This window comes from Thalia democratica, chromosome 6 (genome assembly GCF_965202585.1).
Source record: "Thalia democratica chromosome 6, ktThaDemo2.hap1.1, whole genome shotgun sequence".
Classification (NCBI taxonomy): Eukaryota; Metazoa; Chordata; class Thaliacea; order Salpida; family Salpidae; genus Thalia; species Thalia democratica.
In genome coordinates, this window is record NC_139170.1 from 40,928,852 (window position 1) to 41,000,940 (window position 72,089).

Consider the following 72,089-nt stretch of genomic DNA (forward strand, 5'->3'; position numbering starts at 1 on the left):
CTCAGAAAATTTTTATAAAGGTTTTGGAAAATAACTCTCTTGCCCTGCTACTCTATACTGAATCATCTAGAAAGTTGTGAAGTAATATAGAAATTGTGACGTCATTAAAAAGTTGTAACGTCATCGTCACTGTTGATGCAACAAAGAAGTTTTCCAACTTGATTATTCGGTTGTCCTTATTTAAAAAAAGTATTTTAGATTAACCACTTATTGCTTTACATATAAAAAAAGATTTATCATTTTAAGACCAAATATCCTATTGTAAACTAACGAATTCTTAAGCGTTTAGACACGTACTTTTACAGATTAGTGTCAGTTTGTCAAAGTTTAAGTGAAATAAGTTTGATTTTTTTTATTTCTGTTGTACTTTAAATTTTTTAACTTATAAAGTTAATAAAAAGTTAAACTGTTATTTACTTTTATAAACTACCAGTAAAAATCATTTCTTAAACAAATACAATTATTTAGTTTACCGCTATTAGTTTAATATTTTATTGTTAAACATTTTCTTTCAATATTTAAAGTACAAACCAGATTGCATTTCTGCTTTAAACTTTTTTCTTGCTATTTTTACAACTTCACTGGGGGTTTTCTTAAAAGCTTTTTCACTGTAAACTCCTAACTTGACATCCCCAAAATTATCATAATTTTTGTTATCAGCTGACTTTTCAGCAGCTCCTTCACTAGTATTGAATTGATCAACAAATGTTCTGACTTTTTTATTACTCGAAGGTACATCAGATCTTTTCTATTAATAAAATTTTTCATTTTAAACACAGTTCAAATTTTAAAAAACCACTTGTTTTTAATATTTTAAATAAACCATATTTTATCAACAAAGTTCTATATATTATATTGTAAGTAGTATAGTAAGTTACGTCACATATTAGCATTGTGAATAAAAATAACTATAATTTTGGTCTGTCAGCTGCAATTATAAAATGCTTCTGATTGGCCAAAAGTTTTATTTCGTTTTATTTCAGTAAAAAAAAGAACTGTTTAGTTTCATTGGTTACTTGGTAAGACGTAAGACTTTGGGCAAATTGGGTCAACGATAGGGGCTCTAATGACATTGAAGTACTGCCTTTTTGTTGTCTTATCTTGTTTGCATAACGCTGGGAATAAAAATCTGAGAAACTAAAACTTCAAAAATCTTATTACTGCAGCCGACTCAGATTTGGTTGTTCATTAAATTTGATGCGGAAAAACTATTTAAATTTATTAACTAACATAGACACATCTTTTGTGGCAATTAAATTTCAAGTATATGCTTTCGTTCAGATCTTTTATGGATATTTCGTTCTGTGAATATTAAAGGAAGTTGAAGAATAGTTTAAAGTAAAACTATTTTAACTAAAACTTAAAAACCTACTGAACTTTGAAATTAATCATTAAAAAAGAGTTAAGTTCGTATGTTTTGAATTAAAGTTAATATATTTAAATCTAACTTGAAATCAGTACATACTATTTTTTAGTTTTATATCTAAGTAACACTGCAGTAAAACTTACTAATGATCTTTTAACAATTTTAATCAAAAAACAAAACTAACCAATGTAATTTAAGTTGACATTTAGGAACAAACACTAATTTTGCACTACTAATATACATTATTTATAACGTATATCGTTTGTTGTAATTACTCAACAACTATATATTTAACTTACTATTGAGTTCACTCTTTTCAGCATCACGTTAGTGAGCGTGTTGATGCCAACATCACATTTGTCATTTGGAATTTTATCAGCATTAGGTGCCATCTCAATGAGCTTTTTAGCAGCTTCTTCAGTTTCTTGCTCGCTAAACAGAACTCCTTGTACTTTCAGGTTCTTGAACACTTCCTCGAATATCTCCTCCCCTCTCAGCCAATACTTCGCTATTCTATTGTAGTTTTCGTCTTTTTGCAAATGAGTGTTTGTTCGGCTCTAATTAAATTTAAACAGTTGGGAGTAATCTTTAGAACTTAAATTTAAACAAGCTGGTTAAAGCCAATTAAAAGAGTTTCAGATTAATATTTGTTCTTAAATTTTGATTAATATTATGAAACAACTTTTTTCAAAAAGTTAAATTAAATTTTCCTCTATGTAATTCATTGATAATAATTTTCCACATAAAGTAGCAAATTTTGAAGCTATAATTACATTGACAATTAACAATGTTACATTTAGTTTAGAAAACTAACTCATGTTACTGACAATTCTTTTCATGAGTTGTTCTAAGATTTGACTAAATTAAAATAAACAAAAATAAAAGACATGTGTGCTAAAAGCTTCTAAAAGTTTCTTTTTAGTTGAAAAAGTATAATTATAATAGCTGATACATAAAATCTTACTCTAATAAACTGGCATTTGTATTTAACTCTAAATAAGCTTCTTTCAATATTTTCAACCAGTTCTTTTATTTCATCACTTGTTACCGAGTCCTACAGAAAAAAAGGGATCAACACTTATATTAATACAAAAATATAAAATTAAAATAATCGGGTCTCAAAAATACCTTGATACTTTAGTTAGCTTATAAAAATTGTGAAATCATTAGCTTTAAATTGACTTGATGTTATTAAAGTGATACAAACAACTATTTTGAGACTAAAATACCAACAATAGTTAAAGCAGTTTTAAAAAAAAATATATAAATATATAAGTTTTTACAATTTATGATTTGAGAGTTTAAGCAATATTCTTATATACCTTAATTAATCTGCGATAGTTTAGCATAACAAACTTGTTTTTTTTTTTAAACTATTTAGTTTACCACATAAAAACTTGCGTTAAAAATACTTTCAAAAAAAGGTAACTTTTTAAGTAAATGAAATTAATGAAGAAAAACAATCTAGTAGATGTCAAACACTGTTAAAAAGTTATCAAAAATAAGTTACATGAAAATATAAAGGTGTATTGGCGATTAAAAAATTAAATAAGTGATTTTTTTAGGTAACTTTATTTGTTATAAGCTATTGTTAGTATGTAAGCACAATGTCACAATTTAAGTATATGTTTTGATGAGTATGAGTATATATAGAGTAAAAAAATTGTTTTTTATTCACACATAAGCAAAAAAAATGATTATTTTTTCAAAAAAATAATATTTAAAGACTACAAACTGAGTAACTTTGATTAATGTATGACAAACAAACAAGTAGTACTAAAACTTTGCATTTGAAAGTTGATATACTGAATCTTTGTGTAAAACAACTTACAATTTGTTCATCGCCAACTTCACATAAGTTTTCTTTCGCAGTTGAGTCAGTGACAAATGTAACTTTTCTTATTTGCTTATCTAGGAGACTTTCTTCAAAAAAATTATCATTATTGTTCAAGAGCGTTGGAGTAAGTTTTTCTGAAACGTTATTTTTTGAAAAACAAAATTTCAATAACAATCAACTAAACAAAAAAAAAAGGTTTTAAAAGTGTTTATCAATTGACAAAACATATTTGTCAATAACGTATTTTAACATATATTAGTTTAACAAAAAACTACTAAGATTAATGTTTTTAATTTTACTCATAATAATTTATACAAGTACCATTAGTTTTCAGACGAACAGGAGTGTTTTCAGGTGTCAACGTTATACAGCTAGATGAGTCTGATTCTTCTGATAAGCTGTCAGGCATATCTGGTTTCACAAAAATCAAACTTTTAGGTCTTTTTGGTTTTTCTGGTAAATATTCATGAAGTTCAGAATAACTCGTGACAGCGTTTTTTACCGAACCTGTTTGTTAATTGATTACAGTAAAATTGATTACAGTAACCAGTACCATGCTTGTTAAGAAAAATAATATCTTTATATTCCAGTTAAAATAGTTAGTAATTAACTAAAAAAGTGTAAAGTAGCCTTAAAAACCGAATATAGAAATATGTTACAGTATACAAAAAAGTTTACTAACGCTTAAAATTTAACATATTAAATTAAATGTGTTTTTTTACTTACTTGATCTCAGACTCCTAAAATCAATCTGTTCCATAAACCTAACAGATTTTTTGTGTGTCTTTAACAAATCAACACGTCTCAAAGCTGTCGAGTTCAAATCAGGTTCTTCAGATGTTAATCTTTTGTTACCAGAAGACTCTTTGAACTGTCCTGAACAACTATCATATTTATCTGTACGTTTCTCAGTTTGTTCCGATAACTTCTGAAAATGTGTTGACGAACTGATAACTTGTTCAGATGTATTATTTGAATTTTCGGATAAAGTTTCAAGATTTTCTGATGACTTTTCACGATATTCAAACGAGTTGTCGGGTAGTTCAGATTGATTGTAGCTTGATGGGCTGTCAAGTTTTTCAGACACATTGTCAGATTTTTTGGTTAATGTACTACTGTAACTGTATGTTTGTTTAGATTCTGATAAGTTTTCACATCCCAGATTTGCCAACAAGTCGCCAATTTTTTGATATTCTTCAGCAGTATCAATATCTTTTCTCGAAAGACCTAGTTTAAGTTTTATTTTTACAGTTAAAAATGTTTTGCAATGTTTTTTGTACACGGCTTAAAACTAACAAATTAGACAAAAATTCAAAAATAAAGTTTTAATATTATAATTGCTATATCCTCATTTTTTAAAGTTTTATAAAATGTTTGATAAACAAAAAAACTATGTTAATTGAAAAAAAAATATTGATTAACTTTTATGTTTTTTTTCAGATTTGCTTTTTTTTTGTACATTTTTAAATTATGAAATGTTGTAAAACTACATTATAATTTGACTTATATATTTATAAAAAAGAAAATTTTTGCTGTACTAATCACCTAAACAATATTTAATTTTTGTTTAAATTTAATAAAAATTTTCTTATTTTTTATTTGTATTCTTATTTAAAAATGTATTAAACACACTTGATGGTCTGTAAGACATTCCGTATGATATTTATTTTTCAAAGGTTAAATGCTGAAAAAAAAATTCTTATTTAATTATAAATCTGTTTATAACATAACTAATTAAAAACAAGTATAACTGAAAATAAAAACAAAACAATAACTGTTAATTGTAGCAAATAATATTGTTTTTATTTCAAATTTTAATTTATTATTTTTTAAATTTCTACTTGCAACCATCAAAAGCTATGTATAAAAACAGGTATTCAGCTCATGTAAATAGTTTTAAATATACATTGCAATAAAATAAGCTGTTATATATTTCCGTATGAAACGATATTTTTTTATACGTTTACCTAAGTCTAAGCTTTTAGCAACATGCTACTACTACAATAACACAACTTTTTCATACAAATGGTATGTAAAAATTTTAAAACTAAAATACAAGGAAGTATTACTCGAAATATTAACTGCTTTGCAAAGCGCATAATTATGTATGTGCAATAAAGTAATAAAACGCGTTTTTAAATTAATGTGAAAGCCAAATATGTTTAAACGAAACTAAATTTAATTAACAAAATTGAGTAAAAAAATTATTGTTAACTGTTTTATAACAGTTTTTAAGTATTAATGATTGTAAAATTTTTATCTGAGAAAAACATAGAAACGTGACTTGTGTCCAAAAGAATAATGATTTTATTTTTTTTTAAATTTTATTGTGGAAAAAATTAGTAAACCAAAATATATGTTATGTTGATAAAATATATTTTACAAACTTAATGTCCTTTAGTTGGTTATTTAAAATTTTAAGTGCTTACAATGAATAAAAAGATAAATACAGGTTATGGGTTTCAGCGTTTTATAACAGTATTTAAATAACAAGGAAATATTCTTTTATTTCTAATTAAAACGTAAAGTCGGTTTGTAGTTGACGTGAACTAAAAAAAAAAAGTCGTCAATCATATGTTAAGAGGTATATATATCAAAAATTAAAAAAATCATAGAATTTTACTTGTTTTCGTTGGTACTTGACTAATAAATTTTTTCACAAATTAAAACAGAGTATAATAATTGTACTAGATATATTTAAAAATTTACAAAACACCTACAGCTAAAATGTAAGCAAAATATATTTACACCTGAGTAAAAGTAAACGTAAATACAGTTGATGTCAGAACTTTAAACGTTTTTTTTTTGTGTTAATTGTTTTCTATCCAAAATGTTTAAAAAAAAAAAATAATAATGTGAACTAAAAATTTGTTTATCTGTTTGCGATCTAAGTAAGTATTAAAAGCAAAATTAGATAAATCTGATTTAATATTGTTTAAGAGAGCTAAGTTTTTTTTGCGGAAGTTATTGAGTGGTAAAATAAATTAAGTAAAAATATTGAGCATCTAACAATTTGCATCAACTACAAGTCTTAATTATTAAATTTTTTATAACTTATTTCTTTTTCAATTTATGCATTTATTAATTTAAATACTTTTCTGTATATTAAAATTCCTCAACAGATAAGTATAATAAATATAACTAATATAGGACAAGTTTTAAAAGAAATAAAAATTAGCTTTTAGTTTTATATTTTTAAAAGTTTTTTAGCTCACATATATATCCAAACGTAATTTTTGCTTAACCTACAAAAATGTTCTCCAATTAAAATAAAGATTTTTAAAATTTCAAAATGTCAAAGGTAAATATTGGCAGTTTAACAATAGAAAAGTATTTAAACTTTTATTTTAATGTTTACTTTGTTGTAAAAAAGTAGAAGTTTTTAATTATATATATTTTTAAATCCGTAGAGATGTTTTTAGTTGACTTGTAAATAAATAGACTTATTTATACTTTGTTTACAATGTAGAGGTTACGTATTAAATATTTATAATTTTAATCAAAATATAAAAAACATGTATATTGCGATCAAATTATTTTTTTGTAACAATTTTTTTTCTTTTAAAAAAGTTTAATTTTGGAAGATGTAAGTTATCTACTAAATAGTAGTTTATATAGGTGTTTAAATTAATTTCTTTTCTTGAAAAAAAAAATAATTATGAAATGTTTTTTACGTATGTCGAAACTTAATAACGTTGTCAACAATATTAAGGTAAGTTCAAAACGTGAACTTTTTTGTTACGAAAATATAAACCTTTATTTTTTATAGTTTTTTGAAAGCTAGTATAGATTAGATTAAATATAATCAAAAACTAGTATTATTTTGAAGTTTAAACAAGTTCAAAATAATTAAATGCATTTTTATATTTTACTAAATAAAAACAACTTATCCGGATTATAGCATTTGTCTTTTAAAACAAAATGTTTTGAAAAAGTTTATCAAACGTTTCAAAACTTTAAACTTTGTATGTATTTTAAACAAAAAGATCATTTTTTCATTTAGGGTAGTTTTAAACTAAAATAACCTATATGAGTAGTAAAATGTGTTTAATTAATAACTTAAGCAAAATTTTATTTTAATGCTAAAAAATTAATAAGCTTTTAAATTCTTTTATTCATATAGTATAGAATACTACACAACACAAATTTTCAGAATTTTGTTTTAGACATAATGTTATAAAAACTGAAGGTTTAAAAAAGTATAAGTAATACGATAAATACGCTTAATTAAACTTTAAACTAATTAATTAAATTTGATTACCTTTCTAAGATATTTCTCTTCACAAAAAACATAAAAACGGCTCAACAGTGAATGAGTTTTTTTATTTAATTTTTTGTAGGTTTTTATACGCTTTAAATTGTAAATACGCTTGCAAAAGAAATTTAAAAAGTGTTCTATTTTTACTTTATTTTATTAATTCACGACCTTAAGCAGCACAATTAAAACAATAGTATTCATAATTTTTTTTTGCCATTTGAAGTAAAGCTCTTAGTGCTCATTTAAGTTATTACTTTTTTGTTAAAAAGACATGAAAAATAAATTATAATAGTACAAAAAAAGTTCGACACTAATTTGGTACATAGTTTTTACTTTAAAAGTATATAAAAAATCTTGTAAAAACTTCATTAATCAAATTCAAAGTCTAATAATTTAAATCAGTTCAGCGGAAAACAAAATAATAAACATCTAAAAATATTGACTAAAATATTTACTTGAAATCAATTTTCTGAACACAAAAAATATATGTATGCTATTAAGAAAAATCTTGAATTTGTAAGATGTTAACTGTTTCCTAATATAACAAGGCAAATACCCAAATAAACAGACACAAAACACACACGATGAAAACGCCCGTGTGATAGGAAACACAATGTTTAGTAAACCTAGTCAGCAGGGAAATTTGATCACTGTTACGTCATAGTAAGGTTTCGTTTTCACCGTCGTAGTTTTTAAACGTCTCGTTCACCTTTTTCATGCTCGGCTGATTTTTTCTTGTTTCTAATTGATTAGGTGCAGGTGGCCAATTCTAAAAAAAAAAGATTTTGTTTGATAGTATAACTCAGTGGTTGTTTTTATTTTTAGGAAGAAACAAAACGTTTCTTCCAGATTTTTATATACTTAGGCTGATAAAAAATAAAAATGAATGATTTTATCGGTATAAAAAAAAAGATACAACTACAAAGACTTTTGAAAAAAAAAAAAGTTTTTGATGGATTAGTTAAAATTATTTACAAAAGTTTAAGCTCATTCTTTTTTATAAGTTATGCTTAATGAATGCTCTATATTGTCTAAAATAGCTATTTTAGATAGTCGGGGGAAAATAACTAACATTGGTGCGAAAGAGGCTACAATGTTAAAACTGTGAGCAATCATAGAACCTTAACTTTTTGCTTGTTTGCTTACTAAGTTTTGCTAAATATTCGATGACATTAAGCTAGTAGTATGACAAAAAAAAATTGCTTAAGTGATATTTAGAATACAAACTGAGTGTTCAAAATACAAATAGTTTAAACTGTTCAAAATCAAAAAAGATTGCCTTTTGAAGCAGTTTAGGCTATTAATGGGAAATAACTAGTACGGCGCCAAAAAAGTTAACAAGTATTAAAGTAGGTAAGTCGAAATAACTAACAAAAAGTAGCGAGTTTTTTTTTTTGAGTTTCCGCCAAGGGGGCGATAATGAAAATTAGTATGTTAAACTTAGATTTTAACTAAAGTTTTTCAAAATGCCATTTGTTATAAGCCTTACACAAAAAAGTTACACCGTGTTTTAGATTAAATATTTTTTTTATTAATAAAGAGTTTTCAAAAAGTAATTGTTTTTGAACAAAAATTTTCTAAGCTTAAGCTTTATGAAAAAAATATAAATAGATTTTAAATAACAAAGGTAAGTAATTTGACTCACTAAATTAGACATGTTAGGTACTTCAACTAGACTTGGAGTCATTCTAGAATACGGATGTACGTAATTTGAAGGATGTCCAACATTGCTACCGTATTGGTGAATATACTGGTTTCTAGTTGGATAACATTGTTCAAATTGAGTTGATGGTAAAGTATAAGGTGAAGGATTGTAATATTCTTGCTGATATAACATGTCATAATACGATTGATCCATCTCGTTTGGTTTTTGAGGTCTTACTCCAATATAGCTGTTTTTTGCATTGTGTTCATATTGCAATTCATCTGTAATAAGAGGTTAACAGAGTGAAAACTAATTTAAAAACATAATATACTTTTGATTTTAAAGTCTATGATTTCGTGAACTATTTTTTCTGAAAAGCTTAAAAACATTATGTACGATTAAAACGTTACTTTAATTTATAGCATATAATTTACAAGAGTAATAGAAATACTGAAAAAAGTTGAATGAAGTTAAAAATAATACACTTTATTTTATTTTTAAAAAGGACATTCAAAAACGATTTGAAGATTTCTAACCTATAGTGTATGAGAACAACTTTTTTTGACTAGTAACTTTTTTAGATAAAACAAAATGTGTATGTTTTTGTTTACAACAAATCATATGATATTTTATAATGTACTTACTTGATTCATTAACCATTGACATTGTTTCATGCTGATTTGTAGTTTCGGTTTTGCTGTCATCACCATTTAAGGAAGTTGATTCTTCACGTTTTTCAATACTGGAAAAATTATTTGTTAAAAAGTACATATTTTGTAGATGTGCTGAGAACTGAAACATGGTTTAAATTTTATATTTTTTAATATAATACTATTATTACTAAAAAAAATTACTATTAAATGTGTTATAAAACATTAAAATGTATGTGATTTAAATATATGAACTGTTTCTGCTTTTAAATTTTTAGTCAATTAGTTCGAATAAAATTTGCAAGGTGTACTCTATGCATTCTAAACAAAATTGAAAATTTAGGTAAATATAACAATATTATATTTACTTTAAACAATCACTCAGATATTTTTAGAAACTTCTCGATATTTATCTATTAGTTTTTACTTTCGTAAATAGCTTAGCAACAATGTTGATATGAAAAACAGTAAAGATTATTTGTGATTTTATGTTCGCAATTAAAGTATCAAAATTTCAAACCTAATTTCATTGCTGCTTCTGACTTGATTTTTCTTTACCTTAAGTTTGAAAATAAATTAACAACAAAAAAATACAGCTTAAGTTTAACTTAAAATTTTATGATTTTCAATGTTTACTAAGTTAGTAGCATTTAAATAAAGTAGTTCAGCAATAAAACCAAAATAGCTACTGATTTGTACATCTAAATTTATAATCTAAAAAAGCTTTTAATTTTTTTTACCAGGTCTTAGTATTGACAAAAAACTAAACCTTTGTCTAAAACTTAACTTAAACTTGTTCTATTAAACCGTTTATAACTTAGAGGACATACATATATCCAGTAAAGATTTTAGTAATATTTTAACATACATATGGTACACTCTAAAGTAATAAAGTAATGAAAAAGGAAAGTTGGCTATACAAATCAGTTGAAAACTAAACAAAGAGTAACAAACAAATTAAACAGTAAAAATAAATTATCTACATACATTTATAAAAGCGTATTTAAACAAAATACGTTCTTGCAAGTATTAAACACATTTTCAAGTATTTTATTCTGTAAAACTTATTTTAGTTATTCCAAGTTTAAAAATAATACTCAGTAAAACTTACACAATAGTAAATTGCAAAAGCTACTATCAAAATTAATACTAAAGATGAAATTCCGACTGCAATAGCAATAATTGGAAATGGTTTCGACTTGGTATAAATTATTCTGAAGTCAACTTTTTTAGAACTGTGTTTTCCATCGGAAACCTAAATTAAATATAAAATTATACAAAAAATTATTTTTATCTAAGATTTTCTATAAAATTTTTAAAAGTTTATGATTTACACAGATTAAACATACCTGCACAGTTAGGTTAAATTTGTAGCCAGTGTCATCTATACCTAACCTTTTCAGCTTGATTTCACCAGTAGTTTCGTTGAAATTAAGGATTGTATGACATTCATTTTTAGGCTCGCATGACATTAATATGTATTTTAAATTCAGTTGGTCTTCATCAGCCGCCTTTGAAAAAAAAATTTAAACTCTATGTAAGTTTTTTATTTTATAAGTAGCATCTGGCTGTTTTATTAATTAATCTTACGTTGTTAGTCATTTCGTATAATATTTGAAAAAAATATAGGCTAAATCAAGATTACAATTAAAGATGTTCTAACAGCAGTTGTTGAAAGTTATTTAAATTTATAAGGTAGACATTGGTTTTACTAAGTTTATAATTTAAAAACAGTACAAGTACAACTAAACTTACATGTGTTTTTATGTTTTTTCCATCTTCATCTACCACATATATACTCTGATTTTGTTTCGGATAAAATATGATAGGTATATTGTCGTTGACATTTTGTAATTTTATGATGTAGTCGTTTGAGACTTTGTATTTTCCATCACTTACTGTAATAGCTACCTGTTGATAAGATATATTAAAAATATCCTAATTTAACCAAAATATCGAATAAAGTTGTACTAAACCTTGTACTGTTTTTGTTTTTCGTAGTCCAGAGGTCTTCTTAACTTCAATAAATTTCCTTCTATTGCAAACGGTAGGTTGTTTTCGTAATCAAATGTATACTTTAGCTACAAACAATTTTATTAAAGTTAAAACAATAAGAAAAAAATCAAAAATAAATAGCGCTTTTTAAAAACGTTCAAAATTATAGTATTTTTAAACTTATAAAATTTCACTTCTTAAAAGTATTAAATTTACATATTTTTTCGGATCAAAACTAACAGTCGAGTTTTTGTCTGCATCAGTTGCTTTCAATTTTACAACTACGTCACCAACAGATAAATTTTCTTTTATATAAATTTCCTTATCAGTTTCGTTACTAAAAACTGGTTTATGCTCGTTCACATCAAAAACAGAAAAATACAATTTTATCGATCTGGTTGTTATCCTGTTATTGTTTTATTAACATTTGTCAAACAAAAACAAACAAACTTATGTAAGTTGAAAAAAATTGTATTCGGCCTAGCATGTATATTAAGAATTTTTAAATATAAAACGAAAATAAACATCTTTTTTAGTTTAAATATTTAAACATGAAGAAATTTTAGTTAGACTTGTCATGCTACTCACTTAGTTATGTAATTTTATAAGTGATTAAGTACTTTGTTGCTAAACGCAAGTAAATAAAACAATCGAAAAACTTGAACTTTATATCGACTACCTGTACGAAGCTGTAAACTCGACTTCATACTCAGATGTTTTTTCTGCATCCAAATTCCCGTAAAGCGTGTTTCCGTTCAAATAAAAATCGTTGCTAGTTTTTGGTGAAACTTGTTTTACAGAAACGTTGAAGTCATCAAGATCTAGATTATACTTGTCAAAATTTACAAAATTGAACTTTCCAAGTTTATTTTGGTTTTCTTTTACTTCGTCTGCAATTGAAATTTCAAAATATGATACAGTAGATTAGTATTAATTTTTCTAAAGTATCTTTTATTTTGTAAATAAAAACTAATAAAATCTTTAAGTTTTATTAAAAGAGTATTTAGTGTGTTTTTTAACAAGGTTACTGATTTAGAGTTATACACATTTAAAAAAGTAGTTATTTGTTGTTTCAACGCTTTTACTAAGAATCAAACTTCAAACTATCAAGAACGGAAATTACTCACAACTAAGATGTTTTGAATCAACTTGTTTCGTGTTTAAAGGTTGGAACTCAAAGATTGGGTCAATTTTGAAATAAATTTTAACAACTACTTTTTTTTCAGAGTCAACTGAAACTGCCTTCCGGTAAAACGCTTCAACCTCATATCTAAAACAAAAAAAAATCATAGAAATTTACGAAAAATACTTTCTTGCATTTTTTTTTATTTCAGTGTGCAGTTTGTTTACTCTTATTTTTTACAACTGAACTGAAAGTATAAAAACGTTAGTACATACTTCTTTGGTTAAAACGTCATAATGAACTTTAACAATTTTTTATAACGGTATTTTTGAATAATTATTATATAAGTTATTTTATTTAAAATTTTATGCGTAAGTAATTTAAAAACAAAAACTAACTCTATAAACACTTGGTCATGTGGGGGGTATTCGTAGTTTACCGTTGCTATTCTACCGTCTGCGTGAGTTTCCAAATACGGGTAATCTTTGAGACTCTTGTCTGTTGCTCTGTACTTAATTCCGCTGAAAAGGTTTCTGTTTGGATTGGTAGCTTGAACGTAGAACCCCTTTGATTCTATTGTTTCCAAGTCAACTTCGTATTTCTGTTGTTGTATAACATAATAAATTATGCACTTTAAATAGATTATCTCGAAAATTCCTAAATAAGCTTAAAAACTACTGTATTTACAACTTATTTTAATTATCTCTCACAAAACAATTTCCAAAAAGAAAATAATTGTTTTAAAGGTAAAAATTAGACACACATACGTTTTTTCAAATGTTTATTAAGTTTTAAGTTGTGTTCATTTAAATTTAAAAATAATAGTTTTAATTGCCGAATTCGAATATTCGTGCACCCCAAGACTAGTTTTAATAAAATATTTTTACTGTTATAGAATTTCTGACTGAGTAGGGCTGCACGTTTGTAAAAAATATTGTAACCAACTTTACTTTTTGATAAAATAATGATTAAATACACTTTTTTCGACGAAAGCTTATAAATTGATTAGCTGTTTAACTTATATTAGATATAAGATGTCAATTAGCTTAAACTGATGATTTTTTAAATTTTAAAAGATAGTTTTGTTTTGATTAAATTAAATTGATAACTTTAAAATTTACTGAAAAAATAGGCTAGAAAAACTTTAAAAATAAAAAAAGTAAACTTTTTATCATTTTTGAAATGTTTAGAACTAAATTTATTTGTTCTAAATTCTTACCGTTTTATTAAATTTAGGTGGATCATATGACCTGCTTTCTAATTTTAACTTCATTGTCATTTGATTCTCACTAGAATCAGCTGCTTGAAGATACATTGTTTCATTATCAGACGGAAGTTCCTCTTCTAAAATGTATGAAAACAATATGTTTTAATTTAACTTATTCACTACTATTTTATAATTTTCGAGTCGACAACTTATTGAAATTTACAAAACTTTGGTGAAATCTTCAGTCATTAATTAAAATAAAAATTATATTTACCTTTGTCTTCATTGAGCTGCAATCTGTAATTTCCTTCGCCTTTTTTTACTAATGAAAGCTTTTTGTAATTTCCTTTAAGGCTAACTTCAACATCCGTTCCTATAAACATGTATTAATGATAATGAATTAAATTTTTAGTAAATTAAGTAGACTAGTTGATGTAGTTAATACTATATTTCCGATGGTGTGTGGTGCAGTAATAGTATGCTATCAAGATGTATTGTAGAAGTTTTGATTAAAAAAAATGTAATTTATTGATTGTTGTCTGAATATTCTCAGTTTTGTTTGTTTATATATAATACATTTAAAAAGAAATAAATTTAATTTAAACTATGCTCAACTTTGAAAAAAGTACTGAAATTTATCAAAACAAAGTTCAAAGTGTAAAACTACTATAATATGTAAATAATCAATCTTATAAATACAGTTTATTAGTAACCTTCTACGACAAACTCAGGCCCAACTGGTAACCCTTTCAGACCTCCATTCGGTATGTAAACTTTTGTAGAGCAGTCTGAATCATTTTGTTTCGTATGATCACATGAGTTAATCTTTATTCCATCAGCTTGTACAAGCCAAATTGTTATTATTGACCAGAGTAGTTCGAGCTTTGTCATTTTTTACACTGTTTAAAGTATAATATTAGCAATTTAATTTGAACCTAGTTTAAACAAATCAAATAAAATAACTATTTACACTAGAAAAAACCGTAGAAAGTTAAATTATTAAACATAAAACTTATTTTAATATCTGTAATAAGTAAAATAAAAATAATCGCTTTTTGACATCATGAAAACAGTTTATAAAACCAAGTTTTATCATCAAAAAAGAACTTGTTAATTCTACAACATAAAGTGTTCGGTTTTTAAGCCTTCTGAACGTTTTAGATAGAAAAAATAATTAAACCACAATTATTGTTTAAATGAAAAAAAGTTTAAGAAATTAAAGTACAATGTATTATAAATAACAATGCTTAAAACTAAATAATGTTCAATGTTTAGCAACAGTTGTATAAAACATTTAATTAACATAAGTAATTTAACCATTTTTAATTTTTAATCTATTTTCAGTTATATATATGTAAGTCATTATACTGCACATGAAAAAAAATGTATCGTATAAACTATAAGCTTCTCAAAAAAACAGAATGATAAAAAAGAGTTCTGCTTGTAAATAAAACAGATGTTTCAATAGAGAGGTAAAACAGATACGTGAACAGACATGAAAAATTATTCTCAACGTATTTTATTTTTGTATTACTTAGTAAGTAACAACAGTTTAGGTTGTTTTTGTAATAAAATGTTAAAAATTACATGTACAGAGTAAATGAAAAGTTTTTTGTAAAGAAGTTTAGAAAATTTTTTTTTAAACAAAATACGGATGACTTAAAATTTTTAAGTAAAATAATAAATTCATATTGAAGGTAACATTTGTTTACTTGTATTATTTAACTCAATGTAAAAAAAAAAGATATCTCTTATTTACTGATGGTTTGTAAAAGTTTGTCACAAATTAAAAATAATAGTTTAAACAGGAACAAATAACAATCAACTCATACGTTATTTAGACCTTGTAAGTTTTCTACTTTATCACATACTAGAGTTTTTTTTATCTTTAAAACACCCTTTAATTTAATAAATTAATCGTCAAAGAAGCAACCTAAGGTTACAAAAAAATTATTTAAATGTTAAAAAATATGCTTTTTTCATAATAAAACTATAATAGTAATTCAACATATGTATGAATGCCATTTAAAATGTTTTTCTTCAATTTAAAACTTTTATAAACAGCATTAAAATCTGTTATATAATTAACTGTAAAATACAATCTGTACTCAAGATCATGCAATTTTAAGACTTTAACAGATTTTAAAAGTGTCGATATTTTTTTTTTAAGTGCTACTAAAGATGTGTAATAGGCTTATGTGCTAATTGAAGTTAAATCTACCGGAACGAATCTTTTAACGCCGTCGAGTTCAGAAATTTCGTTTTGCTTCAACGAAAAGGAAAAAAATAACTTATCGAGTTACTAATTAGGTTGAAAGCAAATAAGAATTGGTATTGAAAATCGAAAACTGTTTAAGCTAACTTATTGAAGCATTTCAATGTGGACTGTAGATATTTTTTAAGTCGTTTTATTATTGCTAAAATAAAATTTGTTAATTTTCTACTATACCTGTAATTATTTAACCATTTTAAAGCTGTTCTGAGTAGATAATTATAAAAAAATATCTTAAGTAGATTACATTGTATATTTCAGGTAATTAAAAATAACTACTGTAATAGTTGCTTAATTGTCTTAGTAAGTAAACTTTATATAAAGTCTCCTTAAAAAAATTCATGCCTAGCTTTTAAAACCGAAGTGTTGTTTTATAAAACTAAACTTTACTAATTGCATAGAATCGTTTTTAGAATAGAAAATCTTCAAGAACTTTTGTCTACAATTACAAGCTTTTGAAAACATTTTTTAACATTTTATTTTCATAGTTAAGAACATCATAATTTTTGAAAAGATAAAAACCTATATAACTTTTGGTTCTCGTAAACGTGAAATGCTAAATATTTTATGTAAAGTTTAGTTATTATGTTACTAAAAAAATATCTTATTTAAGTATGTCTAAAGAATCAAAAAAATAAAACAGTTTGTTTTTAACTTCTTATATAAACTAAGTACTCTCTATATATCTTTAAATACAAAACTAATGATTGCTTTGTGAATAAAAAAACTTAAATTTTATAGTAAAAAATGAAAGTTTTAAAATTAGTTATAGCTTTGCCCCATCTTTATTACGAGATAACTGACAAAACCAAAATAAAACTTTAAAAAAAAAACTTTTTACTTTTCTCTTCTTTTACTTTCTTTTTTTCTTATCTTTTGTTAAATGTTACGCTAATGTATCTAAAAAGTCTTTATAAACTATATTTTAACTAATTTAAAAATTCTATTCTTTTAAAAACAATTTTAGTTTTGAAAGCAATATATAATTATATTTCAAGTTTATTTTAGCTGTACAACTACTGAACGGGAATAACTGTTCTAACAAACTAAAATATATTTCTATATATACAAGTTAAGAAACATAGTTTAATACATATTTAAGCAGATGCTTTTGTTTAATTATTTTGTTTTTACTAGTTTAATGTTTATAACTACTATTATACGCAATAAATTTTACAGGTATGTTTAAATACGTAAAATTTAATAAAAGTTCAACTAAGTGTAGCTTATAAAGCAAAATTTTAAATTAAAGGTGTTTTTATTCTTTGGTTAACTCCATTTAAAGTTCATCAATAAAACTTTTAAAATAAATATTTAATTATTAAATTAAAGTTCATTGGGTTCATAGTAGCTGTTAACATGATAATAACTTGTTTACTTTTAATTGATAACTATGACTATTGAATAAACACAATATTTTGCCATGTTCAGTTTAGTATGTTTTACTTCAAAACATAGACAGTTAAATTTGTTATTTAATTTTGTTTAGAATATTTATCGCGTGTTAGATAAAATATACTACTCAGAAATAGTTTATAATTGAAAAGCGTCATTAGCAAAAAAAATTCTGATTAAAACTAAAAAATTTAAATCTAGCACAACTATCTTTTCTAACTAATTAAGTTTATAATTCTAATTGATGGTTTTAAGAAGTATGAAAAATCAAAAAGTCAAATGTTTCAAATAAATGAGAAAAAATAGAATCTTTAAACTTTAAAGCTATAGAATAGTAACTATAAAAAGGTTATTGCGTTAAAATAAGTAAATATTTATAAGCGAAGCTGGCACAATATAACTTTCAAAAATAAAAGTATACAAAAAACCACTTTGCCAAATAAAATGTGACATATTTTAAAACTGAATGACTTACTAATAAACAACCTTTTTGACTAATAAAAACCGGTAACTTTGTGTAAATATAGAGTTAAAAATGACAAAACTATGCATAATCATAAGTTAAAAACTAAGTCAGTTTTAACTTAACCAAAAGATAATTGTTTCTAAATAAACTAAGTTTTACTTCAAATGAAAAAAACTAAATTTTTTTAAATGGTAATATTATGATTATAGTGTTTTCATTTCTACTTGAATTGTAAGATATTTCTTAAAAAAAATACTTGTATTTTGAACTTAACTATCAATAAAAATATCGATCTTCGAATACCGAAGAAATAACAATGGCTCGTACTAAACACATAATATAAAACTTTTTGATTTTAATTTCCTGTATTAACGTTTATAGTTAAAATATTTATCCAAGTTTGTGATCATACTTACACAGTAGTTTTGTTAAATTCTGTTAAATTAGAAAACTGTCTTATTCGTGATTATAAAATTTTTATAACACAATGCAATTTAGTAATGTCATACGATTCAAATTTTAAGCTTTGACTTAAAGCTTAATTCTAAGAAAAAAATCACATTAATAACTAGACCGTTATGTAGTCAGTAAAATTTTAGAAACTTAAATTTGTACGGAGTTCCTTTTAAAATTTAACTCGTTTAAAAAAAACTAAACTTATAAAACAATAGTTTAATACACAAAAGAAAAATTAACAGCACATATGTCAAGATATTTATTTAAAGAACAAACTCAACCACAAACTGCAGAAGTTTTACTCAATTCTCTAATCAATTAAAATGCATACTTTAAGAATTAAAAGTAGTAACTAATACTAAGCACTTGCTTGACTTTATTTAAAAAAAAAATAATTTAACTGATATTGATAAGCTAGACATCTATAAAGCTTTTGAAGAAGTTGTACAAACAATAAACCTGATGGAAGGTTGTACTAATTATGTTTAGTGTACTAAATATAAATTTACTTTGTTTGATTACGTAATTACAATAACATATAAACCTTTTATAGCAATAAAAAATATTGCTTTTAAAATATGTTTTAGTCATAAAACTGTACACTTTATTAAGAAAATAAGAAGTCTTTTGTTACTAAAAGACCTTTAAAACAAAAAAACAGTTTACTATAAATAATTTTACTACCTATTGGTAAAAGCTAAAACGAGTAGTTCATAAAATTTACTTAGAGTACTAAGTGTTTCATAAATTACTTTTAAAGTATTTAAGAAATTAACCAAAACAATTGTAAACTTATTTTTTTTTAGTAATACAAGTTTTCTCTTCAGTATGTTTTCAATTTATATTAAGTTTTATCTTTTACAACATTTATAAAGTTAAATTGTATAAGAATAAATAAAAGGATAAATTTAAAAAAAAATTCTATAAAATTTATTACAATACAAATATAAATTTGAAGAGATTTCACTTATTTGTTTACCCTTTTAACTATTTGTAAACATCTACTTTTTAGAAAAAAACTAATCTGGTCATACATAGCTAAAAATTTGGTTACGTTTTATGAAAAAGTTGTAATTAAACTTCACATTATTACGTATTATAAAAAAGTAGCATTAAAAACAAAACAAAAACAGTTTTTGATCAAAACAATTACATGAAATGTAAGCTTTAAAGTTGCATAAAAATATTTAAAAAAAACTTTAAATTTAACTAAAATAAATAGCTCTTCAAATATTATTTTATAATGTCTGATTAATGCGTAGGTTTAATTTTATAAAGTGACAAATAAATATAATATTCCTAATACATTTAAACAAAAGTTTTATAAAGCAAAAATATGCGTAAAATAATTTATTGTTTTTTTTTCGAATTAAACACTTTAGAGGTAAGTCAAAATGATCAAAAATTATTAAACACTAAAGCTTAATTAATAGATTATAAATGTAGTGAAAAAACTACTCTACTTGTATAAAAACTAATAATAAAATAAATTTGTTTTTTAGTATAATATAAACATATGAACGCTGCCTATCAAATACAAGTCTTAAAATAAACAAAAAAATCACAAAAATAATCTAAAGTGCTATTTTTAAATAGCAGATTTTTTTACTTACATCTAATTGTTCTATGTACATAAATACACATTGCTTTATATTGAAATCAATGTCTTTCTCAAAAAAAAAATACTAGTAATCACAAAGTTTACATACAAATAAGTATTCATAGCTGAACTACCTATGCGAGTTACATTAACCTGTATTGATAACAAACGGATGATGAGTTAAGGTAAAAATAAACATTGCGGTGTACTGTACGCTCAATATTTCTATTTTTACATATTTCTATATATTCCAATTAAGACTTTTGTACACTAGGTCTTAAGAATAATTATTTTCAGCGCCTTTATAACAAATACATAAATTTTAATTTTACTCAAATTGAACGCGTCAACTAAAGCAAAATATACTTTTTACGCAAATTAAAATTAACCTTGTAAATATACTTGCTTTTTTAAGATTGGTTAAAGATGCCCTCTTCAATTGTGAGTTGGTTAATAAAAACAATAAAAGTTAATAAACATTTTTTTACTAGAATAGCTATATTTTATTCTACTTTATATTTTAATTTAAAAAATCTTAAATTTTACTATATACATAAACGATTTTTGTTGTTTTATTGTTGAAAAGTAAAGATAAATAAGTAAAAAACATACTTTTTTGATACATATTTATTCCTCTTTTGCATTTAGATAACTTTTATGAAGTTTTTTAACTTTTAAAGACATTCTAAGTTTTTAAAAATTAATCTAGTTTTCTAGATCTATTTAATACTAATTATAAAAAATTAATACCTTGACGTTAGTTATAAATCTCAACATTGTCTTCGTTATATTTTTAGACCTCTTACTTATAGATACCATAGCAGCTTAAATTTTCAAAAAAATTATCGTTTAATTTCGATTCGTCACTTACTCTAGTCAGGAAAACTGTTACAAAGTGTCATTGATTAAAGTCGAAAAATCAGAGGCTAAACGAAAGTATGTTTTTATTTTTCTGAACCAAAAATGTAAGGTTTTTGTACATTTCAATGCTTTAAGTTAGAATTTAAACAAACAAAATGTACCATTTTTATCATTGTAAACATTGGTTAAAGACCGATACATATTTAAATAAAAAAAAAAGAATTAGTGATGTTTGTATTATTACTAACAAACGGCAGTCAATATTGTACAAAAAAACTATCATTGAACTAGTTCAAGGCTTTATATACGATTATGATCATTTATTTTGATACCCATTACAAAGAGTCAATAAATAATTTATAAAATTTATCAAAACCGCTGTGAAAAATACTAAAATTTTTAAATCTAACATGCTATAATTAAACTAGTTGTGTAATGCTTAATGTGAGATATTTTAAAATAATTTTTCATATTCATAAAACTTAAAAAAATAAAGTTTTTTAATTCTGCTAAAGTGAAATATCTCTTAAATTACTTTATAAATTAATTATAAAACTATTTTCTTATTTATTGAAATTATTCATTCAGCCAAATACTTTATTATAACTATAAGCTACGTCAAACATAGTTCGATAAAACGTATAATTCTTAGCAAAAATCCTACTTAAGGTTAAAAAAAAAATATTAAGTAATAAATTACATACAAAGAAACAAATTTTAAAATATTTTAACGATTGTGAACTTTTTTATTAATATATAAACATCTAAACTAAAATAGAATTAAACTAAATTAAGTTGAATTTAAAGCTAGACTAATATAGCAAAAATAAACAAGTTAAAACAATAACAAAAAAATCTATTAAACAACAACATTTAAAAGCTGTTGTTTATGAAAATTGTTTAATAAAATTGTCGAAAATTTTTAATTAAAGGTAGGTTTTACAATTTAGTAAAAGTTAAATATTTATATAAAAGCTAGTTTTATTTTTTCCAGCAGCGTACTAGAAATACTCCGATAGAAGCCATTGGCATCAATTAATAGAATCTGGGCTTTTGTTAGATTTTATTTGTTTTAGCCAATTATTTACAGATTGAGTATTCACTATTCATATTAATATATATAAATTTATAGTTACAATTATCTAAATTAACTTTTTATACAGTCTTATAAATTGTATCAGATAGTGCTTGAAGTTTGGTAGAATACTGAATTTCTTAAAGATATAACAAATATTGAAAACTGATTTACACTTTTGTGCTTAAAACAAAACAACAACTTCTATTGTTTTTATTCTTATCAAAAGCAGAATGCTAGCATAATTTTAAACAGTAAATTTATTCAACTACTATCTTGAAGCAGTCAAAGTAAATTAGCTTAAATATTTATGATTGTTTTGTGTTTATGATAATATAACAAAAACTGTTGTTTTTTTATTAAATCAAGTAGCTAACATAATCTAGTATATTAACAACTAAAAAACACAATTGATTTTCATTATTAACTATTTTCAAAGAAATTTTTTAAATGTAAAAATAAAACTTCTTGCGTTTTTATTTTGAAAGTACCCCCTTAAAAATTATAACTTTAAATGTTTAAATATTTGAAAATAAAAATATAAAATACATGTAATTTTTTCTTCCTTTTCAGTATTTGTTTTGTTTGTTGAAGTTAAAAAATTTAAAGTTTTAAAATAAAAAATTAATTTAAAATATATTTTTTTAGCTCGTAGAACATTTTATAAGCATGTTGTGTGCGACTCGGTAACCCAAAAGTTCATACGTACATTAAATGCTTAGACCAAACTTTTGGAAGGCTTTTACATCGTTTATTAAACAATACAATTAAGCTAAATTTTGGTCATTCAGACATTGTTTTTATAACTGTTAAGTGTTATAAACACTCTTAAATTAGTATAGACCGAAACTTGAAGCTTATTTTTCAAAGAATATTACAATTTGTTTATTCGGATTTTGAGTTGACAGCGTGTTAAATTTTTGCAAATTGTAATTTTTTTTTTCCATTTACTTAAAAGTACTTTAAAAAATTATCAATAATTTTTTGTTTTAAGTACTTTTGAGCACTATATACATACTTAAAAGCAGAAAAATTGTTTTTGTTAAATATTTTCAGAAACTTTTTTTACACACAAACATACTAATCAGAAATAAAATTTGCAAAATAATAATCTATTTACTTTATAAGAGTTAAGATTTAGAATTGCTAAATGAAAAGGTTTTCGAAAAATAAATTGTTTTGTTTTATATTGAATTTTTTGTGTCAAAAAGTTTTGTAGAATATTTTTAGTTTTAAATAAATTTGTAAGAAAGACAAAAAATTGAAAAAGAAATTTTATTTTAAAATACAAAAAACATTAAGCGAAAAAGAGAAACGCAAGATAAAGTAAGTATACTCAAGGTTTTTAAACTAATTTTGAATTATTTGTTTTATTTAACAAATTTTGCTACTTTGAAGATTTAATACGGTAAGATTTGTAACGCAATTAACTTAAACTAAGTTATAAGTACTAAGTAAATTAGCCTAAACAAATTTAAAAAAAAAGTCTAAATTCTTTAGCATTCAGACTAGTATTTTTTTATTAACAAAAAATAAGAAACAAATAGTTACTATAAAGTACATTATTAAAAAATAATTATTTTGAGGATTTTGATGTTAAACAGAATAAAAATGACACAATCCGTCGTCAAATTCACTTGTGGTTTCTGTTTTGTATCTATCTTGTTTTTTCATCTTTGAAAAGCCGAATTTTGAGTTTAAGGTCTTCGTCATATCTCACTTTATAACTTTTATAAGCTTTATTTAAAATAACCTTTGTTGTTTTTTTATGAATTAAAAATAAAAAATAAACAACGCCTTTAATATATTTCAAAATTATGCATATAATTCAAATTGAGTCTTCACTTTTTATTTTTTTTTTTTTTTTTAGCAGGTTAAAAGTCGTAATATAAAAGAAATACTTAAAAAATTGCTACCTTTCATAAGATAATAAGTACCTTTTTATTTAAACTCGTTATTAAATTAAATCTAAAATATAGATTATTTAAATTAGTTTTTATTATATATGCTTTGAATGGACATTAAAAAACTTGATTCAACTTTTAAATCGTTACAAAATAAATTAAACACTATAAAAAATAAACTTACATTAAATTTACCTCTTTACAAACTTTGTTTTAACTTTGCTTAGTTAAACTCAGTAATTTAAAACTAAAGGCTAGTTTTCTCACAAAACTAAGAATGAATGTTTTGTCAAAGTCTCAAAAGTATTAACAACTACATGTGAATAAGGTAGTTAACTAAGCTTAAAAAATAATTCTTGTCAGAAAACATATAAAAGTGTTCAGATTACTAAAAAAAAGTTTTAATTAATCTTCTAAATATTGTTTTAATTAAAAAAAAGTTTGATATCTTTATCAACAAACACAACTCAGACATTTAAACAACGCACTTTAATAGCGATGATGAAAATAAACTAACCAGTTTGTGTTATAACTATGTAAATATATCTATACTATTATTAATCGACAAATTTATCACAAGTTTGTGCAAAATAGATTCATTTATTCTAGTTGTTATTGCTTATTATACATTTTTGCTAGTAAAGTTGCTGTTTTTGCTTAAAGGTGCAACATTTTGTTTCAAAAAAAAAACTAACTTCTACATAATGTTAGTAATATAAAGAACTTCTCTAGAATTTATTCTGTTATTAAAACTCCAAAGTCAAATAATCCAAATTTTAATTTAATGTTTTATCTAGTTATATATTAATTACTAAACGATAAAAAAGCGCTTAAAAAATTTGATCTAAAGACCTGATAAACAAAAGAACCTTTTTGTTATCGAGTCGTATACCACTTCGTATAAATTATAAATTGATTAGTAAGAAAATTAAACTTTAAAAAAAAGTAAAAGTTTATATTTTGTTTTTAAAACTTTAAAACTTTTTAGTAGTTGTATTAAAGATATCTATTAAATTTATATAGTCTTAAATCAATGTTCTATCTAGTTATAAATCATTAATTGTTTGTTAAGAAAATATAACTTGCAATAAACAAAAAAAAAGTTAATAGTAAATTTTTTGTGAAAAAAGTTATTAATCATTTTAGTATTTGTATTATAGATATCTGTGAAATGTATGGTTTATTAGAGATTTAATCATATGAGTAAAGTTTAAACTTAAAAAAAAACAGTAAGAAAAGTATTAATAGAATTTTTAACTATAGAAGAAAATAAAAAATTGAAAATCTGGAAAAATATCCTAAACTTTTTTTTGCATTTACAGATAAGAATTATCAAACAAATATTTTAGAATCGCTAAGTTTTGATATCATTTGATAAATGATGAAATAAAGACTACTAAATATCAACTATTTTGTTATTTTTTATCTTTATCTAAAGACTTTATAAGATTTTCGTATAATTTTAAGTATTGATAAAAACTCAATCTAAAAGTAGCTTTTTTAGTTTTAATTAAAACTGTAAAGCTTATGTATGCATTTTAATACGACTAAACTAATTAAAGCGTTTAAACCTAAATTGTGTAAACAAAAACTCTTATATAAATAAACCTTACTTGTATATATTATTATAAACTTTTTTGTTTGTTTATTTCATTAAATTGTGTTTCATGTTTGATTAAAATTGTAATTTATTGCAATTTTCTTTATTTTAGTTGCTAACAAATATAATTGATAAGCTTTGGCCGAAATATGTGAATAAATGATGTATAAATGTTATGTGTGTAAAGTTTTTAATAGATTACTTTGTCTACAAAAGTTATTTTACCTTGACAAATTTACATTTGCTTGTTGTTTCAGTCAGAAAAATTTGAAAAATGAGGGACAGAAACACTAAATTTTTCATAATTTTTTTCAATTTTATTTAATACTCATTAGTTAAACCAAACTATTATAGAACTTATATATAAGGTTTATTAATAGTTGTGTTGAAATTTATTGTGATTGAGTTATAAACAAGTAAGTAATTTATGTAGTATAAAGTGTCATTGATTTTCTTTAGAACCTGTTTCGTCTTGATTTTGTATTAAATGTTTCTAGTTGAAAACCTAACTGAATACTGTTCTTTTCGAAATTAAATTTATAAGCTATATTACGGAAACGACGACGTAGATAAAATGTAAAGTGTACAAAGAAACAATACAGAAGTGTTTAAAAACATACTGTTTTGTTATACTAGCAGTTAATAAGAAGTTATACATTTAAATTAAAAAATATATCAATCAGTTTTAGTCGTTGCTCTTATCTATAAAGAATGTAGTTATTTAGACTAAACTTTAAGATAAAATTTTCTTCGGTTGATAAAAAAGTCCAAACAATATTTAACGAGTACAATGAGCTTTTTAAAAATTTTGAATGAAAATTCTTTTGATTTCAAAATATTTTACAGAAACAAAAAACTTGAGAATTTTATCAGTGTTCGTTACTCAAATAAAAAACCATACTTTCAGGATAGAAAACGCATAGTACTTATTAGTCGTATAAAGTTGGTATATTATGAAACCAGTAAAGTATGATAGCTAGTAGTATCTTGTCTATTTGTTAATTTCTTCTCTTTAATATCAAAAAGACTAACTTTGAATTGGAAAAAAGCAAAAAAAAAATACTAAGCTATGTGTGTGCTTAAGTCTAAACACGTTTTATAAATGTTGTTATTTGAATTGCCTGCTGATTATTAGTTGTCAGTTTTAAAGTTTTGTTATAAGTTTTTAGAAACTCTAGTTGTTTAAACTAACATAAGTAACTTAGTTTAAATCAAAAAATATTTTCATAAATACTAGTGCTTGAAGGTTAACAAAAAATTTTGGCAAGCAAAGCTGATAGAACTACTAGTTGTAAGTTTAAAAACCTGCTATTTAAAAATAGCATCTTAAAGTTTTAGTGTAAACCTGTTTTTAATGTTATATTTAGCGTTCATGTGTTTAACCAAACTTAAAAATAATTTTAATTATAAATCTATATAAGTTGAGTAGTTATTTATCACTTTATTCTTAGTCTACTAAAGCACCTTTGGTTTTTAATAAACTTTTCTATCTTTAAATTACCTTTAAAGTGTTTGATTCGAAAAAAATCACAAAAAGTAAATTTTTGCAGTTTTTGCTTTATAAAGTTATATTTTGAATTTTATTCATTATACTCTATTTATTTGTGAACTATTTTATTTGTTGTATTTTTAACTATTTTATAAGCTATTTTAAAAATATTTTCATGTACTTTTGAAGCCTACCCTTTATGTGGTTTTTTTTGGATTAAAAGCTATTTTTTGTGTTGTTTTCAATGCTACGTTTTTATAATACTTTAAAACGTCAAGTTTAATTACAAGTTTTTTATAAAACCTAACGAAATTAATATATTTTTCTGCGACCTTGAATTTTTTTTTAATGCACTTAAAATTCAGACTACTTAACTTTTGATAGAGCTAGCTAATTTTTTCAAAATTTTGGGAAGTGCTGTAAGTATGTAGTATAATGTTTTTGTTAGTTTTAAACATTATTTTTTACTATCCTTTGAAAAAGAACAACCAACTACTTTTTTAGGAAATTACGTTATCGGCTCAAATAAACAAAACTGATCAATACAACTTCTTGTTCAAACCTGTCGTTTAAAGTGACATTCAAAGCCAAAAAAGAAAACATTCGACACCTCATTTTAGCTGCTAAAATCACATCTTCAACATGATAAGTACACTTGAAGTGAATTGAATCTCATTTGAAAGGAAACATTTCATAAAAAACTAAAAATACACAAGTACAGTCTTTTAGACTTTGGAAAATAAGCTAAGTTTTTTTAAATAGGAACTTGATACATTTAATTAAGTAAAGACTATAAATTTTTTCCTACACTTTAAAATCAATTCATGAAAATTAGCAAACTTTTAGTTATTTAAAATTTAGTAGAACAAGTTTTAGAAAATTTTAAGTATAATAAGCAAACAAAGTCTTTTTGTTAACACTCAAGCTTATTTAGACCATTAAGACTTTACAACGTGAGACCACCTATTTAACAAATACTGTTTTTGTACTCCTGTTAAATTATGATGCGTCATTACAACTAGAAAGCTTTTTAAAATCCGTAAACTTTTCAGATCACTTGTTGATCAGACGATTGACAGTAATTTGTGATAATGCGTTTTTATCTTGTGTAATAATTAAAAAACAAAAACTAAAATTGTTTTTATTTAACTCTAAATTGTACACTATTTTATTTGTTACAGTTATATATAAAACTTTTTTTATATTTGTTATAAATAAAGTTGTAGTTTAAAAGTTGATGTTTTCTTAAAACACTAGTTTAATCGTTTATTCAAAATATTATATAAAAGTGAAGTTAAAAGTATTAACTTTGTGTTATTAACTAAAACAAGTAATAGATAATCAAAGCATGAATTAAAGCGTATAATTAGAATATACGCTGTAACTTATGCATAAATAAGAAACACGAATAGTTGTTTAAAGTTTCAAAATAAAAGTTAAAACCAAATGTAGAAAATACGTTGTAATTGTGATATTTTGTATTAATATATTTTATCATTTGACTACAAAAGTTTCAAAGTATTTTAATAGATGAACATTTAAAAATTTTACCTAATATAATAAAATATGTAATTTTTTCTTAATACATATTTAAATTACAAAAAGGTAAAAGTAAGAAAGTTTTTAACATTTAAAAATTTAATACGAAAAGGTTTCGTCTATTCAAAAAATTGAACTTTTTTGTCTGTTTACATAAAAACTTAAAGAAAAAAGTTCGATATTTGAGAGAATACATTTTAATAGAACAGTAATTCTACTTTTACAGTCAAATTAGCCAATAGCTGTATAAAGCTGTTTGAGTACTTTAGAGCATTGTATTTCTTTATAAAAGTTTGTTCTGTAAGTATAAGCAACGTTTTGTATTTTTGTTAATTGTGATACATGAAATTTTATCAATTTTTTTTTTAAGTTTGTTAAGATTATTTAGCGATAAACTAAAGAGTAAAAAATGTAATAAACCTATGTTAAAATTAGAATACAACATCATTATTAATAAAAAACACAATATTTGTTCCGATCATTATCAAATTTTTTTATGATTTTTTTTTAAAGTTTAGAAACTAGTTATTTTAATTTATGGATAGCTTTTTATTACTTTAAAGTAGTGTTATATTGTATCTATAGTATATAAAATATTTAAATCAAAACAAATTTAAACTACAAATACTTTTAAGTTAGTATAAATATAAAATGGAGAATAAATATGCAAATTGTGGAAACTTGCAACAAAAGTATGAAACATTTTATGGAATTAAGAAACAAGGAAGGAACATTTTAAAACAAGGTTAATTTTTTAAATATTGATAAAAAACACATATTTTTGTTTAAAAACTTAGAAATTATACTCAAGTAGATTGTTTTTATTAGAAAATAATTTGTTTAAAATACAACTTTTTTGACCAAATCAAAGTAAGTCTTCATTTTGCATTGCTATCAATAATTTTTCAATGTTGTCATAAAAGTAGGTAGTTTTTAATCATTAGAAAAGCAACTACGTAAGTTCTGACATTAAATGTCATTTTAATAAGGTAATTAAACATAAAAATTAAAGGATTTGGGTAATTTATTTATATTTTTTCTTATAAATTGAATTTATTTAAGCTAGAATTAATTATGAGACAACAATGTAGTTATATAACAACAAACATTAAACACTTTTAGATAGTGAAAGACTTTTACTTCAAAATCCATTTCAGACAAAACCTTTTGTATCAAATCCTAAAACGATTGTTCAAAGCAAGTTAGTAGTAAAGATAATTTTATTTAAATAAATATTCTGTTACATCTGATCTAACTAAAAATATAAAATATTTGACATTTTCATACTATTTGTAAACTAATTGAACACAGCCATTTTTATGAAATAAATTGTTAAAAACGACAAACAAAATATTTAAAAAAGTTTATTTAAATTTGTGGTGTACGAATATTTCTTTTGATTTAAAAACATAAACGATTATAAAAAAAAATGTTTAAATTAAGTTTCTTCTCCTTTTCTGAACTTGATTCAATATTTCTACGGCAGTAACTAAAACTAAAAACATCTTTAAACTTAATTTATGAAAAATTGAACCAAACCATTCAAATATAGAGTTCTTAAAAAAAATATGCGTTTTTTATTTTTTGAAAACATTTAAAAATTTATGTATTAAAGTAAAACCTATGAATTATTAATATTTCAGCTCGATTATATCAAAAACATATTGAAATCTTTTTTTGTAACATCATGAAGTTGTGCTTTGATCACCGAAAATCTGAAAAAGTTTAAAACATGTAACAATTAACTCATTTATTTCAAAATAATTTAGATCAAGTATAGTTTTTGTCTTTTGTTGTTATTACATTTAAACAAGTTTTATGGTATTTTAATGAACACAAGTAAAAAATAAACAGCGAAAATCTTTAAAATTTATATTAAACTATTTAATTTTTTTTAATAAATTTATATTAGTGTGCTTTTTACTTTATAGATCACAATAAAAGTTTTCAAGTTAATAATAATATATTGAAGTAAATCAAACGAGATCATCAACTGAATAAAATCTGTAAAAAACATATGTAAATATGCAAAAAGACATTAGGCTAGACTTGAAATGCATTTATGTGTAAAAAACAAACAAAAAATAACCTTAAGTTTAAAATTATCAATTTAGAAAGTTATAATATTACCAGGTTAGTTCATGCTAAGGTTAGAAAAATGTAAGCTACTTCATGTTATCATAACTTTTAAAGCTTAAATAAACAAACATACATACAATTAGCAGGCTTGTAAAGTTTGGAAACAACAAAAAAAATTCTTGCATTTAACACATTATAATGAATAACTTCTTTTACTGTTTAAAAAAAACTCAACTATCGTATTGTGACGTAGTTTTAATTGAGCTTAAAAAATCTAATAGCGTTATAAATTAGAAACTTTAAGATTGGTTATTTTGGTCGGTTCTAATATTTGCTCATAGAAGTCAAAGATAGCAATGTATTTATCAAATTTTGTTAAGATTATAATTAAAGCTTTTTAAAATGAACATATGAACATATTAACTCGTTCTTTTTATTTAATAAAGATCCCTTGTCAGCGGAAACTATATCAAGTGAATTAATTAGATTGAAAATATAGTCTGTTTTAATTACTTAAATGCTTTCAAGTAAAAAAATTCTAAAAAGAGTAAATTAGTACGAATGTTATCATATAACGGTTAGTAACAACATTTTAAAATAAATCTTTTAACCAAAATAAAAATTACAAATTAAGGTTTAAATGTGAGCATTGTGATTCAACATTCACCGATACGTCATCACTTCAGAAACACATCCGGGAGCGTCACATCGGAGCGAGATCTCACGCGTGTCCGGAGTGTGGAAAGACATTTGCAACTTCGAGCGGTTTGAAACAACATCAGCACATCCACAGCAGCGTGAAACCGTTCACCTGTGAAGTTTGTCACAAATCATATACACAGGTATGACGTCATGATATGTTGTTAGATATTAATATTTTTTTAAATATTTTAAACTTCAAATAAGTAGTTAGTTAATTTACCTACAATGTAGCTTGTATAAACCATTGAACAACCCTGTAGAAAAATATTATCGAGTTAAAAACTTTGAATTAAACTAATAACCATTCAACAATTAACTAAAAATCAAGTTATGTCAAACAACCCATCTAGAAACTTTAAAAGTCTAGAAATTATTTTATTATTAAAAAAAAATATAGTTCTAAGGTATAATAAAATACAACTTTTTTCAAACTTTTTGTTTTTACACACATTATAAAATTTATTAATTAGTTTAAAGTTTTTACTTGTTACTTTATAATCGTTTTGTTAAATCTCATACATAAAAAAATTAAATTAAAATGTTGTAATTAAATTAAGTAGCTGAAAAGCTGTCTTAAGGTAAATTCAACTAAAGTGAAAAAAATAAGGCTTAAATGCAAAGCAAGCAAAAAAAGCGTTTACCTTTTGATTTATAACCTAGCTTTGTATTCTCTTTAGAGTAAACGGCATAAAGTAAATATCAAGTGAAAAGGCTACCAATTTTTTAAAGTCATCAAAAAAATTTGCTTTGATAGCATTTAAGTAAATTATTAACGGTATTCACACAAAACTTGTGAAAATAAAAATTAAGATTAAGTTTTATTAAAAATTACTTGAATATCCAAAAAATTTATAATTATATACTAAAAAACTTTTTATTATTAATCTAAAAAATCGCAAGAAATAACAAAAACTAATTTAAAACTTTAAACAAACAAAGTTGTGTAAATTAAATAACAAATATTATATAAAAGCCATCATACACAATGTTGCTGGTTTATAAGATTTTCTACTCGTAAAACAATAAAAATCAAACAGTTTAGTAACTTATGTCGTCACAAACGAATGCATGTAAAATGCAGAACTCAAACAAAATGTGTTGATTGCAATCAAATGTTTTCAAATTCAAGTTCATTGGCAAAACATCGCAGATTTTGTGAAAAAACCAACAAGAATAAAATTGTTGCATCGTTACAAAACAGTAAGTTTATTTAAATTTAAAAAAATCTTCTTTGAAAAAATAGTTTTAACTAATTAGTTTGAAGCTAGTTTGATACTATAAACTTAAATATTATTTTGTCGACACATCATTAGAAATATAAAATAATATAAATGTTTACTTTAAATTTACAAAATAATTTTTTTTCTTTTTATTATGCAGCTAAAATTTTTATTTTACCGAATACTGGCAGTTTCTTCAATGATAAAATTCAAAACTACTTATCAGTAACTGAATTAAGTTTGTTTGATCAAAAAACGCCCTAAACAAGGATTTTAAAATGCTAATTCTCAATGATAAGTGATAAAATACAGACTCCTACAAACACAGATCAAACATTATTGTTTGCAATCTTTTAGTTTCAAACATTGCAAATTTCCTCTTTATGTTATGTATTCTACTTATAAACGATAAAACATTTGACGAATAAACAAAAAATTTATGTAAATAGATTGTCTACTAAGTTGATTGGATTTTTTTAGTTAATTTGTAATTTAGTTTTACAGATTTAGAGTACATCCAGTTAATTTATAATTTCTTCTTTCTATAAAAGTTTCGCTTAATTATTTAAATGTACTTAAAAAAAATTTAACTAACATACTTAATTCTTTAAAGATACACACTAGGTATACTAATAATATATACTATATATATTTACAGCTGTTAAAAAAAAGAATTTACTTTAAAGAATTTATATTTATAATTACAATCGTATATAGTATTTATTTTCAGATTTCTTCAAACAAAGTGCATCATCTTGTTTTCCACTTCTGGCGTCACATTTACCTTCCTTTGTTCAATATGAAAGTAATCACAACTTTTTTCAACTCCCTTTTCAAACAAACTTTTCTCCATTTGACTCAACATCAATTGAAACTCAACATACAAGTGCTAAGAAATTAAAAAAAAGTAAGAAAACAATGGCTCATGCTCAAGTTCAATGTAATAATCCTTCTGATTCGTCTTTTTCTTTTCACGATAAACATATAGGGTTTCCTGATTTAGCTTCAAGTTTTCCTTACATTTTACATGCAAGTTCAAAGAGGTTTGAACCTTCGACATTTAGTTTTGTACTCAATCCAGAAAAAGTAGACAAGTCTGTTCAAACTAATTTATACAGACCAGTAGAAACTGATAAGCAAAACGCAATGCAATACAATATAACCAGTGTGAAAAACTTTGAACAGTTAACAAAACAAAATATTCAAAATAAAACTGTTAGGCATTCTCCTAAAAGTTGTAACAAAAAATCAAATTTTAAACACAGTTTCTACAATAAAAACAATTCAAATAGTTTTAACCAATTAACAAATTTGTTGCATCTAAATAGATCTAGTTTCACACAAAATTACAAATATAATCACTTCTACCAGTCTTACCTAAACAACAGCTTTTCAAATCAAGCTGCACTCTCTTCATACAAATATCAAGCATTTTTAGCTCAATATATGGCTACTATGTACCCAAATATCTATAATCAATTGCTCAAAAATATTCAAACTAACATGGACACTGTAAAAGGACGAAAAACTTTTCGGTCTGAAGTTTACAATAAAACTTTTTATGAAAATAAACTCAATTTGCTAAAAAATTTTGAGAATACAACTAAATTAGGAATGCTCCACAATGACAGCTTATCAAAAAACAAACTTAACAATTTGAACATAAAACAAACCGATCAACTTTTAATTTCTCCATTACTTTCTGTTCCTGCTTCTTGTACTAGCTCAAATGCTAATAATTCAGAATCTTCTGTTGTCAATGAATCTGAACATATTCTTTCGGACAATCAAATGCAGCTAAAAGAAAAACAGCACAAGTTATTTGATAAAAGAATTACATCACATCCTTATGGAAGCGTAGGTAAATTTCTAAATGACGGAAACTACAAGAGATCTACCTGCAATCAGCAAGATAATAATAAAGAAAAGTACAAATGCAAGTTTTGTGGAAAGGTTTTTCCCCGAAGTGCAAACTTGACAAGGAATATGAGGACTCACACGGGGGAACAACCTTACAAATGTAAATTGTGCCATCGAAGCTTCTCAATTTCCTCTAATTTGCAACGTCATATCAGGAACATTCACAAAAAAGTAAGTGACTTAAAAAATTAAATGCACTGTGCTGAACTTAAATATTAACATAACTACAGTTTATGTATTCCACTTCAGTTAATTCCTTAAAATACATTCAAAAATATGTAAATTTAAATTACAAGCTGTTTATCTATTTATATTAAAAAAATACCAAATTAAAAGCAAACCTAGGATAAAAACGAACTACAAAAAATCAATAATGTTTAAAATTTTGAATACTGCTAGTATACTAACCATAAAACAACATACAACCTAAATTTAATTATAATAATTTGCAGGAAAGACCTTTTACTTGTGATATATGTGGTAGGTCATTTGGCCAAGCGACAAATTTGGAACGACATTTGAAGAAGCATGAGTGTCACCAACATCAAGAAAATTTTCATTATTAACTGTATTAGCTTACTTAAATGATTTTAGACTTTCAAAATTTTTAAAAACAAAGTTAAACTAACTTAAAAAATAAATAAAAACTTAATTTTAATTCTCGTATAATTTCTATATGTATGTATTTCAGTAAATTTTGTACATGCGTTATGTATTTTTTATTTGATTCAACACTATTTTCTTTAGAATTTTAACGTTTATATTATTCATCGTGCTTTTACAATGTTTATAGCGTATAATCAAAGTATATCTTGCAATATAATTTGTTTTTATTTATCTAATTCTAATTTTTTGATACTTTTATTTTAGAAACTTCTAGTAGTTTACGTGTAACTAATGTTTTTTATTTAACCATACGTAACAAAACCTTTGAAATATTTATTTTTGATTTGCTTTAATCTCACTAAAACAAAACAACATTTATTTAATGTAGTTTTTATTTATCTTCAAGCTTACAACATAAAGGAAAAAAAAAATAGTAATGTTTAACGTAAAAACTTTAAGAACATAAAAAATTTTAATCGGCAAAAAAATCCGTTAAAATAGTTTATAGGCTGTTTTTTTTTTGTAGATCAATGAAAGCTTTTTATTTATTGAGCTTTAAATTTATTGAGAGTTTAAATCTAACTAAAATTAAATAAGAAAATTTAATGTAGTTTTTATTTATTTTTAAGTTTACAACATACAAGGAAAAAATGTTAGTAATTTTTAACGTAAAAACTTTAAGAACATGAAAAAATTTTAATCAAAAAAAAATCCGTTAAAATAGTTTATAGGCTGTTTTTGTAAATAAATGAAAGCTCTTTTGTTAGAAAAACCAGTTATAATTAAAAAACGTTTAATAGTTTTTCAAAAGCATAAAATTCTAAATTTATTAAGAGTTTAAATCTAACTAAAATCATGCTTTATACAAAGCTAAGGTCTTATCTTGTCAATACTTCTAAAGAATATAAATGTTTGTTATTAGGTGTAATGTTTCATTATTTAATTGATGGCCCACTTGGAGCAAACACTAATATACTGACTTTAATAATATATTTTTTTTTAAGTTAAATATATTCAAGGTTTACTAATTTTCGGTTGTTTTGATAAATATTACTTTCTTATTTACTTATACTCTAGATCAGGGGTCGGCAGGCAGTTGGTGCTCGCGGGCCAAATTTCAAGTTTTTAAAATCTTCGCGGGCCACAGTTTTAGTTTTAGTGATATTTGAGTAATATTTTGGCTTTAGTTTTGGTCACACCAGAGATAATTTTACTTTTATTCACTTTACTACTTTAAATGACTTTTAGCTACACATAGAATTCCTATTTAATATATATAATTCTCTATTTGAATAGAATTTAATTAGTTTAATACACTTAAGTGTTAGTAAAATATGTACTTTCTTAAACACTTAATAAGTTATTATCATTATTTTACTTACAACCTAACTCTCTATAAAAACCAAGGTTGAAAAACATTTATGGGTCACATTTATACACTTTTTATATTATGAACCACCTTTTCATATTTAAAAAAATGTTAACTTCTGAAAATAGGTTTTGAGTCTTAAATAGTTTGCATTCTTTTGAAAATTCAGTAATCAGTTAATTAGTTAAAACTGATATCTTTTTATACTGTAAAGAGGCTAAATCAAATTTTTAACATAATTAATGCTAAAATAGTTTAATAAAATACTTTATTAGTGAATAATTAGTCTTTTACACGGTTGCAACTTTAAAAGCAAAAATGTCTGAATTATGTTAAAAGTGTATTAAAAGTTAAAATAGCTAAAAACTTTCTGTTAATCAAGCTTAAATACATAACTTAAATATCATTATTATAAAAAAGCACAATATGTAAGTAATCAAAAAAAAAACAAGTAGTAAACTATACTACAGTCATAAAAAGTATTCTGAGAATTCGAAAATTAATTCAAATTGATTTGAAATAAAAGTTTCAGATACACCTGAGTTTTATAAAAATTTCTTAAACTGCTTTAACCTAGTATAATTATTAAAATTTTAAACTAGCCTGTTTGTTTGGCAACCCTGTTTAAAATAAAGTTCACAAAATGAAGAAGTACCGCAGTTTATTAGTTTATTAACAGTGAAATAATTATATAAATAAAAATATTATTATAATTCAGCTTGAATGGACAATTAATTAACAAATGTATAAAATTTCTTAAGCTTTTAATAAATAAGAAAACCCTATTTTTTACTGAGCATTATATTAATTTTTTATCTGCAATATGAAAATTGCATCTAAAAAGAGCAAATGTGAATTTTAAGACGAGCTATAAGAACTATAATACATTAGTTTTGAGTTATTGCAAGAAACAATAACAAAAATGTCGCTTAAGTCAGTTTCACCAACGCACATGATTATTTTCAGTAACTACAGACTGATCAGAAAAAAAAACTGTTAAGGCAAGTGATAAAGTACCAAAAGTAATTACTAAAAAAAGATACCGTTTAGAGTTGAAAACTTATTTAAACAATTTGTGTTGGCGTTAGTAAGATATTTTTGTTTATTTCTTTAATATCAACAAGAATTCGAGTTTAGGAAATGTCTAAAGATTATAAAGCCGCATAAACCAAATTAGAACTTAAATCATTTTTTATTACAGGTGGTTCTACTAATTTTGACATTTTAGAAGAATTTCTATGTTTAGTTTCAAAACAAAGCACAAAAACAGGTAAAGACATTTTAAAAGCAAAGGTGCAATGCACCAATATAAAGTTTTTAAAAATACAAATTTTTGCTTCTATTCTTAGTATAAAATTAAGTTAAACGTATGAAAAAACTGTCTTAATTAATATAGAAAAATTTTAAAGCTACTGTTAAGCTAATTTAAATGTGTTTTTTAATAACAAACTTAAAATGATAGGTTTTTTGTGTCAAATCGAAATTTCATTACTTTACATGTAAAGATTGTTTAAAATTCCAGATTTTTTCGATAATTCTCAAATTCAAGGCTTTTTTTAGATTTTTTAAGTATAAATTGTCAAAATCGAAGCTTTTCCGGGATTTTTTGGCAACACTAATTGTTCACACTTATATGTATACAATTAATATTAATAATAATTTAGATTATATCAGCTGCAAGACTTTAAATTTAAAATATATTTAATTCAAACCAACACTGTGCATTGAACAAAACATACATCATATATTTAATTTACCACTCTTTAAAGCAAACAAGTCAGTCCGAGTGACCAAAACTAGCGTGATGTTTTAGCATACAAAAAGCAATTCAAACCAAAAACTGAAAAAAGAATAAGTTTGCCTGATATTTGAAGTCTTCAAATAGTCATAGTCTGAGTGTGTGGCAATTTTTATTTGTTTCGGTCGAATTTTAACTATTATGATTAAAAATTGTACAAACTTAATAAATTACCATTTCTAAATCAAGTTTGTATTAAATTGGTTGTTCAAAAAAAAACAACTTTTTATATTAGTATGCAACGTATAAAAATTAACTTATATGGCCAAAAAACATTGTTTCAAGTATCAAAAAGTATACCTAACAAAACTTTTTAAAATTTATATCATATATATTGTTTTAAATGTGTCTGTACACACTTATATATTACATGTAGAAACAATAATGCTAAAAATTATGCATAAACTAAATTTTACCTCGTTAAGTATTTAATAAAAAGTGGTTTAAAATATGAGCATCTTTGTTCATTGGTGTGCATAGGAACTAATTTAAAATGCAAAGAAGACTTATAAAAAATCAAAGGGTTTCAAAACCAAAATAGAATTAACCTTGTTTCTTATAACTGTATTATTTAAATCTTTTTGTGGACACTAAAATATAACATTTAGTAATAAAACATCTTAAATAGAAACTTGGGTATAAAAAGCGTGTAATAAAAACAAAAATGTAAAGAAATGACGTCTTAGTTAATTACTGTGCATTACTTTTGTACAAAACGGAAAACACTTGCATTTAGTTTATTTACTAAGTAGGTATTATATAACTAACTTACTAATTCAAAGCACTGTTTCCACTCTTTTTTTAGAAAATAATTTGCCGTTGTTAGAAGAAAGTTCTTATGATATTGAGAAAAAAAACGAGGTTAAATGCTAGCCTGTCGTTTTTACATTTTTAATCTAAATCAATAAAATATTTTAATTATTTTAAAATGTTATACAGGGGTTTAAAACTAAATTAATCAAACAATTTTAACATTAAATTTATTTTTCCTCTGCGGGCCACATTTACATGCTCGCGGGCCGCATAAATTTCTTTCGCGGGCCGCATTCCATTCAAAAAAATAACGTCCTCGCGGGCCGCAGATTTACCCTTCGCGGGCCGCATTTGGCCCGCTGGCCGCAGTTTGCCGACCCCTGCTCTAGATTAAAAGCTTTTAAGAAGCTTTTTGTAATATCCTTTTAGTATAATCAATAACATATTTCAAAGTATTCCTTTATGGTCAGAATATAGAATATTTTTTTTTAAACTTTAAATACTAAAATCGTAATTAGTTCATTCTCGTTAAATTATTTTAAAAAACTTTCACTCACGAACTCAATACAGTTTAAACACTGTTGTATTACAAAGTCTTCATTTAAAACTTATAGTTAACTTTTGTATAATTAAATGAATAGTGTTGTTAACATTCGGAAGTACTTGAGTAAGGGGCGGGCATCTTAATTATTTGTAATTTATTGTTGTGTTTCTTGTAATTAGCCTGATAGTAGGCACTGGTTAGTCTATCTTGACGTTAAATATGAGGAATAAATTGAATACTTTTATTTGTTTTCAAATTTAAATGCTTTTTATTTTTTAGAATTTTTTAATTTTGTTATAGTTTTCATTGTTTTTACTTTGACTAGTTTCAAACAAAACAATAATTAATTTATTGCCAATTTTGGTTTTAATTATTATTGTGCTTAATCATTTTAAAACAGGGTATTACATAAAAAACTAGTTTAAATATTCTTTATACTAGTTTGACCTTATTTTTTACACTAGTTTTAAAATATAAGCTCTAACTACTTTTAGAAGAAATTATTGGTGAAACATTTTAAGACGTTTATTTATGTTTTACAAATCTATTTTTTACTAAGTTAAGTTTTTTATTCTTTTTTCTGTATACTTTTCGAATTTCAAATTAGCTCATAATTGACCTTGGATAACAAACAGTTCTATCTTTACAAAGGACATAATATCTGATTGATCATTTATTTAAAAGAAGTTTTGTATTAGTTCAAGGATAGTTTTTTGTTTACAATTTTTTGTACGAAAATAACTGCCGTTTGTTAGTAAAAGTAGACAAGCATCACGATTTCTAATCTTTTATATTTAAAAATTGATTGATCTTTAACTAATATTTGTAATAATGACCATGGTAAAATAATTTTGTTAAAATATATTTTTAGTTTTAACTTGCAACTTTAAACTTTTTTTCTATTTATGTTTTTAATTTATTTTAATATTTCACTTTGCATCAATTTATATTGAAAAAAAAAAAAAAAATTATCTCGTTTACATTCGTCCTAAGTTAGAATACAACACACCAATTTGGTCTTCATACCTGAAGAAAGATATTAACCATCTTGTATCCATTCAAAGAAAATATACAAGAATAGTCTTCAACCGTTGCAACATCTCATACACATCTTATTTTGATAGACTCTCAAAACTTGGTATTAAGTCTTTAGAGTACAGAAGGATTGAGTTTGACTTAATTACTTTTTTCAAACTGATTAATAGTGAAACTACAATTAATTTACAGTCTATTTTTGAACCTCATAAATGTACTTATTTACTGAGAGGTAACAACAGAAAATTTACATGCAGACATAATTTCAATAATAATGTTTGGCATAATTCTTTTTTTTATCGTTCAGTTGAATTATGGAACAAGCTTCCAAACAAATTAGTTTCTTGTAAAAAAGTTGAGCATTTTCGGTTAAGGTTAAAAAAGTTTGATTTAAATAAATATTTTGTTAGCAAAATTCATAATTAATTTTTTTTGTTGTTATTTCTTCATTAACCACTTTAACTTATAGCTTTATTTTATTAGAGGCGCCTTTCCTCTGTGTATAACAAAACCTGTTCCTTAATACATAGTTTATTGGCCTGTTAAAGTGTTAGGGGCCTTGGGTTATTAAGTTTTGTTTATAGTCAGTGTTCTCAACATTTATCAGCTACTACGAAAGTCCAACAAACGCTGAGTTATCTGAGTATTAAAGATTTGAAAGTAAACATGAAGCAGGCTCTCCTAACAAAAGTGAAAAACGTTGTTCATATAAAAGCGGTTCTAGTTATACGAATAAAATTAAAACAAGTTGTATGGATAAAAGTTAAGCCAGTTACTCAAATTAAGGCTGAACCAGTTGTTCAAATAATGTGAAGCCAGTCGTTCGAATGAAAGTGAAACCAGTTTTGGAGTGAAACCATTTGTTCGAGTGAAGTTGAAGTAGGATATTGTTGTTCTCTTTTCGGAAGCACCGGAATTATAAATTTTGTGTTATAATTTTTGTGTTTTTATGTTAATTTTTAAACTTTAATTAGTCAAACTCAGTTTTTTTTTTTTCATTTTTAATGTACAATTTTGGTTTATTTTTGTCTTTTTGTTGTATGTCTTTCTGTATAAGTGGCCTAGGTTTTGATGCCTGTGTTCTTCGTATGACAATAAACTTACAATAATAACATTTTTAAGGTTTAGCTTAGACTGCTATAAGATATTATTTCTATGTAAACATTAAAACAGTTTTAAATATAGGTATTTGGTAATAAAAAAGTATTATCATCTTTCTGTTCATTCAAAAAAATAAGACTTTTTTAAATATCGATTAAATGCATTGTTTAATGAAACAGCCTGTTCATCCTTTTATATACATAAGTAAATAGTCAATTTGTGAGATAATCTAATTAGTTAACAATAGTTGTGTTTTTAACCACTTCACACGTGAAGAGGGTATATATAACTAACCTTAATAAAGCAAGAATATTTACAAGGCGAATTTCAATTTCCGTAAAAAATTACAGTTTTCTTGAAATGATGGGTTCAATCGGCGTAAAACGACAAAGTGAATTGTTGTTTTTAGTATAATCATAAAGAAATTATTATGCTTAAAAACTTAAAAAAAAACAGATATTACTTAAAAGTTATATTATGACTAGTTTGATTATTAACGTACTTTACTTATTTTCTTAATATTTCCACTTGTTAGTACTTAAACGCTATGTTTTGGAATATATGTTTGAAATCTATATGTACTTTTGAACTGTCAAAGTGAACATAGTCTGAATAAGCATTTGTGAATAAAAGCTTCAATACAACATAAGTACAGGTTCAATGGTGTCATCTTGAAAGAAACACTTATAAATATAAAACCTTTTATTTATTTAGCACGCTACACTAAAATTGTTAGTATCTTATAACACAAAAAAGTTAAAACAAACAAAAATATTTATTTTATTGAAAAAAAAACATTAATACGTAATCGGACTTTATTGTAAGCTTTGAAATTAGTTTGTTACAACAATTTAAAAATAGTTAAGGAGTTGTGTTAAACTAAGTTACTATTACAAAAATGTTATATTTAATAACTGTATTAGTTTACTATACTTAACCTTATTTTCATAAAAGGTTTATTTCAATTAAATAAACTATTAAAAATACTGTTAAAAGCAATTTTGTTTTTAAAACAAACTGGTTTTAAAAGGCGATAAAAGCTACTTTTGTAGTACTTTACTTAATAGGATATCTGTTTTTATCATAATATTTAAAAAACAATTGAGCTTATCTATGTAAATACATTCGTCAATCGGATATACCTAACTTTAAATACTAAAGATAAAAAAAATGTTTAACCTCAAACTTAACCTTTTAATTGTAGTAATACGTTTAAAGTGAAGTGTCATTGACGCGACAAAGTACATTTTTATTACTTTGACGTCAAATTTGGATCTTAAGTTCTGTTTTAAATTGTTTTTCTTGCGTAATACGTAAAATACGTAATTTTCTTTCTTTTATGTTTAAAAGTATTTATATTAAAAACATTTTAGAATATAATATGAAAACACAATTTAAAAGTTTTATTCTATATTTTTCTCTATTGTAAAATAAATCAACAATCATTATTTTAAGTTTTATAATTTTTCTTAACAAGTTAATAAATGTTTTTAAATTGTGTGAATATTTATAGTTTGATTACAATTAAATTAAATTGACATTTATCATTAAAAGTGTCTAAAAAGTCAAAATATACAGTTTTTACAAAGTGTTAAAGTTTTAAGCTGTGCCTACAGTAAATAAATTCATCATAATAAAAATCACTTGTGAAGTAAAAAGAAGGAAAAGTTATCTTTAAACACCTGAACTTATAACAACAACTGACAATGTGATTTCATAAAAAGATATCAACCCTTTTTATGTTAACATATGTCTTAAGTTTTTCATCCTTCATATTACAAGCGCTCAATCATAATTGTTGTTTTTATTATCACCAGTATTTCAAGTGCATTCACTTAAATTAACTTAAAATTATGAGTTTTTTTTTTGTAAAAAAAGGTTTTAGTTATTTTTAGAAAATGTTTTAGAGTTTTTTCACGATATGATATTTTTTTAGTTTAGTTATAAATTTGTTTAATGAAATTCAGTACTAACTTTTTGTTGACTGTTTTTATTAAAATTTTTCGTTCAAGCCTAAATATTAAACTAATACTTAAAAGTTTACAAACTCACCATACCATAAAAAGACTATTATTTAGATCTTAACAATAGAAGGTTTTCTCATTCTGTAGTAAAATGACAGTATTAAACGATCACACACAATTTCTTTACCTTTGTGTTTGCTAAGAACTAACAGAAAAAGATGATGTTTTTTACCAGTAGTAATGTTTAAATAGATTAGAATTTTTTTCTTAAAAAGGCAAACCCATTAAGTTGGCGACAAAGTTTCAAAAGCACAAAAAACATTATTTGATTATTGGGTGTAATCATTGTAAAGTTTAATTGATAATGTCTTAGCTTTTGTTCTGAATATAATATAAATTAACAGTAGAGCTTTTAAAGACACGAATAGCATTTTCTTTTGTATAATCTTACTTAAAAAACCCAAAAATTTACTTCTGTGTATATATCTCCATAAGTTTATATATTTTCCTCAATGACATATAGATTTTGTCAAAACAATTTGTTCAGTACTTAACTTATTTGTCATAACGAAGTTTTGCTTGATAATATATAAAAAAAAGTTTTATAAAAATAAAAATCAAAGTATTAAAAATATGACAAAAAAATTGTAATTAGCGTACATTAAATACAAACAAATTTAGGAATAACATATTTTTAGAAAACTATGAGACTTTTATTTGTTGGACTTAACAAACTAATTTTACAAAGTATAACAACAAGTCGTTCAACAGTACATATTATAAAAATTTTATTAGTAAATGAGTGTAAAATACTTATAATAATAAAAAAGTTAAGCATATAAGCAACAATATAGTGTTTTAAGAGTAAATATATTTCAAAAAAAAATTGTTTTTCAGAATGCATGCTAATGTATTAGTAAATTTTATAATTTGTTAATAAAATAGCATTAGTTCCACTCGTTCAAACAACAAAATAAATATTTATTGCAGTCACTGTAATGTGTTTTTGACTTAACTAGTTGATATAATCTAAATCTGTTTGGTTATTTAAATGACTGTTGTTAGAGTTACAAAATTTTTTATGTATACGAGGTAGTCTTTTAGTTTAATTAGTTTAGATTTATTTTTTAGGTTTGATATAAATAGATTTATGCAAATTTTATATTTTATTCGCGACCGGTTTCGGTGGCAAGAGATTGCGACCTTTTCAAGCAAAAATAAAATATGAAACTGCATGTAACAATGTTAGTTAATTATACTGTTGTTTAAAAACTTATTCATGCGTGAAGAATATAAACAAAAACAAAAATGTTGCATATTCGAAAATTCAAGCATATCAGAGTATATTTAGGTAAAATTGGTACTAGTTGTTAAAAAAAAGATTGAATTAATATTAATATAATGAGTCAAATAAAAAAACTGAATCCAGAGCTTTTCTTAAAAAAAAAATAATAATAATAAGATATTTATACCTTTTCTTAAAAAAAATAATAATAAAATGTTTATACCTTGAAATTTATCTAAATGAAATTAAATATTGTCTAGAATTGTGGTTTTAAGCCAAGAGTCAACAAAACATTAATAAAACTCAAAGTCGCTGAAGGTTTCAAAATCTAATTTGTGCTAAGTTAACATAACAGTCAAAATTTAAACGGATTTGATAACTATCTAAAAAAAAAAAAATTCTAAAAATTTATCTAAGTTGAATTAAGAACTGTTTAAAAAAAACTTTTTTTTCCAATTTAAGTCAAATGTCAACAAAAACTCAATGAAAAAATCAAGAAAAATGACCTATTTTTTACTATAATTATGATTTGGTTTAAGTTTTGTCTGCTTTCCAGTTTATTAGTAAAAATCTGTTTCTGTGTCTGCATGAGTTCATTAATTCCGTTCTTTTGTTGATGCAATTTTTACCGGATTCAAGGATTAGTAAAGCTTCTTTTAAGCACAACCTGCATGTCATAATTCCTGGTTTTGTTTTTTTCTCCCTTTGTAATATTTTCCAATTTATTTTGTATTTCTTATTTTCATTTTTTAATTTATGGGTTAATTTTGAGAGTTCAGTTGCTTGTTTATACTGGAGGTAGTTTTTGTCATTTGGATTGCTTTTTATTGTTGTGTTGTGTGTAGATATGCGTTTTTTTAGTTGATTACCACTTAGTCCAATGTATATTTTTGTTGAATTATCTGTTTCTATTGTTGCCTGGTAGATTACATTTTCTGCCCTACATTCTCCTCCTTCAAGGGGGCAAGTTTCTTTCTTTCTGCAGTTGCATGATTCATCTTTGTTTACATTATTGTTGTTTATTACTTTTTTGTTGTGGTTTTTTATTATTGTTTCAATGTTTGACATGCAGCTGTAGCTTAATTTTATATTGTTTTTGTTTAAATATTTTTTTAACTTACTATTTTCTCCAAAGTGCTTGTTAACTATTTTTAGAAACTTTTTACCTATGTTTGTTTTTACTGATTTGCAATATGGGGGATTGAACCATATAATTTTTCTTTTCCTGTTTCTTTTTTTATCTTTAAATTCTTCTGTATAGTTGATTTCATAATTGTATCCGTTTACCTTTAAAGCATCATTATAGTCTTTTTTTATGTTGTTGAATAGGTTTTTGTTAGTTGAATTATTAGAAAGTCTGGTCTCTACCATTTTTGGGATTTGTTTAAGTATGGTTGGTGGATGGTTTGATTTTGAATTTATGTAACTTATTTTGTTGTTGTCTTTTCTATATGGGTAGAATGTATGGTTCAGTAGGTTGAAATTTAGGTCTAAGTAGTCAATCTTCCAAGAGGGGTTTTCTATAATTATATTTATGCCTATGCTTTTAGTGAATTTGTGTAATTTTAAATTAATTTTTTCTATTTCTACATTGCTCAATTTTTTTTCTACAGCTATAAGTCCATCATCTCTATATAATCCAATTATTAAGTTTGGTAAAATGTCTTTTAATCCCTGCAAAATGTATAGCCCAATTAATTCACAAATTTCTGCCCCATGCTTTCCACCCATTGTGATGTCAAAAAGTTTGTTTTCATCTTTGTTATTTTTTCTTTTTATCCATGTTTCTTCTTGGTTATATAAGACAGATTTTGTTGCATTAAAGATTATCTTTTTTTCTTGTGTTGTAATTTGTGTGGTTTTGTTAGCAAAATTTAGAGCATCTTTTAATAATTTTTCTGTTATTGATGGGTAAAAATTTTCTATATCAAATTTCATTAATTTGTATTTGTGCATTTCTAGGTTTTTGTACCATTTGATTACTTCTTGTGTACTTTTCCATTGGTTGTATTGGTTTGTTTTTCTTAAGTTGTTGTTGATTTTGTCTATGATAATTTTACTTATTTGTCCTATGTCAGAATAACATGGATTTATTAGTCTGGTTTTTGGGTTATTGTTAAAGTCTACTTTGTGGTCTTTCAAAGTTATGTAGCATTGTTTGTTTGGTAAGTGGTTAATTATTTTCTTTTCAAGTTTAAGATTACTTACAATTTCTTTTGCTTCTTTGTTTATGTTATTTACTATATTTTTGTCACTTTTTTTGTATTCTTTTCTGATGGATTTTAATAATAGACTGTTATATTCATTTTTAGGTATTTTGTAAAAATTTGTGGTTTTATCTGCAGATACTATTATATTTTTGGTTTTATTTATCATTTTTAAATCATTTGTTAGTTTGTTTTGGAAAGTGTCATTAATTTTTCTAAATTTTACTTGTTTAACTAAATTAAACATTTCATTTTCAAATTCTTTAAGTTCGTCTGTTAATTTTGGCATGAATTTGGATTTAAAACCATATGTTTCTTTCTTTTCAAATATGTTTGTATTATATTCTTCATCAGTACAAAAGTAAATTTTAATTCTTATCCTTCTACAAAAATTTCTAATTTTGTCCAGGAGTTTAAGTTTATATTCAGTTTTATTGCTTATGGGTATATTTTTTGTGGAATAGTCAAATTTTAATTTTTCATACACTGCCATTGTTCTTTTAGTCAATTGAAGGTGGCTCAACCTTTATTGGGAGCCTTGTTGTATAGTTATTTGCCTTAACTAAAAAAGAATGCTCAATTTACTGGGATGTAAAGAGCTTATATAAATAGATTTATGCAAATTTTATATTTTATTCGCGACCGGTTTCGGTGGCAAGAGATTGCGACCTTTTCAAGCAAAAATAAAATATGAAACTGCATGTAACAATGTTAGTTAATTATACTGTTGTTTAAAAACTTATTCATGCGTGAAGAATATAAACAAAAACAAAAATGTTGCATATTCGAAAATTCAAGCATATCAGAGTATATTTAGGTAAAATTGGTACTAGTTGTTAAAAAAAAGATTGAATTAATATTAATATAATGAGTCAAATAAAAAAACTGAATCCAGAGCTTTTCTTAAAAAAAAATAATAATAATAAGATATTTATACCTTTTCTTAAAAAAAAATAATAATAAAATGTTTATACCTTGAAATTTATCTAAATGAAATTAAATATTGTCTAGAATTGTGGTTTTAAGCCAAGAGTCAACAAAACATTAATAAAACTCAAAGTCGCTGAAGGTTTCAAAATCTAATTTGTGCTAAGTTAACATAACAGTCAAAATTTAAACGGATTTGATAACTATCTAAAAAAAAAAAATTCTAAAAATTTATCTAAGTTGAATTAAGAACTGTTTAAAAAAAACTTTTTTTTTTTCCAATTTAAGTCAAATGTCAACAAAAACTCAATGAAAAAATCAAGAAAAATGACCTATTTTTTACTATAATTATGATTTGGTTTAAGTTTTGTCTGCTTTCCAGTTTATTAGTAAAAATCTGTTTCTGTGTCTGCATGAGTTCATTAATTCCGTTCTTTTGTTGATGCAATTTTTACCGGATTCAAGGATTAGTAAAGCTTCTTTTAAGCACAACCTGCATGTCATAATTCCTGGTTTTGTTTTTTTCTCCCTTTGTAATATTTTCCAATTTATTTTGTATTTCTTATTTTCATTTTTTAATTTATGGGTTAATTTTGAGAGTTCAGTTGCTTGTTTATACTGGAGGTAGTTTTTGTCATTTGGATTGCTTTTTATTGTTGTGTTGTGTGTAGATATGCGTTTTTTTAGTTGATTACCACTTAGTCCAATGTATATTTTTGTTGAATTATCTGTTTCTATTGTTGCCTGGTAGATTACATTTTCTGCCCTACATTCTCCTCCTTCAAGGGGGCAAGTTTCTTTCTTTCTGCAGTTGCATGATTCATCTTTGTTTACATTATTGTTGTTTATTACTTTTTTGTTGTGGTTTTAGGTTTGATATATTAACAATTAAAAACATTACAATAATCTTCATACTACACATACAAAATAGCATTAAAGCTTAACCATGTAAGTATTACGCACTTAATAAGAAAAAAATCTTGTTATTCGTAAAACTAAAAAATAAGCTTCCTTGTTGTTTAATTCGAAATCACATTAGAATAGGAAAAATAAAATATGTGATTCTGTAGTTTTCGGTTATTTCTAAAATTTTCTATGCAATCAGAAATCAAACGTTTTTCTCTATAAATCTAGGGATCTACTTTGTAAAATTAATAAGAAAATTTAGATATTTTTAAACATAAAGTGAACGGCTCTTAATAAATTACAACCTTTTTTCGGTTTTGGCACAAAAATGTAATTTAAAAAACAAACACAAACAAAAGTAATTTATATTTATTCAAATAAAAATATAAAATAGAGTATTTTAAAACTATAATTGGGTTTTTATAACTTCCAGCAATTGATATATTTAAAGAAAAAATTAAACTTTTTGCACAAATATTAAAAAATTAACAGATGAGTAAAATGAAAGTAAAACTGATAGTAACTTTCGTTTAAAAGAGTCTTAAACAAATATTGATATTTTTATACAGCATCTACAAAAGCGATTTATCATTTCATTTTGAAACTAGATCAAAGAATTTAATTCACACCAAATATCTATACAATAGCGCTTTATATTCACTGTATTGTTAACATTGTGTTAGCAGATTTTTAAGTATCGTTATGGGTTTTTGAAAATAGCAATTTCGTTTAAAATTTACTAGTACGTATTATGACCATTAAAACGAGCTTAAAAAGGTACTTGAAGTTCAAGTAAAATGTCTTTTAAAAATTAGAATCGTAATCAAAATAAAACACTCAAAGTTTTAACAGTTTCTAAATTTATCAAACTTATACATTACAAAAATAAGTAGAAACGAAAACTATTAGACTATTAAAAATAGAAATAAACACTAGATCTAATAGGCAAAAAATAGATTCATCATAATAAAAAGCACTTATAAAGTCAAAATACGGAAACGCTATCTTAAAACACCTGAACTTATAATAACAACTGACAATGTGATGTCATAGAAAGATATCACCCCTTTTTTTGTTAAGATCTGCCACAAGATTTTCAACTTACTTATAACGAGTGCTCAATCATTAGGTGATTTTATTGTTGTTTTTTCTCACCATTTTTTCGAGTATTCATGAGAGAATCGAACTTACTAGTCAAACTATTTTTAATACAACATTGAATTGTTTTTGAAAGCATTTTTAAAAAGTTTAAATTTTGAACTATTTTTATAGAACTTTAAAGTGAATTCAGTTTTAGTTTAAACTGAAATTAATAAAGTTAAAGATAATCATAAATTATGTTGATTTTGTTTCTTATAATTAAAAATAAAATTAATGATATAATTACTTACTTATTAGAGACTTAAAAAAAAAAGAATTAAAATATTTTTGTAAAGGTGTATTTAATTTGTTAAGATAAGTAAATCAAATTATGTTAAAACTAACAAACAAACGGAATGAGTATAAATCACGAACGTGAGAAAAGTAACCTTTTGTTGTCTTTTACCTGTTAAGATGTCACTTTAAAACCACCATGAGTAAAAAAGGCGACGTATATCCTTGTAAAAATCACAAATCCTTTTCTTTAAATAACACCTATTGACAGCAATTGACTATCAGGTGCTACAAAGTTTGTATGCTTAAATATAAATAGACGTATATTCGCTTTAATTCAAAAGTGAAACTTATGTAGTTAACTTTTTTTCAATTTTTACCAATTTTGAGAAGTATTTGTATATTTTTGTAGCTTAGTCATTTTGTTTATTTTTGTACATTTTTATATTTCATAATAAAAAGTTTTTTACTCTATTAAAAAAAACATCAAACTTGGCCTAAATTTAACCGTTCAAAGTCAAGTGGTATTGAAGCGACAAAATACACTTTTATTACTTTGACGTTGAAATTGATCTTCCCTAATAGTAGTTGTTGAAAACCGGTTATTTATTATTTTTTGACTATAAATTAAAAAAAGGATTGTCGATATTTTGCTTGATACGGTTGACCAAAATTATTAACTTAAAAATTTATTTATAATAGCTAAATACGTCACTCTTAGTTAAATTATGCATTTAAACCAAAAAGATAAAAATATCATGAAATAATGTGATTCTTTTTAATAACTTTAGATAACAAACTTGCTTGGATTTATTTATTTTGAACATACAACTTTCGTTTAAATAACTTAATTTGCGCGTTTGTTTGACCTAAATAAGTAATTTCCACCTTTAGAATTTGTTAAAATTCTAAAAGAGTTTTAATTTTATTTGAAAATGCATATGAACTGTGGTTTCTAGATCTAATATAATTTAAAAAAATGTCTAGATTTAATTTAACCCTTTTTTTGCTTTATTGGTTTCAAATATTTTTTCCAACAATTTTGCTACTTTTTATTTAATATAAACACGATGTTTTTTTTTTCAAATTAAGTTATATGTTCCTATTGAGAAAAATTATTAAAGTAAAACAAAACTTTTTAATTCTTTTAAGTGCACATAAACTAATACTTAACTGTATAAAATGAAAATTAGTATAGTAAATAATTGTTCATTTAAATAACAATGTTACTATTTAAACGAATTATATTTACAATTGTTTAAAAAAGAAATGTAATCAAACATTAGTATTGTAATACAAAGCATTTAAGAATGAAGTTTTTTGTTTGAAGTCAGTTCAAAGGAAAAGTGCTTTTAAATATTGAAAGAGAAATATTCTGTCGAAAACTTTTATATGCTTACTTATTGTCATGCTTTATATAAGATATCGATTGTATTTACTGGTAAGTTTAATAATACTGTTTGAAATTTGTTAGAACTAATTAAAAAAATCTTATAAGCTTTCTCGGTTAATATTTTCTATCCCTGTGAATAATTCGAATCTAAGCCTCAACTAGGTAGCTATAACAAGTTAAGTTCAAAAACAGGCATTTATAAAAACTGGTTTTTAACATTTATTAGTCTCACTAAATGATTATATAATAAAAAAGTATAATTTATACTCTGTAAACAAGATTGTCATAATGTGAAGTTTAATAATTTTCTTTTTGTTTGCTAAGAGTTAAAAGTTTAACTGTTTAAGTGTTTGTTTATTAAGATGACTTTATTGAACCTATTATCATGTTGGTATTGCTAAATGAAGCTATTTACTAACAAAGATGGCCTCTCATGCTGTGTTGATTTTGACAGTTCAAAAGTACATGTCCTTTCAATTGACCAAAGTAAAAATCAAACAAGTTATAAAAAATAGAAATTGAAATCAAACTAAAAGTACTAAATTAACTAGTAGTAACGCGTTTGTTTTTTAAATTTAGGTATAAATAAAACTAAGTTAGGTTGAGATCACCAAATTTAATTATTTTTGTGGCTTTTGTTTTAATTTCAAGCGCAATGTTTATTTAATATATTTTAAATGATACAATGAGAGTTTAAGTTTTCGCTTTACGCCAATTGAACGCGAATATTCAAACAAATTGTAGTTTTTATGCAAATTGAAATTCGCCTCGTAAATACTCGTGCTTCTTTAAACTTGGTTAAAAATACCCTATTAAACTGTGGGATGGTTAATTAATTAATTATTATCTTTGTTTTTTAAGATTGATCTTGTTTTTATTTAGACTTTATTAGCTAACGATATTTCTTTGTTTACAATAAATAAGTAATAATACATAAGATATTTAAAAACCATATTTATATTATTGATTTTAACACTATAAAAGTATTTAAACAAATTTATAAAATCAATTAACCTGACTATTGTAACACAACACTGTAAGTAGTTGTTTTTAAATACTACAAATATACTATATTAACAACTATCTTAGTATTACTTTTGTTTATTATATTAAGCAATTAGTAGTATAGAGAAAAAAACACTAAACACACTATATTATATTTTATTCGTATACAAACAAAAAATTTTACTCAAAATTTTCTTACACGAAGAACTTAGTAACTAAAATATGTACAATTTTTTAATATTAATTATTTATTTAATAAAAATATACAATTTAATACGTTTTAAACTTTGAGATTTTTTATGCAACATGAAAAAACTAATTTATCAGTGTAAAATAAATTAGCTTAATTTTTGAAATTATAAACAAGTTAATAAGTTACGAAAATATTTAGCTTACTTTTAATAATTTTTGTAGAAATTAAATTTGAAATAAACATTATAATTTTTTTTTTATAGTTTACTTCGTAAGTTAATTTTTGTTAAGTTTTTGATGTTACATAGAATAAAAATGACATATTCCGTCGTCAAATTAACTTGAGGTTTCTGTTTTGTATCTATTTTGATTTTTTTCATTTTTGAAAAAGCCGACTAACAAGCTTAAGGTCTTCGTTATATATCACTATACTCTTTAGCTAGCTTAACGTCATAGTACTTTTACAAAATTTAAGTTTGCATAAATTTTTATTATCGTGTTAATATATTAAAGGGTTGGTTAAAAAAACATTCTCATACCCTTTAGTTTAATCTTAACAAAAATACAGATGATTTAAGGTTTTACAACAGTTCTTAAAGTTTTTAATTCACAAAATACTTTATAATAATAGCTAAAGATAATATAACAACACGAAGAATTTATTTAATTGTAATCAAAACTTCGTTTCTTTTTTTATAAAAAATCATCTTGTTTGAGCGTTTAAAAGCTATCTTGACCAAATAAAAGGAAAGGCAGTAATATTAAATTTAAAATTAACGTCTTTAGTATAACAAATATATTAAAAGTTTAGTGAAAATAGATACTGGTATAAAATTTTTCATCAGGATTTCTAAGCATATGTTGTCTTTTTTGTTTTTAAAAATACAGAAAGCAAGCTTTATAGCAACTTATTAATAAAAATTACTTAATCTTTCAGACAAAATTGTTTTGTATTTTGAACATATAAAAAAACTTTACAATATAATCTAGTATTTAGTTAGTTTTCAATAAAAAGTATTGATAAGCTGCTTTAACTAACAAGTCAGTGTCAAAGCTTTTGTGCAATAAAAACAACTGCTTTGTTCTAACAGTTAATTAAAAAGCTTATTCGTATATTTTTACTGCAAATTTTAGAAATTTATATTGCTAGATAATCTATTTGTGCTTCTACCTTAGGTTAGTGAAAATTTAGTTTTTTAAAGCCTTTATATTAAATATTATCAAGTAAAGCGACAAAAAAAAAGGCAAAATCATCAAAAATATCACTTAAATTTGTAGAATGGTTGTTAATGCAACATACAAATATGCAGCATACAAATGTAAGATATTCTTTAACTTTTTAATTTGAATTATTTTTAATAACTTGTTAACATAAAAAAATTAGTTCTTATACATAGTAGTTTACTTTTGTTGTTATGTAACAAAAAATTAATTAGTAACTGACCTTTTATGTTTTAAAAAGAGCTTTTATTAACTTTTGGCAGTAAGATAACACTTTTTAATTTTATAGAAAAATAACAATAAATTATGATTTGTTTAATGATTTTATATTAAACTAAGAATTATTGGATATAATGTTCTTGTGCTAACATCAATTTAATACATGTAAACTTTTAATGTTAAGTTTTGAAATTAAAAAAAAAACAGAATTTATCAATTCAAGCTTTCAATGATAGTTTAAGTTTGTTATACCAAAAAACTCAAGTAAGTTAAAATAGTGATTTTTAATTTTTTTCAGAGTTGTAAGTGTAATAAACATAGCTCCAATATCTTGTTTTAACTTAGATTCAAACGTGTCTTATAATTAATAGTAGTAATTTAATTGCATAAGTTCAATTAACCACAAAAATAATTATCTTTTAGTTGTAAGTAAAAATTACAACACAACTTATTGTAAACTAGCAGTATAATACACTTGACAACATTATAAGTTTTTATCATTTTGATTTAATAACTCATTGTTGTTTCAGTCGGAAACACTTAAGAAAAAGATGTCGAATTACTAAATTATTTAAACTGTTTTACTCAAACTGAAAACAATATTTTTTTTTAATATTACACAAGCATAATTGTTTTTAATACTTTTTTTTGTACACGTAGAAAACTATTTTTAGAATTCAAACGAACAAAATTACTTTTTAAGATGTAGTTACCAAAACACCTTAATAACAATATTAAGCTTAATTAAAATCATTGATCTATTCACTGGTAGAAATTAATACATGTTAAGCGAAAAGACCACTCATAAGTTAGCAGCAAGCAAAAAATTAAGACTATTCGTCAATTAAAATCACAATTTGCTTTGTCATTTTTCAGTTTAAATTGATAGCTAAAGTTTTGAGATTAGTTTTTATTCTTTAACTATAGTAGTCACTAACTCAATTATTTTAAAGTAAATCTTTAAGAGTATAGACTATAAAAATGTAGAAACAAAAATTTATAAAATGCAACAAAAAACGTAAGATTATATATATGATAAGAATACACGTTTGTTTAGAACCAATCAAATTAAGTTTAACAAGATTCAGAATTCTTAATTTGTTAAACTTCTATCAAAAAGGTTTTTTTAATTACTTTATTTTTAAAGTATAAGTACTATTTTCATGTACTTTAAAACTAATTTTGTGACTCTAACTAATTAACTTCTAAAAAGAAAATGCAAATTTTCATTTGAAAGTAATTAAAACTAATTAATTTTAAATAACTGTCATTTATTTTTTCAGTAAGTTTTAAGTTTTTTCAGTGACAAAATTTAAACAAATAAAACAATCTAAGCTGTATTAGTGAGGACTTGTAAATATAAAAAATAAAATAAAAAATGTATAAAAATGTTAGTTACTTTGTTATATCTTTACTACCTTTTCATTGTTAGCATAGAAAACTTTAATCTGAAGTTTTTTGTTTACTGTAATACTGTTAACCTGTACCTGTATATGCAGCAAAAACATCAAGTTTAAAGTTAAACAGCATTCCGCTTTAATAATTCTACTTATTTCGTTGGATTTCATTTTTAAAATAAATGCTTAATTTAGATAATCTGCAATAATTGTTTTGTAATCTGTAACTTTATTTCTTAGTTATCAGTGTGCTTGAAAAAATACTCCAAACTTAATTCAATAACCACTAGAGTGCATAGCACGACCATCTACAATAACTTATCAACAAAACATAGTCACAAAGAAATGCTGGTAAAGCTTATACTATAAAAAGTTTTTGTTGTTAAACCATTTATTTGAGATCTGACGTAAAAACTTGATGTCATGAAGGCAAACTAGTCAAAACACATAAAACACGTCTTTTTTTTCTGCTACTAAAATCACATCTTCAGTAGGATAAGTGTTCTTGAGATGAATTTAAAGTCGCAAATCAAAGGTGAGAAATAATCACAAAACACAAATGTGTATACTCAGACAAGTCTACCTAGTTTTTAGTGCATTCATAGACAAATTTTCACACGAAAGTTATGTTACTTCCTAAAACCTATACACTACCTTAGTATAAGTGTTATTTTGGTTTCGTATATTTAAATAATTAGACTTTAATATATACTACCGAGTGTTAGAAGTTTAAAGAAAGCTAAAATCTTTAGAAAAAAATACTTTTCTTGTTGCTACTCACACTTATTGAGTTCGTGTAAACTTTATAAAATGAAACCACCCATTTGACAAACATTGTTTAGTATTTTCTGCTGATATAAATGATAACTATTTTCTGAGCTACTTATGACCTTTTTAAGTCAAAACTTATGTAAAGTATTTACCATAATTTACATTTTAAATTTTAAACACTAAATATTAAATCAAAAAAGAAAGATCAAATGCAGTATTACTGAATTATGATTAAATTTAAAATTTTAGTTTAGTTAGAAATATTTGTTTTTTAAACTTTGTGTATAAAAAATTTTACATGTTTAATTTATTAGGAACAGCAATTGTATATTTGTTAGTAATACTTAGACTAAAAAGCCCAATAAATTGTGTAAATACTGTAAAAAGTCGACGCTTCAAACAAATTAAAAGTCATAACTGAAAATATTTTAATAAAAGTTATTTTAATCAATTGGTATATATGTGTTTTAAAAATTGTTAGAGATTAAGTAATAAACAAAATTTAAGCAAAAAAAAAAAAATAAAAATCTTAACATTAAAATAGTAGTATTTATTTTGATGGCAAATAATACATTTTTAATACGGGTAATAAATATAGCTGTCTATTTGGTAACATTTATTTTGCTGAATTAACTATTTAGTTTCTACAATCTTTAACTAAAAGACTAAACAGTAAATATTATTAATATAAAAGAATCAAAATGTAAAATAAAGTAGCTTGCAAAATAAAAAAGCAAATGTTATATTCAAATATGATAGTTTTAAGACAAAAAAAAGTTCTTTTTTCCTTTTCTTATCTCGAAAAAAAAAAGAAAAAGGCTACAACTGAGAGAACACATTTTTAAACGCGATTTAGTTAATCTTAACAGTTAAATAGGTTTAAAGCTGATGTAAGACTGTTTTAGGTTTAAAAAAAGATTGTTTAGTGTATAACTAAAATTTTTATTAGTTAGTTAGTGTATTTTTTCGACGTATAAAAAACCTATCATATATATACTTTTCAACGTTTTTTAAGTCGTACAGACTGTATTTAATATATTAATGTTTAATTAGTTCATTTAAAATTTCTGTTTATTAACTTCCTGATATTTAAGAATTAAAAACTTCTGCTTTTTATTAAGAGTATAATAGTTAGTAAGCTTATGTTTTTTTTTCTAAATTACATTCATTTCAGAACAGTCATGTGTATTTAATTTTTACTTGTTACTTAAGTAGAAACTACTTCAAATTAATAAAACAAATAAAAGTTTAAAGGAAGACAAAGAATTGTATTATAATATAACTTTTAAATGAAACTATTTATATAAATTATATTTAGCTTATCATTATTTACAATAATATTTTTAATTGAAAATGTATACTGTTAACTTTTAAATCGTCTAGGTTTCTGAGTTATAAATAATATATTAAATCTTAAACTACTGAATCATCTGTAAAAAAAATACAAAAAGTGTAAAATGGAAGCAAAATATACAAAAGTTGCTCATTGGCAGAATATGCAAAAATATCAAATACCTTATGGAACTAATAAACAAGAATTTGAGATTATGAAACAAGGTAGTTAAATTCATTAATTCAGGTATTTAAAAATATTAACTAATAGAAGGAAGACAAAAATTATGATTTTCCACAAATGTTAGATAGTTTAAAATAATTTGTAAGAAAGAAAATTAGAAAGTATGAATTGCAAGTTTTTTAACTAATTTTGTATTGTTAAATTAACAATAGCACTTTGATTGCGCAATTTATCTTTTGATAGGTTATTTACGTTCTCATAACAACTGGTAAATTTAATCACTAGATACTAACCTACGTAAGTAATGACATTAAGTCTCAGTTTAATAAGGTAATCAAACCAAAAGCTTTAATAAATAAGTAGGTAAGATTACGTTATGTTTAAGATGTCTTAGTTGTTTATTTCGCAATAATTTAAAGGTAAAAAAGAAAGGTTCTTGAAAATTGACAGCAGTTTTCTTAAATTTGCTTGTTATTGGTTTTGAAAAAAACTGAAGTTTACTATTTACCAACAATAAATGTTTTAGATAAAGAAACTATTTCACTTCAATATACACTTCAACCGAAAACTGTTGTACCTAATTTCCAATTAAATACTTTAAACAAGTAAGTATTCTTAATAGTTTTAAATAAGTTAACAATATAATACTTTGCTTTACAAACTAATATCGAATAATATAATAAATGTATGATATTGATATGCGTTTACTAATCGAATTCAGCCATTTTAAAAGTACATGTAATCGTATAGTAGCTCATAATTCTTAATGTTTACACTACTAAAACTATTTCGCATAAGTAGTGTCTTGTTAAAAACATTGTGAAAGAGTTGTTTTATTTCACAACAACAAATTTTATTGACATCAAATAGATAGTTCTTAAATATAATATGTTTATTTTATCTAAGTATACTACAATCATTTTTTTACTAATAACTAAGATTAAACCTTTTATTACGAAACAGCACTTTTAAAATTTTTACAAATTTATTCCTTATAACGAAAAAATATTTTGTTTAACACAAATTGAAATAAATGTTTATTGGAGCTTTAGATAAATACTTTAAACTAAACATTATAATCTATGGACCTTTTAATCAAAAAATATTCTAAAACTATAAAGGTTGTTTAAGCTTTAAAAAATGTGATAAACTACTAACAAATATACAAAATAAAGTTTTGTAAGTTTATTTTTTCATGCGACATATAGACATTGATTTAAATATAAGAAATGTTAAAAAACTCAAACTGACAATAAATTTTTAATTGCTACTATTAAGGTTATAAAACACCTACAAAATAAAAGTTACATATTTCAGGTTTAAATGCGAGCATTGTAATTCGACATTCACTGATTCGTCATCTCTACAGAAACACATCCGGGAGCGTCACATCGGAGCGAGATCTCACGCGTGTCCGGAGTGTGGAAAGACATTTGCAACTTCGAGCGGTTTGAAACAACATCAGCACATTCACAGCAGCGTGAAACCGTTCACCTGTGAAGTTTGTCACAAATCGTATACACAGGTATGACGTCATAAAAAATTGCAAGAAAAAAAAAATTCTAACATTAAACTCTGGAAAATTTTATAAACCGATACATTTTAACCGTAAACTTTATAGGTTTAGAACAAAAAAATTTTTGTTAAGTTTACACACATTTAAAAAAAATGAATTTTATTTTTATCATAGTATACTCTTACTTATATTTGAAAATATATAAAAAATAGGATTTATAACCATATAAAACGTATCTAAAGCTTGATCATAAATTTTGTAAAGCTATTTTTATTTGTGCTATTATAAGTAAAAACACAGAATTAAAATCTTTTGAGTCGCTGAAAGTTTTTATTAATTTTAAGTTTCAGAAAATAAAAAATGACTAAGATTTTTTTATTGTTTTAATTTTAATTATAAAGTTATTTCGATTAGCTAAAAAAAAAACTAAAGTTTTGATATCTTTTTACATTCTAAAAATATTTGAAAATATTATATTCATTTGTTTAGTTTCAGTATAGAAAACTTTACCTTAAAGTTGATTTTTTAACTTAATACTGAAATGAGACTTTAAATGCAAAGTAATCAAGAAAAACTGCTTACCTTCAAGTTTCAGCAAAGCTTTGTATTTTCTGTAAAGAAAACGATACAAAGTAAATATCAAGTGAAAGGGCTACCAAAATTTATTTGAAGTCATCAAATAATTTTGCTTTGATAGCATTTTTGTTAAACAGTTGCAGTATTCACATAACACTTTAGAAAAAACATAAAAACATTTTAACAACCAAAACAGCTACTTTTTCAAAATTTTAAATTATAAGTTTTAAAAAATATTAAGTTATTAAAAACTATATAACATTATGTATAAAGCTACAAGGCATTTTAATTTTAAACATTTAGAATATCTTTTTTTTTTTGTAACATATAGTGACATAACATTAGTCTACTGACGAGAGAGTATTAAGATAATGACAAATATATATAAAAATAGCATACAAGTGTGCTCGTTTAAAGTATTTTATAATAATAAAATTTGTTTTTTAAACAGTTTAGCAATTTATGTCGTCACAAACGAATGCATGTAAAATGCAGAACTCAAACAAAATGCTTTGATTGCAATCAAATGTTTTCAAATTCAAGTTCATTAGCAAAACATCGTAGATTTTGTGAAAAAACTAATATTAATAAATTTGGACAATCGCTACAAAACAGTTAGTTTTATTGCGCTTTATACATTTAGTTTTAAATAAATAAATTCAACTATAGAACTTTAAACTGTTAGAAATAAAAAGTTACTTTGTCAACTATTTGTAATATTATAGGTTATTTAATACTAAATTGTAAAAGCTTATACTTCAAAGTAGCAAAACAGTTTTTATCTTTAAATTATACATCAATATTTATTTTTTACTAAATACCGGCAGTCAGCGCCGATGATAAAATCTAAATAGTTTTATCTGTAACTGATTTGTAATTGTTTCACCAAAGCACTCCCTTAATAAGGAAATTTAAAACGCTTATTCTCAGAGATAAGTGATAAAAAACAGACTCCCACCTAAATAGATCTAATAATTTTGTTTGTTATATTTTACTTCAAAAATCGCTATTTTCCCTTTGTATTACGCTTAAATTACTATTTTTGTACTGACTAAATACTTTTAAACTAATTAAAAAACATATTATACGGTTTATTAGTTAACTTAGTTTATCTTGAATTTTTTTTAAATTTTACAGTATATTACAAAAAATCATGGTATCAAAAAATTTTAACGTAAACTTAAAAGATACGTAAAATCTAAATTTATTTATGTAACTTTGTATATTAATTTTATTTTAGGAATAAATTTAGTTCTATTTAAATACCAACAACAAAAGTAAACTTTTTTTTATTTTCTAGATTTCTTCAAACAAAAAGCATCAGCATGTTTTCCACTTCTGACGTCACATTTACCTTCCTTTGTTCAACATGAAAATCACAACTTTTTCCAACTCCCTTTTCAAACAACTTTTCTCCATTCGATTCAACATCAATTGAAACTCAAGAGAAAAGCGGTAATAAATTACAAGAAATTAAGAAAACAATGGCTCATGCTCAAGTTCAATGTAATAATCCTTCTGACTCAATTTTTTATACTAAAGAAATGCTTGTAGGTTTTCCTTCATCAGCTTCGAACTTTCCTTACTTTTTACATGCAAGTTCAAAGAGTTTTCAACCGTCAACAACAAGAGTTGTTCAAAAAATATACAAACTAGATAAGTCTTTTCAAACTGACTTATATACGAGTAAAACAGCTGATAGTCATTATTCAACGCATTTTAACAAGAACCAACCAAAAAACTATGAAAATCTACCAAAAAATTATGCTGAAAACAAATGTTTCAACCTAAATCCTATTATTTACCAAAATCTAAACTTACAAAAAAATTATAATATTTCGAATAAATCATCTAGCTTAAACCCATGGGCAAAATTATTGTACCAACACCCAGCTTCTCTCAAACAAAATTATATAAACTATTATCTTTTCCAGTCTTTTCAAAATAAAAAGTTTTCAAATCAAAACTCATTGGCTTTATACAAATATCAGTTGTTTCTAGCTCAATATATGGCTACTATGTATCCTCATATGTACAGTCAAATGCCTAATGATATTCAAACTAACATGGACATTGTGAAAGGACAAATAGTTCTCAATCTCAATTTAACAACAAAAGCTTAAACGAAGATAAATTTGAAGGATTTAAAAAAATTAATAAAACAAATGATTCAGGGCTGTTACAATATAAAAGTCTGTCTGGGTACAAACTTAATAATTCAACAGTCAGTCTTATAAAATCAAATGAACAACAATTATTTCTAAATTCCCCATCAGTTTCTAATCCAGTTTCTTACAGCTCAAATTCAAGTACCTTGAACCAGTCATCTGAAAATTTAGTTTCATCAGATGATTCAGAGCTAAATTTTTTGGACAGTCAAACGCAACTACAAACAAAGAAAAAGAATAAGCTTGAAAATCGAGTTATTTCTCATCCTTATGCAAATTTTGAGAATTATTTTCCAAAAAACACCATCAAGAAACATTTATTTAAGCAGCAAGATAAAAGAAAAGAGAGGTACAAATGCAAGTTTTGTGGAAAGGTTTTTCCCCGAAGTGCAAACTTGACAAGACATATGAGGACTCACACGGGGGAACAACCTTACAAGTGTAAATTGTGCAATCGAAGTTTCTCAATTTCCTCTAATTTGCAACGTCATATCAGAAATATTCACAAAAAAGTAAAAGTATAAACTAAGTAAAACTTTTATTAAAAGAAGATAACATTAAGTCTAAACTTATACATTTATATAGTAACTAGTTATATTTATTACGTATGTCATGCAAAGCTGTTTAAAACGACTATTTTATCAACTGATATAATACTGCAAGCTTTTTAATTCCTTGTTAAAAACAATTTTTTAAAAACTACTCTATTTTTCTTATACAGAAAACTAAAGAAAAATTAAATCTGTATTAAATTTTCCAAAATCTGTTCAAATATTAAACCATAGCAAATATACATGTAAATAAATAAAAAAAATCAGGAAAGGCCTTTTACTTGTGATATATGCGGTAGGTTATTTGAACAAGCGACAAATTTAGAACGACATTTGAAGAAACATGAATGTCACCAAAACCAAGGAACTTGTCACTACTAACTTTATGTGTTATTAAAAGTTTTAAAGTATAACAAAATTTTCTAAACAATAAATAGCCTTACATAGGACGTTTTTATACATAAATGAAAAATATTAACATCGTTTTTGTAGGTTTTCTTATGTTTAGGATTTTCAACTTCAATCCGTTTTATTGTTTGTAAACTTTTAATTATCTACCATAGTTTTTTTTGCTCAGTTTTAATATGTATACTTTTAAAACATTTTATACTTTTAAGTTTAAGTTAAAACACAATAAATATTAAAACATTAAGAATTTAATTTATAAGAGTTATACAACAACATATATAAACTACACTTTAATTCTAATAGTATGACTACATTAATTTTTTATGAACGAAATACTTTTCACGTTATTTATAGTACAAAGTTTTACAAAATAAACAAAATTTAGTAATATTATGAGCTTTAAATAACAAAATACGTTGAAAATAGACTTAAAAGTAGTTTTTAACTATATATTATACTAAAAACTAACGTAAACATTTATCGGAAAGTTGCAATATTTTTTCATACATTTGTCATAGTTTTGTTGCAGTTTTTTATTTCTATTGCAATAAATTTTCTTTATTGTTTATATTTTATGGTGTTAAAGGGGTTTTCAAAATGAAAATGTTTTTTTTTAATATTTAACTAAATTGTTTAATTGCAACTGTATATCACTTGTATTTTAATCTCATTTAAAATAAACAACAACTTTTACATACTTAATTTTTGTATTTTTTCATTAGCAAGTACGATTCTTTTTTAATAAAAGTGTTGAAGTTGTTTCTAGCAAGCTTTAGGTATTTAAAGTTAATTTTATTCAAACATTCATAATGAATGCTTTTAAATATATTCAACTAATATTTTATATCAGCCCACTTTCAAAAAACATAACTTTTTAGTGTTGTTTTAAACTTATACAACTAACAAAATTAAAACTATTATTTACGGTAGTGGTAAGTAATATAAATTTTGTAACAGAAATAAAAAGAATTCTTAAATAGTGGAGGTAGTTGTAAACTATACAAGAATCACATTTTAGCATGCTCTCAAAGTAAAACAACATTACTTAGACCATTTTGATATAAAGATCTGAAATAGATTTAAATAAAAAACTTTTATTTAACTTTAATAAAGCAAAATGAAAGTTTAAGCAAAACTTTAAATTATGTTTTCTAAAAGGTTTGGTCTTATCTTCGTAGAACTTCTAAAACGTATTAATGCTTGTTCTTTAGGTTTAAGCTTTCAATTCTTAAGTTATCGCCTTGCTCAAAGTTTGTTTAATGAATTTACTTAAAAATTTGGTTTATTTATAATACTTTCAATTTATTAATAAAATTACGGTTAATTTAAAACTTTCTCTCCCTTTTATACACTACTTTTTCTTATTGACAACTATTAATCCAATAAAATCTAAATCGAATATACTTTTTTTAAAACGATTTATTTTTTTTTAATTATACTTTAAACTTTCTTAAAACAAACTAAGTATAACTATTGTAAGATTGTTTTTACCGTCGACAAAAACATATAAAGCATGCACTTTTTAAAACATTTATATCACAAACTATGCAAAAAATAAGTTAAACTCAATTTTTGTGAAAATAAATAAATAGTAATGTTTAACATTCGGAAGTACTTGAGTAATGGGCGGGCATCTTAATCATTGTAATTTATTGTTGTGTTTCTTGTAATTAGCCTGATAGTTGGCACTAGTCTATCCTATCTTGACCTTAAAGATACAATAAACTGGTTTCTAGAAATTTGTATTCTTCTTTAAGAGCTTAAATTCTTTCGATGTATTTTTTTTTTAGTTTTCACTGTCTTTACTTTTCCTATTTAAAAATCAATAACTAACTTCTTATCGATGTTTTGTTGGACTTTTATCATTATTATCAATCGGAAACGACTAAAAGAAGAGCTTAGATATAGTTATATTTAACTGTTTTGACACTGCTGTTTAAAATACTTCAAAATTAAGAGCATTGTATACTTGAAATAAGAAAATAATGTTGAAAAGTTAAAAAAATTTTTGAAGGTTTTTTGAATTTTTTTTTATAAAAAATCCAAATAATAAACTTAAAGCTTATTAAGTTTAACTTCTTATATTCTAGTTACTTATTAGGTTATAAGTTAGCTTACGTTTGACCTCGAAAAACAAACAGTTCTATGTTTACAATGAATATAATATCTTATTGATCATTTATTTAAAAGAAGCCTTTTATTAGTTCAAGGATAGTTGTTTGTTCACAATTCTTTGTAAAAAAGTGACTGCCGTTTGTTAGTAAAAGTAGACAAGCATCACGACTTCTAATCTTTTATATTTAAAGATTGATTGATCTTTAACTAATATTTCTTATAATGACCATGTTATAATTTGTTTGATAAATTTTGTTATTTAAGCTTAAAAGTTGCCTTTAAACATAAAAGTAAAGTTAAACGCATATATTCTAATAAAAACTTGATATTTGAAATTTAGTTTTATTATAAATAAACTGTTTTTAATTAAAACTAATGAACAATAGGATATTAGTACAGTCACTATAATAATTCTATAGTAAGTTTTATCTACAAAGTCTACTTTATTTACTTTTGTTTTAATCTTTTTACTATTAATGTTTTAAAATTTTATGCTTTTAAAAATATGTCTTTAAATTTATATGTACTTTTTGACTTTCAAAGTCAACAAAATATGTTCATTTTTGTGAAGCATCGTTTACCAATGACAACATGATAGAAGGTTAATAGGTTTGTTGTTAAAAAGTAACTTTTTTTAACCTTGCTAGAAACAATTGTTAATACGTAATACGTACTTAATCATAAACTTCCAAATTAGTTTACAACACTGATTTTAAATTTGCTAAGAAGTTGTGTTTTGATTAATTAGTGTTTTAAAATATATGCGTAAATCAAATATAAGTAACTTTAAATAACTTAGAAAAACAAAGTTTAACCTCTAATTAAACTTTTAATTGATGCTATTACTTTAAATAGTAAGTAGTTTTGACGCGACAAAATACATTTTTATTACTTTACGTTAAATGGATCTTCCCTAATAATGATTGTTAAAATCCGGTGATATATTGTTTTTTTGCGTAAAATGTAAAATACGTAAGTCTTTTCCTTTTATAGATAAATAAACATTTTGAACTTAAATTTAAAATAATGTATAATGTCTATAAATCTATATTCATTTCAAATATTACAAAAGTCACACTGAAAAAGCTTCATCCAATATGTTTTAGTAATGTATATCGACACATTATTTATTTTTACTTATAGTAAATTTATATTTTTAACAAGATAACATGTATTTTTAAGATGTATTTGTATTTATATTCGGGTTCTAGTTACTTTAAAGTCACTTATATAATTTAGAAGTGTCTAAAAACCTAAGATATACAGTTTTTACAAAATATTAAAAAATTGTACTTTAAAGCTTTGGCCAGACTAAAAAAAAGACTCATCATAATAAAAAGCACTTATTAAGTCAAAATAAAGAATCGTTATTTTTAAACACCTGAACTTATAATAACAACTGACACTGTGATGTCATAGAAAGATATCACCCTTTTTTTTGTTTTTACCTGTCGAAAGATTTTGCGTATTACAAGCGCTAAATCATAAGATGATATTGTTTTTGTTTTTTTCTCACCTGTATTTTAATTAGTTTTCATGAAAAAAGGTAAAACTATTGTTTTTTTTTTTAACAAATAAATAAGCTAAATTTGAGATATTTTTTTATGAACATATACATGGATAATATTTGATAAATTTTATTTACCTTTAACGTGTCAAAAGTTGTATATTTTATAAAAGTAAGTATTTAAATTTAACTTCAATTATTTATTTATTCATAAATGAGCGAATGCGAGAAAAAAAAAAAGAATAGAAATTTTCTCTTTCTATAGTATTATACGAGCATACAAAACTTCTTTATTATTATTTTTGCCAGGTAAAAATAGAAAAAGATGATGTTTTCACCAGTAGTAATATTTGAATAGATTAGAACATTTTTCATCAAAAGGTAGCCCATTACGTTGACAATACAACTTATAAAGTACAAAAAACATTATTTGATTATTGGGTGTAATCATCTTACGATGTAACTGACAGAGACGTTTTAGCTTTCTTTGTGAATATGATGCATACTAAAACTTAAACTTTATAAACCTTTTTGTGAAAATGCTTTTCTATACAAATCTGAAAAACTAAAAGTCTATAAACATCACAAGTAAACATTTTTGTCATTGTTTTATAGACTTAAAACAGTAACCTTATTTTAAGTTTTTTTTAAATTTTAAAAGTCTTTCTTTATTAAAGCAGTTTTACACCTAATAAAAACGTTTGAGTAATCGCAGACAAGAAAAGATTAATTTTTAGATAGCGTAGATTAAATCTGGAACAATTTAATAAACCAGTTTTTAGGATTACAAAATAGATTCTCCAAACAAACATGCTTTATAATTCATATATAAGAATTGTAATATTGTAAAAGTATATGAATAATAAAACATACTAAGAATATATGTTTCTAAAAGCAATTGCTACTTACGCGTGCACAAAGACATAAGTTACTTATATATAAGTTTATTAATATGAAAAAGTTCAAAATTCAGTGATTGAAACTATTACTTAAAAACTTTGTTTTTCTTTTAAGTATGTTTTTAACTAAATAAATGAAGTTGTTTAGAACTAAAAAACTGTTTTTAGACTTTTAGATACGTTATATAAATAAAAGTTTAAAAATACAGTTACTTTTGAAATTCTAATTAATTTAGATTAATTTTTAAGAGTTTAAATTATCACAGTTTAAAACAGTTTATATTCAAATTAAAAACCTACCGACTATCCTAAAGTTAAAAGTACAAATTTATTATATAACTCAAGCGTGTATAAAGTACATGTGTTACACACTTGACAACAATTTTTTTTTGTATCGTTTTTATTTAACATTTTCTTGTAGTCACTTTAATCGTAAACAATTGAGAAAGATGGATGAAAATATTTAATTATCATTCAGTTTTTAATCGTGTGTAACAGTAATTTATACTACCAGAATTGCTTACACTTTGGTGAATGCTAAAATCAATTGTAACAATTTTACTTTTGTTAAGCTTGTTCAGGAAAATATATATTTTTTCTTTTTTAAGCAATGTAATAAATATAACATCAACCGAGTAAAATATCATTAGAAGTATTAAAATCGAAAAAAGTTATAAAGCATAGAAAATTTTAGAGACATAAAGTTTTATACATTTTGGATTAAACTTGAAAACAAAAGTTCAAGTTGTTACTTCACGTATATTGAACGCATTAGTTCAAGCAAGTAATAGTTTTTACGCAAATCTAAATTTTTCCAATAAATTTTCTTCTTTTTTAAACTTGGTTGAAGATGTTCTCTTAACTTGTGAGGTGGTTAATATACGCAGTCAGTCTGAGTTAATACACTTTTTTCACAAAACTAACTTGTTTGGTTCTTTATTTTGAGTTTTAAAATTACTATTGACGTTGTAATTTTCAGTTAAATGCGTTATAAATTTGCTTTCGGTTGTTATAGCTAATACAATAATAAGCTTTTCAAATACAAACTTTTTACAACTAATTTTGTCTCAAAATTACAAATGCTATATATACTAGTTTGTTACTGGAATGAAGGTTGTTAGTAAAATTTAAGTTTCAAAAGATTTAAATGTTCCATAGAGTTACTTTGCACTATTTTATTACTTAAAGTTAGTTGTCTTAGTTGTTAGTCTAATAAACTATTTTAAAGTAAGTGGAAGTAAGCAAAATTTATCAAGTATAATAGTAAAGTTGAATCAAATATTAAAAACATATTATTTTAATACATTAAACAAGCATATATACTAGTTTATATTACAAAAATAGTCACTTAATTTTAAGAGTATTATACTTATTTTATCTATGCATGCTTGAAAAACATTATCGAAATATTTTTGTATTGTTTTTGTTTTATCATCGAAAATGTTGGTATGTATTTGTTATAATGAATAATCAAAGTATTCCTTATTATTAAATTATAAAATCTTTAGATTTGTAAAGTATCTAAGAAAAGTTTTTTTGTTTAAGATAAAACACAAAGTATTGTTTGAACTTTGCTTTTAAATAATGTCTTAAAACCATAAAAAATTATTTGCCTACTTGATTAATCACTAAAAAAAGTGCAAACATGAAATACCTTGTCGAAATTACTTATGTAAACTTTTGTCCTTATGAACCTAAATTGATAATTAACTATTAATTATTCAAGTCTGGCTTTATTTTATTTAAATTTGTGAACAAAAAATGTGGTATTAAAGTTTATAGACCTAGCAATTTACTGATTTTATTAGAAAATTAAATTTAGTTTATATTTTAGTTTTTAAGGTATTTAGAATGCTAATCTGAGAAACATGAATTGTAAGCATATCTTTTTTGCCACTATATACGATATTTTTAATTTGTCAAAAGCCCGTAGTACGTAATGAAATTAGATATGTAAATACTGCTTTTTTGTGCATTGAGTAGCTTGTATTTTTAAAATATGCAGTAGATGTCAAAATTAAAAAATTAAAACATGTTAAATTGATTTTTGAACGTGAATAACAAAGTTTTAAACAATTTGTTAAGCGTTTAATGATATATAAAAATTAAACTTTTAACACGAATATTGAAAAACATGACAGATGAGTAAAATGAAAGAAAAACTGATATTGACTTTCTTTTCAAAGAATGAAAATCAAATATTTATTATTCTTAAAAGTATCTACAGAAACAATTCATCATGTCTTTTTATAACTGGTTCAAAGAAACTTATACACAACAAACAACTTAACAATAGTGCATTGTATTCAAGAAATTGTTAGCTAGGTATTTTAAATTAGAGTTTAAAGATAAAATGATATCTGTTGTAAAAAATAAATCATGTTGAATAGTTTCTAAGTTTGGTAAATTAAAAATAAAAATTAAAGAATAAAACATACCATGCTTATAAAACGAGCTAGTAAACTATTTAGTTGTTTAATATTTATAACTGTTACGATTAAAACGTTTTTCGATTCAAATAGTTCGTGAGTTTTTTCAGAGCATATAACAGAAATGTAAACATATAATTAATTATTACATTCATTAAAAAGGTAAATGAAGACAAAAAAATCAAATGAATCAGTAGTGAGTATTTCCTGAAATACACAGAAAGTTGTTTAAAAATATTCTGTTGCAATGTAAAAAAATACGTAAAACAAAACTGCTTTGTTTCAAATATATATATATTATAACGTTTGTTATATATGTTCTTATCTCTAAGGAATTCAGAAATGTACGCCAAATACCAAGTATTGTTTTTTTTCCGATTTATATAAACTATTTTTAAATGATTTTACAGAAACAATGAAGATTATTTTATGTAAAATATTTCAAAAGCAGATACGTCTCTATTATAAAACTTTTGTTTTATATATTTTATTCTGTTTATATTAAGAACTTTGATTCAGTTGTATAAATGACATTTTTCAACTCAAATAAAACAGGTTAAAAAAAAACTTATATAGCGTGAGAAATGAAAATAACTTACTTACTGGTTGTTTTATCACGTGTTAAATGAAAAGACCTACCTTAAGTTAGAACTAGCAAAATAGGAAGCTTATTTGCCAGCTAAAATAACAACTTGTTGTGTCATTTTATTTATTTATTTAAATCAGCAGTTTATTATCACTCACGTATCGTAAAAGTTTTTTTTTGTTAAGTAATATATGTTGTTAATCTTAGTTTATCTTAAAAACATTGTATTTTATTGACAAAGTTTACTTAAACATTATAACTAACCAGTTTTTAAAGTTATAAGAAGGTAAATTGAAACTAAAATCTATACAATTTGCAGGCAAAAACTCTTGATGCAGTACTTTGAAAAATTTAGTATTACTTCTGATATTACCTAGTATCGTTGCCATAATATGGCATAAAATAAAACTATTCCAGGTAACAGCTTAAGTTAGCTTAAGTTAAAAGACCACCCTTAAGTTAGCACGATAAAAATACGAAGCTTTTATTTGTCATTCAAATGACATCTTGTTTTGTCATTTTATCTGTTTGAATTGACAATTTGTTATTACTTGTTATTTATAAAAATTTGTCAAGTGGTAATTTTTGTTAATGGTTGTTTACTGACTAACACTTAATTAACAAAAATTTGCTTTAACATTATAACTTACCAGTTTTATAAAGTTGTACAGAGTTACAATACATTGTATTTATAAAATTTGTAGGCTAAAGATTTAAGCATAAAACTTTTTTTTACCAAAATAAAAATTAACTAAAAAATGTCGTGTTTAACAACTAGGTCTTTTTGTAAATGCTATAGTTTTTAAGGAAGTCACATTATACTTAACCTGGCTACCTTTATTTTTTTTTCAAAAAATAGCACGACGAGTTATTGTTATTACAGTAAAAAGTAATAGCCAAGTTTAAACAAATTTTATCATCGCAAAACTTTTGTTAAAACCTACCGTAGAAATTTTGACGCCATACAAGCAAAAAAAAACACCAAATATAAAACATGTCTTTTCGTTGCTAAAATCACATCTTCAGTAGGATAAGAGTTGTTGAGTTGAAATGAAATATTTCTTAAATTATCATAGCATCAAAAATAGAATT

General features: G+C 23.8%; 2 protein-coding genes across 2 annotated transcripts; both read left to right on the forward strand.

Annotated features, from left to right (window-relative positions):
• Positions 1-29,389: 29,389 nt before the first annotated feature.
• LOC145839074 (uncharacterized) lies at positions 29,390-35,225 on the forward strand. Its single transcript, XM_082946684.1, has 7 exons — positions 29,390-29,483; positions 29,861-29,939; positions 31,452-31,635; positions 32,557-32,719; positions 33,470-33,904; positions 34,352-34,830; positions 35,112-35,225. The coding sequence occupies exons 1-7, from the start codon at positions 29,390-29,392 to the stop codon at positions 35,223-35,225; spliced, it is 1,548 nt and encodes a 515-aa protein (XP_082802810.1).
• A 22,958-nt stretch (positions 35,226-58,183) lies between these two features.
• LOC145839075 (uncharacterized) lies at positions 58,184-63,434 on the forward strand. The gene is made up of 6 exons (XM_082946685.1): positions 58,184-58,283; positions 58,769-58,847; positions 59,560-59,743; positions 60,786-60,948; positions 62,560-63,014; positions 63,321-63,434. Exons 1-6 carry the CDS (start codon positions 58,184-58,186, stop codon positions 63,432-63,434), a joined length of 1,095 nt encoding a protein of 364 aa, XP_082802811.1.
• The last annotated feature ends 8,655 nt before the right edge of the window (positions 63,435-72,089 follow it).

What these genes read in the sequence shown, in the direction of transcription:
- LOC145839074 (XM_082946684.1), top strand. Translation starts at nt 29,390, where the DNA reads ATGGAGAATAAATATGCAAATTGTGGAAACTTGCAACAAAAGTATGAA. An exon ending in TGAAACCGTTCACCTGTGAA is followed by an intron (nt 31,636 to 32,556) that starts GTTTGTCACAAA and finishes AAAATCAAACAG; the next exon opens with TTTAGTAACTTATGTCGTCA. An exon ending in TGTTGCATCGTTACAAAACA is followed by an intron (nt 32,720 to 33,469) that starts GTAAGTTTATTT and finishes ATTTATTTTCAG; the next exon opens with ATTTCTTCAAACAAAGTGCA.
- LOC145839075 (XM_082946685.1), top strand. Translation starts at nt 58,184, where the DNA reads ATGGAAGCAAAATATACAAAAGTTGCTCATTGGCAGAATATGCAAAAA. An exon ending in TGAAACCGTTCACCTGTGAA is followed by an intron (nt 59,744 to 60,785) that starts GTTTGTCACAAA and finishes TTTTTTAAACAG; the next exon opens with TTTAGCAATTTATGTCGTCA. An exon ending in TCAGAAATATTCACAAAAAA is followed by an intron (nt 63,015 to 63,320) that starts GTAAAAGTATAA and finishes AAAAAAAATCAG; the next exon opens with GAAAGGCCTTTTACTTGTGA.